The following is a 72,089-nucleotide window of genomic DNA, read 5'->3' as shown; positions in this document are numbered from 1 at the left end:
GCCATTTTGACCTGGCAAAAAAACCTTGTCATAGCACAAGGTGCATTGTACTTAAAATGTATGCTGTGTACGTACGTTTTACATGTCCTGGCAGTGAAATCTCTTAGGCTGTTTTTCACTATGGTAAGGCCTATCTCTCACATTGACTATCACTGGGTTACCTGGATTACCTTATTTGATTTAGTGGGTGCTAACCTTATGTTGGGAATAGGTAGAGAAAAGTTGTTCACACTCAAATGCATAGTGATTCAACTCCTCTTTAATTGTGAATTAGGATTTTAAATTACAATTCCGAAAATGCAACTTTTTGAAAAGTTGGCATTTTCTTGTCCCACCTCCATTGTCCTGGGTCACAAGCCTATGGATGGCTTTGCTGTTGGGGTTTTTCTATTGCTTCCAGAAGGTGTATTTTGTTACCCCCAGACAGTTTATAGTCTTGACAGTGTAAGAGAAAGAATGTTCCAAAACTAGATGAGGGGGAAGGGTAAGTGGTCCCCTATACAAAGGCTGGCACCAGGTATAACTATTGGACCTCTAGAACCACTAAGCAGAAAACCTTTGGACCTGTGGACGTTATAGAAGAAGGACTGCTCTACTGCCATAGGAGTGCCCTGCTGCTTGGAGGACTATCTTGGTGTCTAGGAAGAAAGATTGAACAATGTTTGAGGGTTGAATGATCTGCACTACCAAAGAAGAATACTCAAGCATGCAGGACATTTGAAAAATGAACAATCCCAGTGAGGCTAGTCAAGCAAACTCTTTAAAAATTGCTTAGTAGAGCATAGTTCATATCTCAAAAAAGCCTTTTAGACCAAAGGGAAAAGAGATCACTGGAAATGTAGTATATGTCTCTAGTTTGTAGCCACTACAAATTAATTAAAGAATATCAGGCAAAACTGGCACATACTATTGACATTACAAACCCAAATAACCATATTCACATTAAAGATGAAACACAACATCAAGGATCATGCCACCCAAGCATACACCTCACCAATTGGATAAGCAGAAAATAGAATCAGTGATCTTTGGAACCTGACAGCAATAATGGGTCATCATCAATGTGGGGAATGTTCATGCAGCACATAAATCATTGAAGGCTATATATTTCTCTATCAAGATATTAAAAGAGTACACAAGTTTTTTTTCAACTGTTAAACAAGAAATACTGTGTATGGTATTCTGTGTCCCTGTAACAAACTACACATAGGACAGATTGGCCAAAAACAAATTAGCCAACATACATCTTCCTTCAGATGCAAGGTTATGACACACATTATTGAAAACCATCATAACGAACAAGAACTTAAATGGTCTGTAATCTTTGTCATTCATAAGGAGCCCCAAAGAGGCAATATGGAAAGATCAATTATCAATAAGGAATCCATGCTTATTATGAATTATAATGAAGTTCATGATAGCCTTAATGAAATGTCTGATATTTACAGCCTTTGCTTCTCTTTGAAGCCTAATATAGGTCCTTCTCAGGAAACATATGGCTTTACAGTCCATAGCCTCAGCCTCTACACTTCACTTTACACATCATAGGGACTACATCTTCCTTGTACTACTATGAGTGTTTTTAATACATGCTGGATATTGTATTTCCAATAAGCACATACTGCTGTTATTACACAAGAAATTATGCAGAAACGTGGAAAAAGTGTTTTCACTTTTCGAAGCTACACATGACTTTAATAGTCTTGAAATATATATGTTGTTTGCATACTGATTTTCATTAGGCACTACAATTCCCATAATCATTCAATTGCAGAATAACGAATTTCCCGTATGTCCAGCCAGCCCAAACTTTCCTTCCACACCGTTGAAATACTTAATTGCCTTCATTTTTTCATGGGATTAATTTGCATTCACAAGTAGATTACACGTTAAGTAATCTCCACATTTATTTGTCATTGACTCATATCCTTCGATCCAATTTGTGAATTCAAGGAGCTACAGTTCTCATAATACCTCTTATGCTGATTGGTACAATTCCTACAATTCTCAGACTTCATTTTCCACACATTTGGGACTGCTGATTAGTCTATTATACTCTTTGTAATTATTTAGTACATTCAAGTAATGTGCAATATGAGCCTTCCTTAGTATGTCATTCTCTCCATTGAAGAGTGTCAGAGGTTCAAACTCCAAGACATAACTAAAGCACAAAGAATTAGATAAGCCAGCCATTAAGGTCAAATCTGTATCAACTATGGAGAAGATAATTCTGAACCTGTTGTGAGAGTGTTTTTGTTTAGTTGTGTACCGGAAGATTTATGACTATTTAGGAGTTCCTTCTCCCAGCCCTGGACAATTGATGAGCAGACCGCAATGGTATCTGAACACAATTGCATAAACTGTACTGATACTTATATTTCCCATATTTTTCCCATAGTTTGACCCGATGTTTTTCTGTTGTTCTATAGATTGTTTGCATCCAAAAGCGAAATGTGATTTTGAGTATAAGTACCGACGATCTTCTCATGCAATGAGTTGACTGCTAAATTTTGTGTGTAACAAAAGGTTAATCCACTGTGGAATGAATGAGTAAATCATATCCCCAACTAATCACAGTACATTATATCCCTTTAGCCACTCCCCCAGCACACAATTTGAATGTTTTTTTATTACTCGATATGCCAATTAACTCAGCCCATGTCCTGAGGAGACCACTAAATGAAGAAGGCCAAAATGGGTCGACGATAAGAGGTCCAAGATCGTTGGGCTGCACAACTTGAAAAGATATTGGAAGGGCAAAATTACAATTACTTATTATATGGATCCTACCATATCTCACTTGGCTCTTGTGAGAAACTGGGTTGTAAGCTGACTTGCATATGATCTCTGGTCAAGTAACAGCCACAATCCCCTGCACGGTGAATCAATAAAGTCAATAATAAATGTATGCCTAATCCCAGGTAGCTTGGCACAAAAAGCAGTCAGGCTTAACTTAGAGGCAATGTGTAAAGTATTTCTCCATCACATAAAGAGTGATAAAGTGAAAACACAACACAAGAAAAATCCCACACCAATTTAGAAAAATATAATACTTTGAAAAAATGATTTGACTCTAAAACAACAAAAATCAGTAAACCGGACTTATGAATTTTTAATTTTTTAGTAAAAACTAGTGTCTAAAAGATTAAAGTGCCAAAAGATATGGCCTACATGATGTACTGAGGAACTGATACAAGATGAGAATGGGGCCTGGTCAGCACTTACCTTCTGACATGGAAGATGTTCTGAGAAAAAGTGTCTGAGAAGGTAAAGTTCAGTGGGACAAGGCTACAGGAGGTGTCCTCAGAGGGAGCATCACCGTTTGATGGCCTTTGCCAAAGCCAGGTTGAAGATTACTAAGTTCAGGCTTGGTCTTTGAAATGAAAATCAAAAATCTACAGTGGAACTCTGCACGGGGACAGTTCCATGAGGCTGGATACCTGTTTGGCAAAAGGGCACTGAAAAGGATTTGCTACTGTGGCGAGGAACATAACAGGAGAACCCAAAAAGTCAATCCAGCCTGCGACGCACCTTGGATGGATAGGCAAGCAGGTTGGTTCTGGTCTCCTTCTGGTTCTCAGAGCAACTTTTGGCCAAGCATTATTTAAGTCCTCTGTTTTGGGATTTGGCCATATGAGCACCTTTCACACCACAACCAAGGGTCCAGAATTAGTTGAACACTTCTTGGGAGTTCAGACTCAATCAGGCTGGGTCTGGGTGCGGGTTCAAGATGGTGAGAGCATTTTGGAGCACATTTATACTCTGTTTGCACCGAATTTTGCCACAAAAAGTATAAATCAGGGTCTTTGTGTCTCTGTGGCTGTGAGCAGGAGGTCAGCAAACTAGCCCTTGGGTTCACTCTGGTAGTCTAGGGTTCAGGTGAAGATGAAGGACTCAACAGCAGAGCTGGCATCTGAGGGTTCAAGGCAGGCTCCAGGCAGCAAGCCATCCCTTCAAGGTATAGCAAAGCAGGCTCACAGTGTGCACAGCAGGCCACAATAGCAAGCAGTCCTCTGAAAATCCTTCCACAGGTCCAGGAGAGAATGGAAGTGTGGGTCTCAAGGTCCTGTTTTTATACCCTGGTGCCCTTCCTCTGGGAGAAACCGCTAGAATGGTTCTTTGAAGTGAATGCTATTTTCTGACTCCTTTACCCTGGCTCCAAACTGGCTGCAGTGACTATATGAGGTCCTTTGTGTGAAGGCAGAGCACATCCTATTCAGTTGCAAGTGGGGCTGTGCTGATCTCTGCCCCCTCATCCTGCCAGCGGATTTCCCGTTGAGACACGCCTAATCCCACCATTGTGTCACTTTCTGGGAGGAATTCGTAATGTCTATTTGTCAGCTAAACTCAGTCATGTGACTCGAGACAGGTTGCAGACACAAAGAGTTAAGGGCAGGAAAATGCCAACTTTCGAAAAGTGGCATTTTAAAACTTGTAATGAAAATTCTGACCTCACCATCAAAGAGGGTTTGTGTTAACAATTTCATAGATGTCAAACAAGACAAATCTACTGGCTCCCATTTGGGAATTACAGCTTATTAAATTAAACAAGGAATCCTGATAGTATCCTATAGGAGGGGTATGCCTAACAGTAGTGAAAAACAAATTCATGAGTTTTTTACTCCAGGACATGTCCAAATTAAAGATACATGGCCAGACCTTTAAGTACAATGTACCCTGGCCTATGGGCTACTTAGGGTCTATCGCAGGGGTGACATATGTAATAAAAGGGGAGTGTAAGGCTTGACAAAGGGGTTTTAATGCCAGGTCAACATGACAGTTTAAAACTGCATTCTGGCTCCAATGGCAGGCCTGGGACATGTTTTAAAGTGCTACTTCAGTGGGAGGCACTATATATACTCAAGCCCACTGGTGGTATTTACTTTACAGTCCCTGGGTATATGGTATACCACTCTGCAAGGAACTTATAAGTAAATTAAGTGTGGCAATCACGCATAAACCAATAAAACCATGTTTAGAGGAATGAGCACAGGCACTTTAGCACTGGTTAGCGGTGGTAAAGTGCACATAGTCCTAAGGCCAAAAAAAAACACATTCATCAAAAAGTAGATGATAAAGACCAAAAGATTGGGGTGACCCTGCTGTACATTTGCATAGAATTTCAAATTAGGCATTGTACAGAAAAACTAGTCGGACTAGTGTTTGAGAAGATTTTGTTGCATTTATAATCACACACTTTGAACTTGTGTAATTTGATTGGACTGCCACTTCATTATCGTCCATGTAGATTGGAGATCACAAGTGACCACTCATTGACATACAATTTCTAGCCTAGCCTACAAGAGATCTAGAAGATATTTCTGCATTTAAGACTTACAGAATGAGAAAACAGCATTGTCTCTGTCAACCCCGGGGAAAACATTTGCATTTTCACCTAAAGGTCCTAAATTGGCTGGTTGACTCAAAAACTGGTTGTGTTTACAGGAAAGAGAACTAATCAGGCATGATGTTTACATCACAAGCTCCTGATTTCCATCATGACAGATAATGGACAGTCTAATTACCCTCCTCCAGAGTTGGCTGACACACCCTTATTTCATGATCCTCAATATATTTAGCATCACTCCTACATTATGTTATGTTATGTTACATTACATTTTGTTATGTTATAGTAATCTAACTTGTATCACTCTGAGCTGGCCCTGGGAGGAATATCTCGGTGCCAGGTTGATCACCAACCAAGCAACAAGTGGATATGCCACAAGCAGCAGAGTTTCCTGAATTTAAAGTGGTCCTTGCGCTGCCTGTAATTGGTATGGAAGTTCATTCCAGTACCGAGAAGCCAGATTCGAGAAAGCTCTTTATCCTCATCTTGCTTTCCTAATTCGTGGGACTAAGAGCAGAGCTTGTCCTGAGTAATGTAAATATGTGTTAGGGCAGTACTGAACTAGCCTGTTAGCTATACAGAGTGGGCCTTTTCTATTCTGAGCTTTATGAGTCACACAGTACACTTTAAAAACAATTGTCTTGCATATTGGCAGCCAATAGAGAGCACGCAAAAGGGAAGAATATGCCAATCTAGATGGTACATTATAGATGAGACATGCAGCTGTATTCTAAACAACTTGAAGTTTGTTCAATAAACTTCTTAGAGGAGGCTAATGAAGCATTGCAGTAGTCTAAGTGTTTAACCACTAGAGATTTGACCAAAATCTTACTAGCTGAGTGATGAAGTAGGGGAAAAGCTTTCCATAAAAGACAGAGCATGTGGAAACATTGCCAACCATGGTCCTGACCTGTTCAGTCATTGGGAGAGACTGATTAAGACGGATACCCATGTTTTTCGTGAGTAGCTCGGGAATAAGGTATGGGCCAAGGTCTAAAAGCCATGAGTTGGGAGTCCAAAGTTGTTAGGCCTTTCCAAACAGCATAATGTCTGTTCTACTAGCATTTAGCTGCAGACAGTTATGAGTCTGCAATAGCTGTCATGCCCACCAAAAACCGAGCTTTAGCCTCTTTCAGATCCTTATCCAGAGTAACTGAGTATCATCTGTGTATAAAAGTGGCATGAAGCCAAACTTTTTTACAACCTTGGCAAGGGGAAGCAAATAGATGTTAAAAAGCATGGGGTTAAAGCATGAGCCCTGAGGCACCCTCTTGTCCAGTTTCAAGGTTTGCGACTTAAAATGTCATAAATCTCACTGTGTTCAGCTTATGAATTAACATATCAATAAATAAATACTACATACAAAACAACAAAGATTTTCTGTGTCTGCTCATCTAAGAAAATGTGCTACGTCAAACACATTTTTTAAAATCCCAAACCAAGTAAAAGTCATAAAAAAGGTTGGAAAACTAAGCACATAGAAAATCAGATAGTTTGAGCCAACAACTCGCCGATCTTATTTTCAGTCAGATAAGATATAAAATTAGAAAGATGGTGTCATGTAAAAGCAGCATCTTAAAAAAATGAAACAGAAATCAGGAAACATTAGCAAAGATGGCAGCTGGCTCCAAAGCAGAGTCAGGATCACAGTCAAATCATCTGCCCCCACTTGTCTAGTGAACCAATTGATCCACAGAGCTTAAATAGAAATCTTGACTATTGCTTGATATGTGCCTCCACACCTTATTTTATCTCCCCCCTGTGTTCTTTTTTCCTGAGGAAACAGACTTAGAGTTAACAAGATCTCTATAGTGCATGGGTACTCACAGACTGGGAGAGAAGGTGCATGTTTGGTCTGGTGCTGGAGAAACAATGATTGTGAGTTGACAATATGAAGAGAGGTTATGAAAAGAAGGAGGGGAAGGGAGAAAAATTATATCAGTGTAGCTAAGTGATGGCAGGTGGTGAGATCTTCAATGCCTGCTACTAAGAAGTATTTTCAAGCAACATGAAGAAGGCTCCAGCTACTGCAAAGACTGGTCAGTTAGATGCCCCCAGAATATACATATACATAAAAATAAGTACTGATAAAGGAAGTAGAACGACTCTGAGAAACTATTAAATACATCCAAGCACTGCGATTGAAATAAAAAGAGACTCTAACAGTGAGAAACCTCTTGACAATGATGAATGGGTGGTGGGGCTTGACGCTCCTATTTTAGATGTAGAAAAATATCTTGAATAACACCAATTTGACAATAGTCCTAAAGGCACAGCAGAAAACTACTATTGGAAATTAATATATTACTAAAGTACTTATGCAGCACATAGACAGAAACAGTGCTAAAACACAACACAAGAAAAACCCCAAACCAATTTAGACAAATAGAGTACATTTTAATAAATAAAATGCCATATAAATGAACATAATCCAACCAGTAGAACCAGAGATATTTATTTTTAAAATGTTTGGTATCACTAGTGCTAAGAAGCACAAAGTACCTCACACAGATATCCGGTCGCTCTAGACTAACAAAAGTCAAAACTTCAGGGCAACCACGATGGAGCATTGGTCGAATACAGAGATAAGGTTAGATCTACTGAAGAGTTATTTTCTGAAGTCCAGTGCAAAGAGTTCTGTTCCGTTCACATTGAAGGGAGCCACGAGGAGGAGGCTTTCAATGTGAGGGGCTGCTTAAGTATTGTGGGCAGTGGTTGCTGTAACACAAAGAGCTGATTTTCGCTCGGGTTTCATAGTGGTTAATTGGTGTGAACTCTCGCACTTGTTGCAATGTGCAGGTCTTGCATTGCGGGTCACTGTGGATGGTCACTTGTGAGATGAAGAGCAAATCCCACTAGAGCTGCGTGTTGGTGGATATTGTAGGTGGTCCACTCTGGGCTTGAAGAGGTTACTTTGCAGTCCCAAGAAGCCAGAACTTCAGTATGTTCACCTTTTCTTGAGGAGGAGTTCACACTGATGCCAACCAAGGGTCCAGGACCTGGGGGAACCTCTTGGGGATCAGGACTGACTCCAGCAAATGCTAGCAGTAGGGACCCGGCAGGTTTAGGCAGGGCCAGTTGTTGATGGTTAGCTGGGCTGACGCAGGGAGGCCTCTGAAATCTTGTTTTGTCCCTGTAGCTCACACAGGAAGTTGGCCATCTGACTCCTGGAATCACAGGATAGCCTGTGATCAAAGCAAGCAGGCCCATTGTTCATTCTGCAGCCAATAAGGCATTCCTTCAAGTAGCAGGGCAGTCTTTCTGGACACAGAGCAGTTCTTCCTAATCTTCCACATGCCTAGGAGTGTTTCTGAATGTCCTGTTTTTATACCTGGTACCCTCAGCACAAGTAGCATCATTTACACGGGACTTACAAGTAGATTAAATATGGTAATTAGGTGTAGGAAAATGTTACCATATTTTAATGAGAGAGCATAAGCAAGTTACTCTTGGTTAGTAGGGATAATGTGCCCAGAACTAAAGCCAATTAAAGCAAGTTCAGTAAATAAAAGGGAATTAATGCACACATTTTAGGGAATACAACATGAAAGATGTCAGGTCTAACAGATGCAAATGATGGGTGTAAGAAATTAGATTCTTATATGAGGTGGACAACTGCCCTCCTCAAGGAATAATCAAAACTCTTGTCAGGGCAAATCCTTAAAGTAATGAGTCAAGAAATTCACCTACGTTCATCCCTCTGGTAACTATGGCACAGATCAGACTGGATTAACTTAGAGCTATGCATAAAATAGTTAGGCACTACCAAATCAAAATAAAGTCAAAACACCAAGTTATAATAATCGAAAACTAGAGTAACATTTAATAATTAAAATAACAACAACATGACCATAAATCAATAAGGGGAACAATAGAAATACATTTATAAAGATTTAGGAGGCAACAAGATAAAGTAAACTGCCAGTGATAGTCAATGGGCGTGGTAGACTGGAACTAAAGTATAATTTTAGGCCAGTCACAATGTAGCTGGTTGAAAATTCCAAATGAGCTTTTCCCTCTGAAAGTCTGGAAATCAAAAAGTTTGAAAACATTTCTAAGTCCCACTGGTCTGCAGGAAATGTTTTAAAAAATGACCACACTTTTCTGTGGTGCACAAACAACCACAGACGTGCACTTATAACGGCCTCACATCATCAGGGAAGGCACTTAGATATCCACAGTGTAGTAGGCAGAGGCCAACAGGAGGTTCCAGTCTGAATCAGCAGGGTACTTCCAAGAAAAGGTCTTTTGCAATTTTAGCTGCCCCTGTAGCAACACAAGTCCAACCTACTGACCCTTAGAGTCCACTTATTTGTCCTCTGTACAAAGGTAAGAACGGCTAGTCCTTCAGAGCACCTTACAGTTTAATGATAGGAGTTATATTCCTCTTCCGCAGGTCCAGAAAGTGTTCTGTCCAGATGATTTGGGGTGACACTTTAATGCCGGACGCCAGCTAGTGGTTGGGCATGACTACTCACCACACCAAAACCAATGGGGTAAAGGTTTCTGGGGACACCCAGGCCGGGTTTTTCAGTAGTTGATTTTCACCGTACTTGAAAGACCCAAAATGTGGTACCTCAGGGCATTTCCAAGATGTCAACTGTCTTCAGCCACTCTAAGTTTGGGCTCTGATGTTTGTGGGTATAGAGGGGGGCGCAATACATTTATCACTTGTGTCACTTATGCCTCTCACATTTAACACTAAAATCCAGTTTGAAGCAGGCACTGTACCCACACTAACCCAGAGACAGAAGTTTGGTAGGACATAAGCATGGTCCTTCAAGGGTCATAAAAGAATTGTCATGGCATACTGGTCTCTCCCTTTCAAGTGCGACAAAGTGTTACATGTAGTTTAACAGATCCATCAGGCAGGATTTGAAACAGAATACCCATAACCTCCACTCCACTTATAATATTGAGCTCAGAAAAGTTATCTCTGCCCATTCAGGTAAGTCTCTTGTATGCTCCTTGCAGGAATTCCACACTTTTTTCACACCTCTGCCTAGGCTGAATACAGAAAGGGAGTTGTTTGAGAACTAATGAGAATTAACGCAAAGTAGCCCCCAAGAACTCCAGACTGGTAAAGCCAATTTGTAAAGGTCATTTTCCCGAACAAGTATAAACATCTGGCTTCACCACTGATTTGAATTTATAATACCTATTAAAATAGTTCTTAATTAATTTCCAAGCCGGTCCCTTTCCCAAGATACAGTATTAGTGATTTAATCTGTACTCTGATTTTCTACGTAGGACAGCTAGGCCTGCCGTTGTGAAAATAGCTTTTAGGGTCATGTTACTGTAGGGAAACTGTAGTGCAGTTTCCTACTTGTCCCACTTTTAATTACTGTACAACTTGCCTTCTGGGCTATAAGACCTACATAAGGGTGTCTTACTAATGTTTGAAAGGGAGGTCTTTATCTGTTAAAAAGAGTTATGTTGACAGGTCACACTGTAGGCCTTCTGCTGCTTCAGAGAGGCTACATGACATACGTGCAATTTTTTAATCTCCTAGGGACTCACAAGCAGATAAATTGTGCCAGTCAGGAATATGCTAATATAACTATGTTTAGAGTGGGATAATAGACACTTTACTCCTGATTAGCAACGATAAAGTGCACAGAGCGCTAAAGATAGCATAAATAGGATCCAGAAAAAGGATAAAAATCTGAGGTGCCCACTCAGAAAACGAAGAATTCCTAAATTGAAATATAGGGAGCATACATTGTCAGGTTTCAACACATAATTGGAAAGGTGTTACTACCACAAGAAAACATATTGGCGTGATGCAGAGGATATTAGCAGGATCCTGTACTAATCCTGATGAATTGCTCACTGTGTGCTCTACTAGTACAAAGAGTCAACCTTCACAAAGTGAAAGTTGTCCCTCACAGATAACTTCTCCTTTGTGAATTGATACTACCCACTTTCTGGTGATTGTGGGGGCCATTATGAACACGGCAGAAACAACCACCATGTTCATGCTGGCAGTCAAAACACTGACCGCCAGCGCCCCCGGAACCCCGCCGGCCAGATTATGAACCTTACTGAGAGCCGGCTGGTGGAAACCTTGTTTCTGCCAGCCGGCTCTCAGAAAGGCTCGGCTGGGACATTGACGGCGGCTCCATATGGAGCCGCCGTCAATGCCTCTGTGCGGCAGGTGCACTTGCACCTGTCACGCAGATCACTGCCCGAAAATTGGGCAGTGCCCTGCGCGACGGGGCTCTGCACCGGGGCCCCTGTACTGTCCATGCAAAGTGCATGGGCAGTGCAGGGGCCCCCAAGGGTGCCCCGGGGCAACCCCTCCGCCAGCCTATCCCGCCAGGAAAAGGCTGGCAGAAAATGAAACATTATCCGCAGGGTAGCGCCGCTACCCTGGCGGATGGTGTTTCATCTGGCGGCAGAAGTCTGGCGATGGGTGAGGGCTGCCGCTGGCGGCCATCACCATGTTTACGATATGGCGGTTCGGCCCGCCATACCGGCTGGCGGCTTCAGGCCGCCACTGCCGGCATGGCAGGCCGAACCGCCATGTTCATAATGAGGGCCTGTATCCTGGGTAGTTGCAAACCATGTTTCATTCCATTATGAATTTGTTGATTAAAGAATTTCACCCACGTTTCTAACGTTTCCAAAGTGTACGTAGATACATGCAAACATATTTGTAAATCACAATGTGCCTCTGATATATTGTGACTTTTGCAGTCACAAATCCATTGCTTTTCTGAACCACATGATATGTCACAACAACATTCATTAGCATATAAGGCATTATAGTTGATTGCTGCACTGATATGAATTCTGGGCATTCAGGAACAACAGGAGATTCACTTACATCTACATGGCAAAAAGTGATGTTAGGAGAGAATCATAGGCAGGATAAAATTAGGATTTAGTAACAATTGACTTAATTTTGAACTCTATAGTTGTCATCATAATAAACTGTTCACTTAAAACTGCAGAAAAAATGAAAATTTGATAGTATTTGCCAACCACAGAAGGACACCAGACAATTAATAGCATTATCAGCAGGAGACGTTGCCAATTCAAGCACATCCTGAAGCAGGAAATTCCACGTTCCTGTAGCTGTAAGTGAGTTTAACATCGCCAAGAGGTCTGGAGTGGGTATTGACTTCAGTTGATTTCATCTATCCAAAAGAATGAATGCTAAAAACGTAGGGCCTCATTTACAAGGAACTGGTGCATTGGCTCTGATGCACCATTTTCCTTACATCGTCCTATGCCCCTGACAACACCATAGTAGCACTGTATTTATAATACATGGCACTATGGCACTCGTTAGCACGTGTCAACATTTTTGACGCAGTTGTGGTGTTTTGCTGGGTTAGCATAAAAAATGTTGATGCTAGTCCAGCAAAGCTCAGTAAATCCCATTGAAAAGAGCCTAGCATCAGTTTAACGCCTGCCGTGGGCAGGTGTTAAAAAATGACGCTAGAAATGTGCCATTTTTTAGGGGCTTCCTGCAGGGGAATGATATCCTTGCATAAATGATACCTTGTGTAGGTATAAAGTGGCACAATGGTTTACAAACTGGTCAAATGGTGATATTGCGCCAGTTTGTAAATACAGACCAAGTTGGGGACTGTTTTTCACCGCCGTAGAGTAAAACAAATGACACTGCAGCAGCGCAAGGGGCTTGCAAATGAGCCCCTTACTTTGAAAGTAATGAATATAGTTTAAGGGGGGAGCTATATTATGCCAATTTCATGTGCAAAAACATTACTTTGGCACATTACCTCCTTGAATAGGAGGAGTGTTTAAGGTTTACACGTTAACATTAACACCATTCGGTTGTAAGTGAGCATTGTTTATTAATTAATTGAAAGCTTTAGAGAGATAAATAAAAAAATAAAAAACTCCAGTTTATGTATTTTACAATATTTCTCAACAAAGTCCTAGTCAAATTATTACATGAATTATTCATAATACAATCCGATTAAATTGCAAGAAAACGGGCTGATAATGCAATGATGCAGAATTATAAAAAAACTTTTACATTTTCAGTAATAGTGTGCTGGCAGCACATTCTCTCGCAGGTGAATGTGGATTAATGGAGAAATGTGGTACTGATGGCAACCTTGAATATTGTAAATGCTAAATAACCATCAGCATTGACACTACAAAGGTTATTGATTGAATAAAGTCGTGAACCGAACATCGATTTTAAGTCATGCAATCGACAAGATACTAAACGTGTTAAAAAACTAACGCTTTATTCTTTTTCATCCTGACACTTTTCAGGGAACTCGACCTAAAACAGATATAGGATCATCACATCTGTGTCTATGGGCTGCCAAAGGTCACTAAACGCTCAATATCTTACTGAATGAACTTATAAAGTACAAGAAAGAAAAAAACAGAAGCTATTGGCTGTAGAGTATAAGAGTGAAGAAATGTTATTATCATCTCCCACTGGGAAAGATAAATACATAATATAACAAACGCTATTTGGTTAAAGAAATACCTCGCGAACATACGTTAACGTTTTCATTTGCTACTTTAATGGGGGGAACCTACTGAAAGCTGTGTGGCGCTAAATATATTTAATTAATCTGGTTTTATATTTTTTTCGCTAGTCTGGTATTTCGTCCAATTGGTTTTAAAAACACAGTTCAATGTAAATATGTTATTGAAAAAAACAAAAATGACATTGTTAGAAATGGGGTTTCTGATTGGCTAGAGTAGACACCTCAGTCAGGCAGAACTCACCATTTTAGTTAGGGTGAGTAAGTTACACACCAAAGATAACCCGTGCTCACCCCTGGTAGCTTGGCACAGAGCAGTCAGTATTATCCTCAGAGGTAATGTGTAAAGCATTTGTGCAACAGCACACACATCAGTGACACAATAAACACACTACAAAAGGGACTCTACAGCAAATTATATAAAAATGAACTGTATTGCACGATAACCATTAGACCAAAAATGACATAAACCAAAGATACTCTGCTAAGCAAGCATTTGTCAGAATATCATCACTACGAATGCAAAGATCAGGAGAAACATTTCCATATTGCACGTCATAACATTGCCTACTCTCCCTACTGCCTGCAATGCGAATTCTGAAAGATGTATGTTACCCCAACAAGGATCATGGAGTGCAGCAGTTAACCGAGGTATAGAAAAAAACATGAATTATCCAAACATCACTGAGGCACCCAGATTATTATCACGGTGATCTCATACCATCCGGGATACTGGTTCTACAAATCAAACAAGTAGATCTGGTGCACATGCACCCTTATTAGTATTGTGATGGCAGCCTTGTGCAGAAAGGCTACCTTCCAAATACAGGCTGCAACACACCCCTGCAAATGCCATCATGCCCACACAGTAGCAAGACAAGGGTCTCCTAGCATGGCTCCAGGCAAGGAAAGGGGGTAACGCGGCTGCTGGTAAGTGGGGTGAAACTGTCCTCTTGTCCTCCTGCAGGCAGGTCTCCAGACAGGGCCACAGCCTGTGAGCACATGGTGAAGCGGTACCTCTCTGGTGAGGCTCCAGAGTCCCTCTTGGCAGTACTACCTTCCTGGCACTAGAGAAGGGGTATTGTGGATGTCGCTGGTGGCCTCCTTGTTGCCCCAACAATGAGCGTAATTATGAGCACAGCTTCTTTCCCTGGTCGTTCTGAGAAGGCTCTGTTGGAGCAGGGAGATGCAGCCTGTTGATCCAGTTGATGGGGTCCCTGGAATGGGGAGCTCCTGTGACGCAGCGGTCAAGGGTCTGGCCATTTCCTCCCTGCAGCAGCCTCAGCAATAGGGGGAGGGGAAATCCCTAAGAAATGAAGAAAGATTATGAGGTGCTTTATTAGCGCTGAACTGTAACTTGGGAAGAGCTCCTCACACGCTGACATACACTAATAGTATAGCGTTCCCAATGTGATATATGTGTAGGACCATAAAGCTCTTCTCAAGCACAGTGTATAGAAGATACCAAAGAGCAAGGAACAATGACCTCCCTGCGCTGGGCTCCTAATCAGGCACTCAAGGGGGTCATAATAAGGGGCAGGCAAGCACAACTAGGCAGGTTGCTGTTCCTCCTAGCACCACAGTAGAGACCTAACTGGAGCAATTATCAAAAGGTCATGAAGAACAGAGAAAATATTAGGGTGTTGGAAAGAGGCAAGGCTATGTTAGAGTCAGGATGGTGGTGAGGTTAACGGTTGAGGCTAATCTCATGGTTAAAGGTAAGGATAAGTATCAGCGTACGTGTGGAGATTAGGGTTTTGGTTAGGTTTGCAACATAGCATTGGTTAAAAACAAACTTAGGGCTAAGGTCAATTTGGTGCCCTCTTGTCAGTTTTCTTTGGGATATAATTTTTGTGCCATTGCCCTGTTCACTCTAATGTTTAACCAGGGTGCAAATCTGGGCAACCCCTTAACTGAAGTCATGGGGTTCTAAATGTGGGGAAATAAAGAGGTTTTAACAGGATTTTGAATATCTGCTTTGTGGTGCTTTAACCTGTTGAATGCAGATAAAGAAGTCACACTTTCTGATATTTATAAATAATATTCAGTATGTTACATATTCACATGCATTCTAGTGTTCCTAATTCTTTTTTTTACATTCTTTCAGTCCATTTTGTTTTCTCTGGGGAGGGGGTCTTGGTGAGATACACTTATCCAAATTTCGTTTTCATTTTACTGGGGCATTAAACATTTTGAAATTAATTCAATTATGATCTTTCGTTTAACATTTGATGCAGTTCACTAACTTTGTGTGCAATCTTTTTTCTTATTTGAGGGACTGATGTTGAAATGGAATACCTAGGCATCATTCCATAGCAGTACCTCTGTGTAACCAACTCACTGTACTTTAATATGGAACTTGTAATTTCTAAAATTACACCTACAAAGAATGAGTAACACAAACATGTTTAGTGACAACTCTTCCTATGACTATAATAACTACTTCAGGCTAGCCTTGTCACTAGCATTGTGAGTGGTATGGGAATCATAATTTCAACTTGATTCTAGTAGTACTGGCAAGGTAAATAACAGACATTAATACTCTTTTGTTCCTTACCTTAGCCTTTTGTATTTACATTCTAGAACTGTAATACATCCCACTTTGACATCTATACATAGCATGCACAACTTAGGCTGGCTTTAAGAAGGCTTCCTGATTGATCACAGGATTAGGTGAAAATGCTACAAACCCACAGCCTTAAAAGTGTTCATATTGCATTTTAGAATTGCCTGAATTTCACTTCCATTTAACAACACAATTTTCAGAAATTCTTATCTGCATTTCTAATATTTCAATATAAATCTAAAAGTAAGCGAGTGGTGTTTTGCAAAGTAAATCCCACATCTGCATAGTAAAGTCCTGGCTGCTGCAATATTGTCTCATGGCTACATAGACACCACATGCAACAAGATAAGTCATACAAAGACATCCATGATGGCTGTCCAATACCCACAATATGTGAGAGCTTCTCCTGCTGGAACATATAGTTTGCTGTCATGTATTGCATTCTCCCCTACTCAAAGCCTCAGTACAGGTGATCCTTGCATTCTGCAGAGGCTGACAATCTTTCCTTCCCTGAGAAAGTTTCAGCACAAATAGGTTGGGACTATTGCTCCACCATGCTTGCCAGCTTCTAAGTGGTAATCAGTACCTCCATACCCCTTATTGACATCATATAGAATATATAATCAAACCAAGCAAATGCATTACTTTCTCGCTGACAATGGCCAACTATATGCAAACATCCAAGCATCCAAGTCTTTGATTCTTTAGAAGTGAAGCCTGTGCATTAATGTAACTGAAAACTACAAACTAATGATAAAGCAAACAGTCTTCAGCACCAAATCAATACCCCTACAAATTGTACTGTAAATTCTAAAAATAAATTATAACCTAGTTACATGACATTATATTTGCTGTATATTCTTTTCACCTAACAAAATTAGTATACAAAATAAAACATTAATAAATAAATCAACCTCAAAATTAGAAGAAAAAAAACCTGCAATAAAAATTCTTCTTACAACAAAATGGAGCATATTTCTCAACAAAATATAAAATGAAATAACTTAGGGCCAGATGTAGTAAACTCCGGCATTGCGACTCGCAAATTGCGAGTCTGAGCGACTCGAAATTTGCGAGTTGCAATGCCCGATGCAGGATGGTGTCCCTGACACCATCTGTGAGTCGCAAGGGGGTCGCAAAAGACCCACCTCACTAATATTAATGAGGTGGGTCGCAATTTGCGACCCCCTTGCGAGTCGCAGCAGTCACAGGGACGGTGGCCTGCTGGAGACAGCAGACGGCCATATCTGTGACTGCTTTTTAAATAAAGCAGTTTTTTTTTGTTGTAATGAAGCCCGTTTTCCTTAAAGGAAAACGATATGCATTGCAAAATGAAAAATGAAACGCTTCAGTCTAATTTTTTCAGAGCAGGCAGTGGTCCATAGGACCACTGCCTGCTCTGAAAAAATGTTTTCAAGGCCATTCACAAAGGGGAAACTTCCCTTTTGTGAATGAGTTACCACCAGTGTGACACTGGTGGTCACTGCAAATTGCTTTGCGACCGCGTTCGCGGTCACAAAGCAATTCTACATCGCGATGCGACTCGCACATAGGAAGGGGAACACCCCTTCCTATTTGCGACTCGCAGTCCCATTTTGTGAGTCGGTAACCAGGTTACTGACTCGCAAAATGGGAATGGGCATCGCGATGTGGCTTTTGCGGCTCCCAAACAGTGATTTTCGCTGTTTGCGAGGCGCAAAAGCCTTGCTACATCTGGCCCTTAGTTATTCCACATTAACAATAATCATTTTTTTCAATTCACCATAATATGTGTAATATACATATAAAGTATTAGAACATATACCAGTGATATGCACATACATACATATTAACTTTATAGAACTAATGATACAATATTAAAAACAGTGCAAATTAAACCCCTTTTTTACTGCAAAGAAAATGATTAAATCTTAAAGGTCCGAGAGAATAGTGGTTAGGACAATTTTCTTGGGAGGGGCAAGAATGAGCCGGGATCTAGGTTCCCCTCCAGGAAGAGCATTTGCCAAATGTATCCTGGTGAAGCTCTTCTTCAACTGTCTCCAATCACACAATCACTTTATAAAGTGCATTTATTTGGGAGGGGGAAATCAGATTTACTATTCTATCTCAAAACTTCCAGACATTGAGGGAATTGCACATATTATGTGGTGCTCGATTTACTAATCTAAGACCATTTACTCCACTGGTGGGGAAGTGCTTTATCGCGATGAGGTCACATTTACTATTCTAACTCGTACCCACAAACACGATGGCACCTACATACATTGAGGTGGTTCAGATCTACTATTTTAACTTCAAATCCCAAAATATTGGGGGAAGACACAATTACTATTCTACCTCCAATTCCATCATCACTGGGGAAGATGCGTATATTAAGGATTGGGAGTGAGAATTACAATTTTATCCCCACTACCTTGATAACTGGGAAAAATGCATGCATAGGAAAAGTAAATAATTAATAATATCACAGTATTATTTATACATTAAATTTGAAATGCACCCAATATTTTCCAAATAAATATGCAAAAGCAACATTTTGTTGTATTCCTCTATTAGGATTCATAAAATGTAGTATTCTAAATGTAATAAACTCACAAATAAATGCATTCACGCACACACAAACATATACAAATTGAAAACACTTATTCTTTTAACAGCATTTTTATTTAAGCATCCTTAAATGCAATCACTACTCACACAATCTCCCAATATCAATAAATGCCTGTTTTGAATAAATAAAATACATAATTAAAAAGAAAAATGTCACCCATTGTTATTAAAAGTTGAAATTATGCATTTATAAAATGTAAAAAATATATTTAGAGTAATTAATTTACAGTTTATTAATCATTGACACATTTACAATAAAGCACTACCCACCTAATCCACCAATAAACACCATAAACCATCAAGTGGAATTAAACACACAAAGGAAAATATTTCAAATTAAATGAAAAAAATCCCCAAATTAACACTTTAATAAGTAAAAATGTAACTATTAACACATTTTAACATAAATTCACAGGTCAGGATAAACCATGCCTTTTGGCTTTATAACTCCAACCTGTATGCTGAGCAAAACAGGAGGATGTATGTGATCATTCACATTATCTAGAAGGGGTTGGTCTAGTCCCAATACTGATTGGCTTTGACTAATCAACAAATCTGGAAGAACCAATCACACTTGCAGAAGTCATAAATGCTACTGCTTGATTTGCAACAGATGAGATGTCAAAGGCCAAATGGCTACCATCAAAATTGTATTAGAACTTTTCCAGTGCATTAATGCTGAAAATGTGCACATTGCATGATCTAGCATTTTGAAAGGAAGTGTTGACATGGAGTTTTGGAAGGAAGTGCTGCTAAATACCACAAAAGAAGCACTGATTGTTTAAAGCCATACACAGGTCATAAAATATAGTGTTCTGATCCTCGATGAAATTATAAAAAGAATCACCTTAGAGTGTTGCTAATGGATGTACACCAGATGCCTTTTTCGTCTGCTTGAAAGCTACTTATATCAGGCATTAATCTGGTGGTTCTCAGAGTGAATTTAAATTTAAAAGGGCCCTTCATACAGTCAACTCTGGGTCTTTATGAAATGCTACCAGGTATAGGGGTAGGGCAGAAAATACTAAAGTGCATTAAAATGCTATATGCCACCCCCAGAGCCACAGTCTGAACAGTCTGACTGGTATGCTACACATACATTATCAAAGGGTGGATTTGAAGTCGTGATCACTGTCTTCACTAATATTTGCAATAGTTATGGAACGATGGACAATGTACTTTGAGCAAATGGAAGGGAGATTGGCATTACAATTGTGTACCCACTATTTCCCTCTACACATACAATGTCATAATGTATCTTCAAGATACAACGGCTGGGCTTAACCACATCATTAATGCTCTGGAGAAGTTTTTACTTATTTTGGTTTGCAGGTTAACTGGTCAAAGTCCTGCATGTTCCCAAATCAGCCATCTCAGCCTCCTGTGACTTCAAACTCAAAGACAGCTGCTTTTAAGTGGAAGTCACAGACCCTTAGATACAATGAAATACAGATTTATCTTTATGTTGTAGATGGCAATGTGGGTAGGGCACTTCGGTCTATTAACATTAGCATAGGTTTTTTGATGATGCTTCAGATTATGACCATGGGAAGGGCAGCATTATCAAAAATGATGATATTACCACATCTTTGGTATCACTTCGCTAATTTGCCATTTATATCATCTGTTAAGATTTTTATAGAACAAAATGTCTTATTGCTGTCTTTAATTTGGAACAAGGAGAGACACAGGGTGGCACTGTGCATACTTCAGCTTCCCTGTAAAGAAGGAGGATTGAGCTTCCCTGATTATGAACTTTACAATTTTTGCTGTAATTACAATAAGCTGGCAGGTGGCTCTTGGAATCAGCTCCTCACAAACAGACTGGTGATGTCAGTGCTCTATCTGGATGGAGATGCTGGCTTTGCTACTGCTTCTCAATTGGACATAGAAAGGACCACCAAGATTGTTCAAAGTAGTCATGTACTACTTGATGGGATGCTTGTGTAAGAGACAAAGTGAGGGTGCATATGACTCCAGACATTCAGTCAGATCACTGACTCTTGAGTAGTTTGAAGGCTTATCATGCTAACAACTAAACATCTGGATGCTGGGTAACCTATATTACTCAGGTACATTGATGTTTCAAGAATTTGTTTCAAATCATGAAATCTCAGGGGGGCGCTTCCTATTTTATGGAGGATTGTTTAAACTACACCCTACTGTGTCTGTGTGTTTTCATATGTTCTGGGCATGCCCAATTATTTTCCAGTCTGGCTCCCATTACTGTTAGGAATAGGAACTTCAGTGCATATACATTTAAAAAACAATGCCACCCGGAAAATATTATTCTCTATGGAAAACCTTCTTTCCTACTCCCCTCCAAATCTGGAGGAATTTCACTCCCCTTTCCTACCTAGAAAGGCATTTGCACAAGGGGGGCCCATTCAACCCAAGGTCAAAGAATATCTGTAAGATATGGGAGACTCAGGGGCCCCTTATCAAGTTCTGCAGGCAGACCCCATAGTTCTGTTTTATGCCACTGACACGCTGTATTATAAAATGATACATGACCAACCAATTTAATATTATTAAAAAGACTTACATTTTGTAGCATCAGCCAAACAAGATCATAATTCAAACTAAAACCTATTTAAAAAACATGTATCCCATTTTTAGTAGATTTTTAGCTCTGTAATATTCAGCGCAAAGACCATCTACTCACCACAATCAATGAACAAAACAGTCCCTAAGCCACAGTCTTCTGCAGGTAATTCTTTTCTGTTGCAGACTCTTGCCACCACAGCTTGCAGATACTTCTACAGTGAATAAAGAAGCTCAACAATGTGCTTCAGTTGATCCTCAAAGGATACTGAGGAGATGAAGATGAGAATCAGCACCAAGTACTGCACTGAGTTGGTGGAAAATTGTGGGGGTATTAGAGCAACTGGAACTCCTGTGTATGACCCTATGTGTACAAGAGATACTAGAGATGGCAAGGGAGAATCTTAACTTGATCTCCACTGTCAGATATGCAAACCAGCGCCTTCTTTTTGATGTGCACCACAAAGCAAATCCATGGCAAGCTGCAGCACAAGGAGACAGAATGCAGTGGCATGTTCGGTGCAAGTGGTGCACTTGGGAGGGTGGGTGAATGTTGCCCATAAACTGTGCAATAACACTTTTCCTGCTCACCGAGATACTTTTTATTCTTCTGTTAGCCAGAGCAGGGTTGCAGCTACAGTTGGTGCAGCAGATGCAGTACACTGAGGTCCAGATCCCTGAGATGCCCATTTATCCCTAGTAATTGCCGTACTTTACTACCCACACAGCAGTCGCAACAGTCAAAGTGGCCATTTTTATTGCTTGCACCAGGGCCCCTGGCATCCAAACTCAACTTCTGATCCAGAGGGAGCTCTTTTTTTCCAAAAACATGGAAGAAAGCCACTGTTATTCCTCTTTTAATAAAAACCCTCTACAGACCTGAAAGATTTAAAAAATAATTATGCGCCCATTTTTGCTGTCACTCACATCCCAAGTTTTTTCAGAGAGCACTCAACTAGTGTCAAGAGTGTATGAACAATGCAACTTACTGGATATGTCTAAATATATCTTCAGAAACAGTAACAGCATGAAGTCGGACTGGTGTTGTTCGTCAGTGGCATCAATGGTATTCTTGATCAGAGAGACTCTGCTGCCATGATCATGTTAAAAATCTTGGTGGCTTTTGACACCGATGCCCACTCTGTGTCAGTGTCCCACGTAGACCAACTCTGGATCAAAGATAAGGCCCTTAACCTTCTACACTCATTTCTGTCAAACAGAATGAAAGCTCTGTTGTGTCATTCATTTTGAACCAAACCCTTTTCTTTATCCTGTGCTCTTCAACATAGTTAGCCACTCACACTGAACTTTTTAAATATTTATGTTCCCCCTTGCCAACTTTGTGAAGTCCTGTGTGTTCTCACTACTTTTATTTCCTGATGACACCCAAATCATGATTGTGATCACCGATGATTCTTAGGTAGTAGCAGTGAGTTTTCAAAACTGCATGAGAGAAGTAGAAATTTGGATGATTGCCCACTGCCTCTAGTTTAATGCTGAAAAAATCAAAGTCCTGCTTTTTGGGAAGCACTCCACAATATGTTCCAGCTCCGGGTGGCCATCAAAGATGGGTTTTCTCCTTACGCCTGTAAAATCTGTACAAACTGTGGGGGTTACACTTTCCTTTACAACTCATACTAAATTTCTGGCATTTGTTTTGCCATCCTTTGCTTCATGTGGAAACATTTCCCTTTCTCTTGAGTCTCCTCCCACGAGACAGTAATCAAAGTCTTTAACTGCCTCTCATCATGATTACTACAAAGCCCTGTACCTGGGTATAAATCAGATGTTATGCTCAAGGTTAGGTGGCCCAGAATCCTGCAGCTCACCAGATTCTTACCATACCTAAGTATTTATCTGTTTCCAAGGAGTTGCTAAAACTGCATTAACCACCAGTCCTCAAAATAGCAATGTTTTATGTGCTATGCCTGGCACAAAAACCCTCCACAAAGTAGGTTCAGGTGTCACTTCGGCTGTGCTTCATTTGTATGTTCTGGAACATCCACTCAAATCTTCCAATATGACAGATTTGGTGATACCTAGAGTCAAACGAAGCAGATGGGATCATAAATCGTTCTCCTACCTTAATGTTAGGTTGTGGAATTATTTATCATTGGTGAACAAGCCCATAGACAGTTACACCCTTTTTTACAAAGCAAATCAAGTCTTGCCTATTTACTCTTTAGGAGGCTAGGTGTAGTCTGTGTCTGTTCACTATGAGGATAGATAGCTTGAGCTACAAGTTGTTTTCTAATATGAAAGTAAAAAGGAATCTAAAACCTTTTAACACATGTTGAGAGAGGAACAAATGTCTGAGCAGCTGCAATGTAAGCCCAAAAGGCACACCTACCATGCAGGAAACCTCTCTTGATTGCACAGCAGATAATGTTTTTACCACAGTAGATCCCTGGATATGCTACATAATCTGGTGCTACACACACAGTGCCTATGCAAGGCAAACACAGATAAATGAATGGTATGAGACATTGTAGCACCTTTGGATATGATACACCTACTGTGGTAAATGTACCCAGGGGCATCATTGCACGTAGCATGGACTGTTCTCCAATCATGCCTATTATTCTTGAGACATGAATTAAGAACACTGCTGACTGTTTCTGCGACTTTGAAAGTTATCCACTTGGTTGATGCTATTGTAACTCATTCCTCACAAAGTGCGTTATGATATGCCATGTCCACATTTCTCGGGCTGCATGATGTGAAGTTCATACATATGGTTCTATTACTACTTAATTCCTCTCCACCTAATGACATTGTCTCTGATGATGCTGTCCCAACCTGCAAGCCAACTCATCTTTACTGAGGCTACAAAAGGCTATAAGGCATCAAAACAACAGATTATGGACACAATGTTGGCAACCCCATTAGGCACCTTCATACTTTCATGAAGGAAATAAAAAAGATAGGTTTACCCTTTCTGCATATTGAAAATGAGGAAAATGTATGTGTCTCTGGCAGTCAATCTTTCCTTTGGACCTTACATTCTACCAGAACTGCTTGACTTCCACTGAGAAGAGACTCATGAAGGACGGGTGAGAAAATTCCCAAACTAGGACCAAAATACAGGGGCCTACATTTGCAAAAAATGCATGCAGTGCAGCAACTTGTGTTGCTGCTCTGCGTTGCGTGAAAGGATATAGCATTAGTTTCCTCTCTTCCCGGGCCAGGGCACTTTAGATTGCCATGAACCTGTGCACACGCCCTTGGCCCATAGTGGAAAGGTATTTGTGTTCAGGACGGAACCCTTTTTGTAATTAAAGAGGATCATTCCTGGACAAAAGCTCTCCTTGAACACTTTTTTTGCTTTGCTCGTGTGCTGTAGGATGCAACACACATGCAAAGTAAAAAAAAGAGGACAAAATAAAGCATTTCTCCTCACTATACCTGTCTAAAGGCATAAGGTTCGGTGCAGATCCCTCTATGTGAGTGATTTGTAGACAGGAATTGGAGTCAAAACCCATTAGTGGTTTCATAGGAACTCACATGTTCTGCCCCTTAAAGAACCCTTGACAAAGTAATGCAAAGCAGCACACAGGGCAACTTTCTGCTACTTTAGGAAACTATACAATACAAATTCCTATTTGCATTGAAAAGTAAATTGCAGCATAACATTTTGTGTTAGGTTTGCTCGACAAAAGTAACGCAAACCTACAGCAAAGTGTTAATAAATCTAGGCCTTGATAATCATAGATTTAGGAGGGTGTAATAGGTGGGGCAATATCACCTTTTACATAAACCCAGGAAAGGTTGCTAAGTACACTTCTGGAATCTTTGCAGAACTTACTCCTCAGCTTTCAATTGTACAATGTGTTGACCCAGCTCGATTTCAGACAGCACTCTGAATCAGACTTACAACCAACACTAAGACACAACAGAAGTAGCTTATTATTGCCTGTTTTCTTCATTCTTAAATTGCAAGGACTGTTCTTCATGTGTCTAAGAAACACAAAAGACCCTTGTAATAGAAGTTGAGCAATGATGACACTAAGCCCGTGGCAAGGTGGTATGTACACAGTCTTTATTTTGTTCTGTTATATTATAGACAGTTCGTTCTTTCGATGTTGTAGTGTTCGGCCACTCTTCCTTTAGCTGTTCTTTCTTATCTTATTCTTTCCAGGTGGACTCCCAGGAGGCACATGTGGGAAGAAAATGGAGACAAATAACGGTAAGTGGCCTGCTGAGTGCGGTTTTCTTGTTTTGTTTTCTTTTGTTTTCTTTATTTTCTACTCCTTTGTTCCTCTCTATTCTTCTTTTCTTTTTTTTCTCTCTCTTATTTTTCCCTTCTGTTACTTCCTCTTTTCTTTCTTTTTTTTCTTTCTTCCTGTGATTTTCTTTTTTCTTTTCCTCTCTTTTTTTCTATTTCTTTTCTCTCTGTCTGTGCCTTTGCCTGAGCCTTTTCTTTCCTTCTGTTTCTACTCCTTTTCTCCGTATTGTCTCCTCTCCTTCCTTCCTGTCCTTCTTCCTCCTAGTCTTGCCGTATGTATCACCACCATTAAAGCGTCACAACTGGTGTCCGAAAAAACCCAAAAATGAAACTTGTAGAAGGAAAAAAAAAAAAAAAACGGTAGTAACACAAAAACAATAACCAAAAGAAACCCAAAGTCGCTGTCTCAATGCCTGATAGGAACTACTCACCAGTTTACTCTCTCTCTGTCGCCATGGGTTTTCTTCTCCTCCCCCCTCCCTCTGAATTGAGTACGTTCTACCCCACACACCTGCTGTGGCCACCCTCTTCCCAGAACGTGGCCAGGGTCTGTTGAGCTGCCTCCTGGTTTCCCGCTGTGTCTCCCAGTGCCGCTCTCCTCCTCCAAACCGCTGCCGGGTCTTCCATCGCCTCTCTACTCTCTGCCATCCCCGAGTTCTTCATCACCATCTCTCTCCCGGGGCCTGCTGTCTTCACTCCCGCCATCGCTCCTGGTGTTCCTCTCACCGTTGCCGCCGCTGTCGCTCTCGCCGTCTCTCTCTCCTTTTTCCGGCTTCTCCTCCTCGCTGCTGCCGTCAGTGGCAGTCCGAAGGGCCTTCTTCTGCCCCTCTTCACCTGGAAACTCTGACTGATTGGTTCCCGACTGGAGGACATCCGGGCCGGAAATCGTGTCCATGGCGGTGCTCCAGGGGTATGGCGGAGCCGGCCGTGCCGGCCCGTCTCAACCCTTCTAAATTTTAAGAAATTGCATCTATGTATCTACTAATTGTTTCCAGGATACCACTGTCAAATGAAAAAGTATCTTAGCCCTTCACCGACTCCTACAATAAGAGTATAATAAATTATGCATCCAATAACCAACAATATTATGACAAAGGATATAAAGACATTAAAAAATTTGGAAGCATTTAACCCCTCCGCTACCAGGCCTTTTCCCCTCCTGTGCCCAGCATTTTTTTGGCTATTTGGGGCAGTTTGCGCTTAGGCCCTCATAACTTTTTGCTCCCATTAGCTACCCATGCCAAATTTGCCTCCTTTTTTTCTATCATCCTAGGGATTCTAGAGGTACCCAGACTTTGCGGGTTCCCCTGAATGAGACCAAGAAATTAGCCAAAATACAACAAAAATTTAGTTTTTTTATATAAAATGAGAAAAAGGGCTGCAGAAGAAGGCTTGTGGTTTTTTTCCCTGAAAATGGCATCAAGAAAGGGTTTACAGTGGTAAAATCACCATCTTCCCAGCTTTCAGGAACAGGCAGATTTGAATTAAAAAACCCAGTTTTTCAACACAATTTTGACATTTTCCTGGGGCGTAGCCCATTTTTACTATTTTTTGTGCTTTGAGCCTCCTTCCAGTTAGTGACAGAAATGGGTGAGAAACCAATGCTGGATCCCAGAAAGCTAAACATTTCTAAAAAGTAGACAACATTCTGAATTCAGCATGGGGTCATTTGCGTAGCTCCTACACGTTTCCTACAGAAAATAACAGCTGAAATAAAAGAATATTGAAATGGAGGTGAAAAAACTGCAATTTTTCCCACGTTTTACTTTTTCCTGCGATGTCAGATTTTCAAAAGCAATATGCCGTTACGTCAGCTGGACACTTCTGGTTGCGGGGATATATAAGTCTTGTAGGTTCATCATATTCTGTGTTCCCCCATGTATCCCGATAAAAATTGTACCTCATTTGCATGGGTAGGCTTAGCACCCGCGACAGAAAACACAAAATGGACACATCACATTTTCACAAAGAAAACAGAGCTGTTTTTTGCAAAGTGCCAAGCTGTGGAGTTTGGCCTCTAGCTAAGCCGGCACCTGGGGAAACCTAGTAAACCTGTGCATTTTTGAAAACTAGACACAAAGGGGAATCCAGGATGGGGTGACTTGTTGGGCTCTGACCAGGTTCTGTTACCCAGAATCCTCTAACAAATCTCACAATTTGGCAAAAAAAAAACTTTTTCCTCTCATTTTGGTGACAGAAAGTTCTGGAATCTGAGAGGAGCCGCAAATTTCCTTCTACCCAGCGTTCGCCCAAGTCTTCCAATGAAAATCTTACCTCACTTGTGTGGGTAGACCTAGCGCCCGTGACAGGAAATGCCCCAAAACACAACGTAGACACACCACATTTTCAGAAAGAAAACAGAGCTGTTTTTTACAAAGTGCCTAGCTGTGGATGTTGGCCTCTAGCTCAGCCGGCACTTGGGGAATCCTACCAAACCTGCACATTGTTTAAAGCTAGACACCTAGGGGAATCCAAGATGGGGTGACTTGTGGGGCTCTGACCAGGTTCTGTTACCCAGAATCCTCTGCAAACCTCAAAATTTGGCCAAAAAAACACTTTTTCCTCTCATTTCGGTGACAGAAAGTTCTGGAATCTAAGAGGAGCCACAAATTTCCATCCACCCAGCATTCCCCCAAGTCTCCCGATAAAAATGGTACCTCACTTGTGTGGGTGGCCCAGGCCTAGCGACAGGAAATGCTCCAAAACACAACATGGATATACCACATTTTCAGAAAGAAAACAGAGCGTTTTTTTACAAAGTGCCTAGCTGTGGATTTTGGCCTCTAGCTCAGCTGGCACCTGGGGAAACCTAGCAAACCTGATCATTTTTTAAAACAAGACACCTAGGGGAATGCAAGATGGGGTGACTTGTTGTGCTCTGACTAGGTTCTGTTGCACAGAATACTCTGCAAACCTCAAAATTTGGCCAAAAAAATACTTTTTCCTCTCATTTCGGTGACAGAAAGTTCTGGAATCTGAGAGGAGCCACAAATTTCCTTCCACCCAGCGTTCCCCAAGTCTGCTGATAAAAATGGTACCTCACTTGTGTGGGTAGGCCTAGCGCCTGTGACATGAAATGCCCCAAAACACAATGTGGACACACCACATTTTCAGAAAGAAAACAGCTGTTTTTAACAAAGTGCCTAGCTGTGGATTTTGGCCTCTAGCTCAGCCGGCACTTGGGGAAACCTACCAAACCTGCGCATATTTTAAAGCTAGACTCCTAGGGGAATCCTAGGGGTGACTAGTGGAGCTCTGACCAGGTTCTGTTACCCAGAATCCTCTGCACACCTCAAAATTGTCCAAAAAACACTTTTTCCTCTCATTTCGGTGACAGAAAGTTCTGGAATCTGAGAGGAGCCACAAATTTCCTTCCACCCAGAATCCCCCCATGTCTGCCAATAAAAATGGTACCTCACTTGTGTGAGTAGGCCTAGCGCCTGTGACAGGAAATGCCCCAAAACATATTGTGGACACACCACATTTTCAGAATGAAAACAGAGCTGTTTATTACCAAGTGCCTTGCTGTGGATTTTGGCCTCTAGCTCAGCCGGCACCTGGAGAAACCTAGCAAACCTGCACATTTTTTAAAACAAGACACCTAGGTGAATCCAAGATGGGGTGACTTGTGGGGCTCTGTCCATGTTCTGTTACCCAGAATCCTCAGCAAATCTCAAAATTTGGCCAAAAAAACACTTTTTCCTCTCATTTCGGTGACAGAAAATTCTAGAATCTAAGAGGAGCCATGAATTTTCTTCCAACCAGCATTCCCCCAAGTCTCCCGATAAAAATGGTACCTCACTTGTGTGGGTAGGCCTAGCGCCCGCGACAGGAAATGCCCCAAAACACAACGTGGACACATCACATTTTCAGAAAGAAAACAGAGCTGCTTTTTACAAAGTGCCTAACTGTGGATTTTGGCCTCTAGCTAAGCTGGCACCTGGGGAAACCTACCAAACATGCACCTTTTTTAAACCTAGATACCTAGGGGAATCAAAGATGGGGTGACTTGTGGGACTCTGACCAGGTTCTGTTACCCAGAATCCTCTGCAAACATCAAAATTTGGCCCAAAAAATACTTTTTCCTCTCATTTCGGTGACAGAAAGTTCTGGAATCTAAGAAGAGCCCCAAATGTCCTTCAACGCAGCGTTCCCCCAAGCCTCCCGGTAAAAATGGTACCTCACTTGTGTGGATAGGCTAGCGCCCACAACAGGAAATGCCCCAAAGCACTACGTGGACACACCACATTTTCAGAAAGAAAACAGAGCTGTTTTTTCACAAAGTGTCTAGCTGAGGATTTTGACCTGTAGCTCAGCCGGCACCTAGGGAAACCTACCAAACCTGCATATTTGTGAAAACTAGACACCTAGGGGAATCCAAGATGGGGTGACTTGTGGGGCTCTGACCAGGTTCTGTTACCCAGAATCCTTTGCAAACCTCAAAATTTGGCCAAAAAAACACTTTTTCCTCTCATTTCGGTGGCAAAAAGTTCTGGAATCTGAGAGGAGCAACAAATTTCCTTCCAAACAGTGTTCCTCCAAGTCTCCCAATGAAAATGATACCTCACTTGTGTGGGTGGCCCAGGTGCCTGCAACAGAGAAATGCCAACAACCTGTAGAGATTGAAGGGATAGCACAGGCTGTTGATGAGCACATATTTTGCTTTTATACATCTTTTAGGCTGACTCTGCTTTGGGGGCCCATGCAAGTGAGGTATCATTTTACTTGGGAGACTGAGGGGAACGCTGGGTGATCGGAAATTTGTGCCACAGCGGCGATCCTACAAAGAAAAGTGAGGAACATATGATTTTTTAAGCACATTTTGTGGTTTGCCTAGGAGTCTGGTAAGAAAATGTTGGGGGATCCAGGCAAACCACACCTCCTTGGACTCCTTGGGGTGTCTATTTTTTAAACATGTCTGTGTTTGGCAGGTTTCCCTAGATGAAGACCGCACCCGGGACCAAAAACATAGGTGCCCCCCAAACACAGGTAGTTTTGCAATAGATCATTTTGGTGCGTCCACATGTGATATTCCAACCACTAAGGCCCATATTTATACTCTGTTTGCGCCGAATGTGCGTCAAAAACTTTGATGCACAATCGTCGCAAACCGTGCACCATATTTAAACTTTGACCCCTGAGCCTGCGAACACCAAAATTCCGCTGTGTGCATCATTTTCTGGATGCGGGAAACCGCCTTGCGTTAATGACATGCAAGGTAGGCGTTCCTGTCCAAAAACTGACTTAAACTCCTGTGCTCCTTATTTATGCTACCGCACAAAAATGACGCACGGCCGGGAGGCGGAGTCAGAAAATGACACACAGCCCGATTTGCGTAAAAAAATAACACCTGGGTCAGGGCAGGCGTTAAAATGGGGCAAACACACCTGTGCTTAATGAAAGCACACAGAAGCAACAGCAGAGCTCTAAAAGGAAGACATGGAGGTGCTTTTCATCCAGCATGCATGCAGACGCAGAGCACAGGACCAACAACAGCAGCTTCCACAACACCAGCAGGGACCCCAAAGGCAACGCAGAAGGTAGGAGAGGATCTTACACACCAGGACAAACCTTCTGGGACTCCGCCAACAAGACATCATTCAGAGGTACAGGCTCAACTGGCAAGCTATTCAGCAGCTGCTGCGCAGCATTGAGCCACAGTTGGCACCAAGCTTGCAGACACCCCGCACCATTTTACCAGAAACCAAGCTGCTAGCTGTACTCCACATGTTGGCAAGTGGCTCCTTTCAAACCACTGGTGCCCTGGTTGCTGGGATCTCAAAGCCATCATTCTCCGCCTTCCTACCCACGGTACTGGATGCTATCATCTCCCTCACACCCGGCCACATCAGCTTCCCCATCACACAGCAGATGCAGCAGGAGACAAAACAGGGGTTTTACCAAATTAATGGCTTCCCACACGTCCTTGGTGCCATTGACTGCACTCATGTACGCCTTGTGCCACCTGCTGCAACCGAACATCTATACCGCAACAGGAAGCACACACACTCGATCAATGTGCAGGCCATTGTCTATCACCAGGGTTTGATCATCAACATCGTGGCAAAGTATCCTGGGAGTGTACATGATTCATTCATCTTCCGTCACTGCACCATCAATCAACACTTCCAGGATGGATGATATGGAAATGGCCTACTTGTTGGTAAGTACAGAAACCCAGTTATATACACACTGCACAGCAACCCTCTACGACACACAACACATACACCACGGCATCAACACGTGGACAGGAAGACAATGAGGTAGTGACACTGCTAGGCCTGTTTGATATCCTCACCCAATGGGATACACACCTAGGGACAAATGACAGTTCCAAATAACAACAGATGCCACTCCACAGACACAAGGGGATAATTTAAAACAACACAATGACAAAGACATGGCCACAACTGGCAGTACAATTTTGAAGATTAATCTTTCAATATCACATCAATCACATCAATCAAACACCCTTTCAACCAATACGTACTGTGTAAGGGGTGTGTAATGTGTTTTGCTGCAGGTCAAACACCATGACACACATAGCATGATGATGACTACAATGAAGGTCACATGCAATCATTGAAGCTGTACCAATATCTCACATCACTCCTGCTCTCACATTACCCACTACCAATAAGCAAGTGGACTGTGGGAAGAACACATCTTGATGGGACAATATTGAAAGTGCACATTCCTACACATACGCATTGTGACAAATTAACACACACACAACAGATGTACAGGCATACGGACCTTCTGAAATTCAAAATGACAACCTCACAACTAAGTTAGCCATCTGAACTAGAAAATGTTCAGTAGTATAGGTACACATGACAACCTGAGTCGACTTGGCAAGGGCAGAGAAATAGGTCTGCAGTGAATTTGTCACACATGTGAAATTGGTGCATAGTCAATTGTTAACACGTCAGTGCTGACAACGTACGGAGATGTGTTGCACCTTGTCACCTTGCCAAATCTAAGAGTCTCACTGAAGGTTAAATAATTCTATTGCATATGTGAAATTGGATGGGATGTCACGGGTATATAGATGCAACCGTGTTCCCACCACTGTGGAATTGATTCTGTGTATGGAAGTATCATGTCACCCCCCAGTTAATGAAACAGGGACACCTATTTCACAGGACACAATGCAAGGGAGTACACACTGTACTGCAAATCAACAAAAATACTGCTGACATCCGGTCAACAGCCAAACACTCGTTCAGAGAAGGAAACAACCCAATGCTGATGGTACATCCTAGAAGCCTAGGATTCCACACAATAACACAAACACTGATGAGTCACAGACAACACAAGAGAACAACTGCCATGCAAAGTGATATTTATGGTGCAAGGTACATCAACATGTTCTCACTCATTTTCTCTTTCAGCTCATCAGGGGTATGGGATCCAGCCATGGATCCTGACCCCATTTGCAAACCCAAGCACTGCAGCAGAGCGTGCCTATAATGAGGCACATAGGAGGTCACGCACCATAGTCGAGAGGACCTTTGGCATCCTGAAGTCAAGATTCAGGTGCCTCGACATCACCGGAGGCAGCCTCCTATACTCACCAGAAATGGTGTGCAAAATAATTTTGACCTGTGCCATCCTGTACAACATATGTGTAAGAAGTAACATTCCCCTATATGAATCTGACCCACAAATGCCTGAAGAGGAGGAAGAGGAGGATGCTGTCCATCAACATGAGGGGTACCATCCAAACACAGCTGCAGGATTGCGTCAGAGACAACATATTGTCCAAAATTTCTTTTAACTCTACTCAACCATCACCACTCTCTTACCATATGTCAATAAACACCTACACTATTTACTATATCATGGTCTGGATAATTATTTTTGCATAACATTATCTCTAACTATCAGAATCAGAGTGTAGCCTCATGGAGCATTACTGAAATGCAGATTAGGACACAGAAAAATCCAAATCTATTTTGATGCGTATGAATGTACAGCAACATTCACACACACTGTAAATGACATATATCCTGTACATGTCACATTTAAAAGGCAATAACAGAGGACCACACCTATTTCACACATACATGTTGGCAACATGGTTCATCGCAGCATATGGCACACAACTAAGACACCATCGATCAATAAGGGAAAACAATGCCTCATACATGAGGCAGTGGATGTGCTATTGCATTGGTGACAAGAAGGTATGACCAGACCCTTGACAGCAGTAAGTCTTACATCACCTATCTTTGCAAGGACTATGTGTGACAAGATTTCCATATGAGCAGCAAATTGATAGTACAAGTGCCCTAGGTATGACTAGCATTGCTCACATGATATCCCCTGCACATGGCACCCCATGTCCTAAGTCCAGCCACACCCATGTTCCCTGTCTCAGCCCACCCTTCTTCAGATGTCCCTGGAATGGGAATATGTGTCCCCAGATAATCCCTCCTCTACACACACCCAGACTCACAATGTTAATCCAGTGTGCTTCCCTCTTTAGTATGGTATGCCATAGTCATTGTACTTCTGTCTGCATGGACGTCAAGTTAAATAATGCACTGCCTTGTAGCCTGTAGGACCTGTAATCACCTGTACATTGCTTCCCATGTGAAAGGTACTGAATCTCACCTACAGGACTTGTAAGAGACTGATGCTTCACACACCTCTGAGCACCTCCATGGAGACCAGCCATTTGAACATGCACTGCCCTTGCAGCTGCCTGGAACAGCATAGAAGCTGCCATTTTATCTATAACACTGTTATGCATTGCCGTAAAAATCAGCTGTGTAACACAGCCCTTGGGTTAATGTGTTACGTTCCAACACACAGGAGAAACACAGTTTTCAGTATCTACAGTGTTGTTCCACCTTTGACCAGTCTCAGTCTGATCACTGTGTATTTACCTTGTTAAATGTTTGGATCCTGATTGACCCTGCATCCTGTTAGCCTGACTGGTTACTGTCTTTGCGTTACCCTAAATGTTCCTTGTGGCTACATTTGTATCATAGCTGCTTTCCCAACCCTCACTTTCTTCCTGGGGTATTGTGTCAGGTGGGTCTACAATGCATACTCAAATACATTGTATACATAATCTGTTTATTTATCGTACCATGGGGGGGAACTTGTCTCCAAATAGCCAAATCATGGCTTATCCCTTGCCTGGGTTTCATGTATGCATGAGTGACAAATATTGGCAGTGTACCATGGCTGTATGCATGGATTGGGTATGGTGCCTCCAGCACAACAAACAACTTCAGATAATGTGCATGAAATGCCTAAACATGTTAGGACCCTGACAGTCCACACGCTGATTCACATTGCTCCCAACATATTGATGGGGCTTGCATGGTGAATAGCTGTGAGATTAATCAGCACAGAGGCACTGATGTTCCCAGATGCAGTGGGAATTTTAGAGGCCAACCTGTGTACAAATGTGAGGACACCTGCCGGTATAAGAATCCTGAAACATCAACTTTGTCAGCACACCAAGGTTGCCCTGTTGACAGTCTCATAACACGCCTGCAGTGACAGAGCTGGACTATCCCCATGTGTGTTCTCAATCCCTCGTTGGCTTTCTTTCTATTGATCTGCGAAGGATACTTTGCAGATACAGGAAATGGCTCCACAGACTCATGACTAGACCTGCAAGTGACTGTGACAACATAGACCCCAATAATGATACAGGCTAAACATTGGCCCACACACATGAACCAGACACCTCTGTACATTTTACCACTGGAAATATGTGAACACGTGCTGCTTGGTCTGCTGGTCCTCCACTGCCACAGGACAGACATGGCTCATTTATATGACTCCAACTGTGGCATAACATTACAATTGTGTATTATATTTGGGACTCGGTGTCACAAACACGGTACCACCATAGCATTATCCCATGCCTGACTCATGGTGGGTAAACAAACAAGTGCCTAGGAAGTAGTATCCAACATTCCAGGACATGTATTGGCTAAGTTTTGGAAAATTGCCATGAACAACCATCTGCTATCTATCCTGTGCATGCTTTGTCATTGGTGGTGCTTATGTTCCAAAAAATCTAGGAAGTGATCGCACAGCAGTTCTTGCAACGTGTATGACTAACACATGTCCTCTCTCATTTCCACACTGAATATCATCTGAGGGTTGGACATATTGACTCCACATGCATACAAGCAGATTTGCAAAAATGCATCTTGTGATGGTCACACAGTGGGGCAACAACAATAGTAGTAGCCAAATCACACACATTGACCCATAGGCATTGAGTTACTGTATTGAGTTGGGTCACCTTGCTATCCTCTCTTGATGCACAACATGGCCAAACTGGGCAATACCTAATTGTATCCCACACATTTGGCCATCTATTGCGTCAGTGAAGAGTGCAAATCCGGTACAACAAGTAGAGGATCTTGGTCCGCAGTAGTATGATCTGTCACATGTGTCCATACATCACAATGCCCAATGTGGGCGCAATCAGCCTATCTCTGTATTGTCACAACTGCCATGTATGATTACAAATGAGAAATGACCCAAACCCAGTTAAAGACAGAAATGTTGACGCATATGCATCAAAAAAGACACACATGCATCAAAAAATTACGCGTATGCATCGAAATATGACACACATTGCCATGAAACATCCATTGGCCCTGAGCGGTAATTCCCACACTGTACCCCCTGAAATTGGTTAAGTATGAAACATATTTCAAAATATGAATGCAGGGTTATTTCTAAGCATGTGCGTTAAAATAAAAATGACGCACAGACTGTAAGAGTCATAATATTTTGACGCATAACAATAAAAATGCACCACATTTAAGGCAGGAAGTGATGTAATAGGATATCCTGTTTACAGACTTGGTACAGTGGGTGTACTTTCACTTTCACTTTGCAGTCTGTGATATTTCCTGACTATGTGGCTGTGTTGTGACTTGCCTCTCTGTGCATTTTGTGAATTTATCTCCAGTGTGGTCATTAAATTGTCTTTTTGTGTTTCATAACTGTCTGTGGTATCCTGTCTTAGTATTTTGTTGGTCATTTGTGGTGTCAACATTTGTCTTTGTTGTGTTGTAAGTCTGTTGTGGGTAGTAGTAGTTTGGGTATAGTTGGGCTGTGTTCTTAGTTATTTAGCATTTCCCTTTCCTACTTTCCCTCTATTCTCCTCTGTACCCCTTTATTCCCTTTTTTATGGTGCAAGCATGTTGGTTAGGCCTCGTCTTGGCAGGCTGGGAGAGGAGGAGCTGGTTGGGTTTATTTGGCTGGTCTGCCACTTACTACCCTTAATGATATATGCAGGTGGTCATGTGATACAAGGCTATTACACAGAGGCAAGGAGGCTACGGTGGGCAAAGGTGTTGTACCATCTCCAGAGAATCTACAACACACCGCACAATGACCACCAGCTGAAGCACCGCTGGGCTGACTTTGTTGCCAGGGAGCAAGAACTGCTGGACCACCTGGGGATTGTGATTGGTGGCCCTGTTGGTGAGTAGAAGTCAGAGTAATGTGCACGTTTAAATGCTCTATAGTGACAGTAGCTGATTTGTTCATATGCTGCAGACAATGATTTTGAACATGTGAAATGCTAGTTAAACATACCGGGCCATATTTCTACTTTGTTAGCACCGCAATTGCGGCATGTTTTGAAGCAAGAGCGGCGCAAACTTACAAAATACAATTGTATTTTGTAAGTTTGCGCCGCTTTTGTGTTAAAAAGCAGCACAAATGCAGTGCAAAAAACGTGTAAATATGGGTCACAGTTGCCTGTGAGGTATACAATATTTCCTACACATTACCGTCATTTGTTGACGCAACAGCTAGATTAACTTTCAAAACACAACAGGAGCCTGTAAACTAGTGCTGGCTTCACGTAAATTGATGATGCCAATGTGGCTCTTACATATGTTTCATGCATGGACTGTGAGTGTATCAGGAAACATATGTTGGAAATCCAGATATTTTCAAGAAATAATGTGTCCCTTATTTTTTTCGGATACATGTCTGAACTGGATTCTGACACATACGTAATAAGTTATAGCTGACCTCAGGTAACATCTTAGACTGATATTTGGAGTTTGTAGTGCCACATTTAAATTAGGGATGGATGGCAAAAGGTATGCACACGGGTTCATATCTCTATGGTCGGTGCAACTTACCATAGCTGTGGCACATCAAATGAAGAAACAGATACAAATTGAGGGCTAACAACTGCCCTTGGCCCTCTATTCATTGTACCTGTGTGTCTTAAATTGGTCTTAGTAACAATGTATGGGTGACTGGTATTGCAGTCCTCACGGAAAGTGGCTCTGCATGTCTCTCATGGATACACATGATGAGAGGAATACACTCCATGAATTAGTCTGCTAACTAATGAAGGAGCATGTTTCCCACCACATGATAGTTAGGGCCACTGCATGTGTGCAGATATGTGTGTCTCACTCACTGGAGTCCCCGGGTCTGTACATGTTTGCAGTGGTATGTAGGATGCAGTGTCATCATGTCTGAGAGGCTTGACTTTCTGAGTTAGTATTACACATAGTATTTGTATTTGGAAGTGTTGTACAGTGCACAGACATTGAGCACATTTCTCCCTTCCATGCCTTACCGGTGGGCCTGCACCCTACACTATCGGAGAGGTGACTCGATTTACGTACCCAGACATCTCCAGTAAGTGTCGATATTTCTGTTCTGTGTTCTGTTTGCTGATGATGTGTGATTGACTCATGTGTTTTGGACACATAGCATGGTGTGATATGCTGGTCAATTATCGTTTTTGTTCCTTGAGTGGAGTATCATTTTTCCCCATCTTTGAGTTGGTCAATCCTTATCGTATTGTCATAATTTGGGATTGTAGGTCAGTCCTGTAGGCACGGCAATGTGAATAGGGATGAGTTATGTGGATAAAACTTGAAATCACAAAATGTAGCAGTGGACCATATTAGTGATTTAGTCAGCCAGTCAGACCCTGATTCTCCCAGAATAGAGATGCCAAAGTCTTACCCACAAACATCAGCTTCCCTATTCACTAATGAACACGTTTGACTGTATGTTTCACTTCCTAGCACCATGTAGCTCCACATGTTGTGCTACGAGTATGAGGCACTTGAGTACAATGGCCTAGGTGTGCATGCAGCTCATGGCCAGAGGTGTGCTTGCATCTATCTGTTTGTTGTAAGTCATGGGTTACTGGTAGGAAATGATGTTGACAATGGTCTGCATTTCCAAAGATAATTGTTGATGGGATTGTCCAAGGTTTGGGTGTATCCTAGTTGGACTTCCTCCTTACCTGTGGTGTGCTGGCCAAACCCATGTACAGCTTTCCAAGGGTATCCTTGTTGTTTGAAATAATTTGTTGCTTGTCCCACACCCCCAGGCACAGGCGTAGGGTTGTGAATAGTGTTCCTAGGACTGATGATCCAAGTTTAGTACACAGACATGTAAATCTGAAAAACACTGGCCCAAACCTAGGATACCCACTCATGATTAGCAACTGCATTCTATCCTGGCAATTCCATTTACAACTCGCAGATCTTGTGGCCCTAGATTGTCATCAAGAACATAGGGGGTGATTCTGACCCCGGCGGTTCCTTACCGCCGGGGCCAGGGTCGGCGGGAGCACCGCCAACAGGCTGGCGGTGCCCCGCAGGGCATTCTGACCGCAGCGGTTCTGCCGCGGTCAGAAGTGGAAAACCGGCGGTCTCCCGCCGGTTTTCCGCTGCCCTGGGAATCCCCCATGGCGGCGCAGCTTGCTGCGCCGCCATGGGGGATTCTGACAGCCCATACCGCCATCCTGTTCCTGGCGGTTCTCCCGCCAGGAACAGGATGGCGGTATGGGTTGTCGTGTGGCCCCTGGGGGCCCCTGCAGTGCCCATGCCAATGGCATGGGCACTGCAGGGGCCCCCGTAAGAGGGCCCCACTTTGTATTTCAGTGTCTGCATTGCAGACACTGAAATACGCGACGGATGCCACTGCACCCGTCGCACCTTCCCACTCCGCCGGCTTAATTCTGAGCCGGCGTCCTAGTGGGAAGGGTTTTTGCACTGGGCTGGCGGGCGGCCTTTTGGCGGTCGCCCGCCAGCCCAGTGCAAAAGCCAAAATACCCTTAGCGGTCTTGCGACCGCGGAGCGGTATTTTGGAGGGGGGAAGTCTGGCGGGCGGCCTCCGCCGCCCGCCAGACTTAGATAGACCCCATAGTAATTTGTTGGCTTGTCAGTGGGGGAGGATTTGCAGCATGATTTTTACCTGTCAAATGGCTGAACAATGATGCCCAAGTCAATCCAGTTGTTACTCATCCATCTTTTAGGCTTTTGATGTGCTGTTTGATGATAGGACATGTGTAGGCTGGCTTGCCATGTACTGCCTCAGGGACAATCAGTGATCTGTATGATGATATGGGCTGTTTCAGGTACATTAGATGTATTGTCTGATTTACTTCTTGAGCCATTTCACACAATGAGGTACCTAATGTTTGTTTTTCTATTTGTCTTAACAGCTGCCAATATGACTCCCATCCAGATTCGAGAGTTTCAGCGCAGGGCAATGCGTTACCTCCACATTTTGGATGTGGAGTCTGGGTTCCGCAACGTGGCAAGGCGTTATTGCCATGAAAGAGCCTCTGGAGTGTGGAGGGCATTTGCCCAAGGGGGCCCTTCTGTGTCCACCACAGCCACCACCACCAGCACCACCGCTACCACCCAGGTTGCACCAACATTAGCAGGGACCCTTGCTGGACCATCAACATCCACAGCTCCAGGACTTGTCACAGCACCACCTGCACCTCCTCCTACAGACATGGCACTGACAAGGGCCCATACTTCCTCCACTGGCACCCAGACCACCCCTGCTGCAATCATAGACCCTGCACCTTTTAACCAGATGCAACTGAACTTTGACCGTGTGTTGCATAAAATAACCTGGCTGCAGCAGGGGATGGCACAAATGAATCGGAGGGTGCGCGCCATCAAAAAGACCCTGTGGAGGGTCAACTTGTAGACCTTATACTCAGCCATGATTCCCTCCCCTCCCTCCTCTTTCCTGGTTCTTTAAATTAGTGGGTTTAGGGGGCTTAGTGTTAGGTTAGTATAGGCTGTTAGTTTAGTTAGTAGTAGTGGGTGGGGGTTGGGGGTATGATACTTTTTATATCTGTTTTTTATTATGTGTATGGGTGGGTGGGTGTTTGACGATGTTGGGTTTTGGTGTTTCAAGAAAAAAAAATATATATATATATTTGTTTAGTATAAGATAGTATGTGGTTAAAATATATTGTCCTCCAAGAGTCCCGTCTTATAAGAGGGGCGGGGGTTGATGTTTAGATCATTTTGTTAAATGTGATAAGTAAGTTTAGCTTAGGTTAGTTAGGGACAGTTGTGGGTAATGTGTAGTTAGAGTAGTTTAGGTTAGGTAAGGTGTTTCCCCTGGTTTTAGTTTCTGTTGTTACTGTTTAATAAATATCTATGTAACCCTTTACATTATATGTCAAATGCTTGTAGATCAGGGCCTTGGCATGAGTAACAGTGTCTCTTTTGTATTAGCTTTTGTGTCCCATGCTGCAACCATATCCCAACTGAGCTGTTACATTGACAACTACACCAAAGCTACTTAGCTAAGATTCGGCCATCCATTGCACCCACCACTCACGGTTACTATGGATCCCAAAGTGTGGTTATTTTGTGATGTATGTTTTCAATGTCACATACTTTACAACCAGATTTGGTATTGATGACACTATGTTATGTCTGCCTGCAGCCTGATGTCCAAGTGAATCCTTACAAGGTGAGTGGTAGTATGCTCTCATGTAGTATGGTACACATAACTCTCACCTATCATTTGTAACAATGTTCAGCCCGGTGACTTATTTATATGGAAACTCATACACATCCATTCATGCAGTATGGTGTGTGTTAGCTAAAAAATGGGGCAAATGTCACATACGTAAGTTTTGACTTTCAGAAAATTGAAGCCACTATTTTCTGGCTTAGACATCCCTTGAGGAAGTGTTATTCTGTCCAACACAGCATTATGGTGTATAGTTTATATTTTCCTCTGAAATAACCCTCAGGAAGGGCAGATGATGGTACAATACAGACCACTGTGCATAGTTATCAGCCAAGATTCATTCAGGTCAGGTGTATTGACAATCAATAATCATTGACCTGAGGTAAACATCACTGATGGCCATCACGGTTGATGTGTCACATTACACAGAGACAAAGTTGTTGTGTAAGTGCTATTTATTTAAAAGTGCTATAGTGCTATATGTACATTGTCCATGATTGTGAGTCTATTAGTGTGACATCTTCCATTGTGATCCTACACAAGTGAAAAAGGACATGTCATTGGACATGCTGGGGTGAAGTGTCAGACAGTGCAGAGGGAGAGGATTTGCCAATGAGGTAGTGAGAGACAATCACAGGGCAGGGTGACAAGATAAACAGTGGGTTGAAGAACAGTGCTTGAGTACAGTTGTTGCAAGACTGGCATGTTACAAATCACAGGACCTTGGTAATAGGTGGCCATGTGGCAGGGACTAGTGCTACCGGGTACTCTTATGGGTGAAGGTGATCTGTTTCACGTCTTCATCTTCTGATGTGTGTGTTGTCTCCTCTGCCCTTGGTGGTGGTGGGTGTGAAGGGGCAACACACACCTCAGTGTTTGAAGACGTGGAGTCAGACATCCCAGTAGCTGCCAACTGTAGGGCTCTTAAGGGCAGTACTGCAGCAAGGAGGAGCTGCTGGTTCTTAAGAATAGCAGCCACATCACAGTGGTAGGCAGTCAGGTCGGCCTGAGGGGTTCAATATTCCATTTGTGCATGAGTTGACAGGATTGTTGTTATAGGTGTTGGGTCAACTCTTTTATAGCTGTGCTGATTTCCTTCAACCTTTTTTCAAGTTCCTGCAAGGTTGTTGTTCGCCCTTGCATAGCTGCTGCCTATTCTTCAGTTGACATCATGCATGAACGCACCCCCTCTAGGCTGGCTGCCATATTTTGCATCCCGACCTGCACCTCCTTGGCCAGCTCCTGCTGTACTCCAACTACAGTTCGCTCAAAGCTGGTGCCAGGGTCGACAGAGTCCTCAGCTGTGTTGGAGCTGGCAGGTCGTACAATTGGGGTGGTGGGTGGGTCCTCTGTGATGGCTGCTAGTTCTGTGCTTCTCCTTGTGACGGAAGGTGGGGTCTGGAGGGTTCCAAGGACATCTTGGAGGGTCTGCTCGCTGATGTTTGTCAGCTCGTCATCCATGTCATCAGGGTAGACCTGGACAGGCATATCCACATGGGAGCCATCGTCCTCTGCAATAAGATAGGGTACAATGATTGTGTCTGTGTTGTGGGATTTGTAATGTGACATGCCTGCCTTCCGATTATTTTCACATTGTGATCTTGGTTCCTGTTTATTGTTCCTGTCTTTAATATTAGCATTCTCCCAGGCCTATGCCCCACCTGCATGTCACATGTATTGTGGTCAGTTTGTGGACTTGTCAGCATCACATCCTCTAAGTGTTGGTTCAGGCCAAATTGTGAATTGCCACCCTCTTGTCCTACTCAACCCTCTGTCTACTTCCATTCTCATGGTGAGGCCTTTCACTGGCTGTGGGTGTTCTGATGGCACTAGCACCACACTTAACAATCTGGAACTGCCCCAGTCTCTGATCTTTCACATCCCCCTATGTGTTGTTGAGATCTAGCATATACTATGTATAGCATTGTTATGGCACAATATGGATGTCAGCATTGGTAATGTGTACTGCTGATGTTGGGGAATGTGTGGTACATTGGATTGCACTGATTGTCCTAGCAGTGTTCCATTTCCTCCTCTGACTGTGCAGGTGTATTTCTGTAACCAGTTACATGTGTCCTCCCCCTCAATGCTGTTGTCTGAGCAGTATGACATTTGGGATGTTGCATGGGGTCATTGGAACTATTGTGACCCAGGCACAGGGTGGACCCTGACATATGCAGCATGGGTATGGCATTAGTGCTGTGTACCTCCTAAGGTTTCTGACAATGGCTGAGGTTTGTAGCAACTTTGGACAATCACATTTGACAGGACTGGAACATTTGTATTGATTTCAGGGGATTGATAACGTTGTCATCCTGACCCCTCTAATTTGGGTGTTTGATCCATGGGGACGTTACTGCCATTAGGTATTTGACCTACACACACACAGAGGTGGTAGTGGCAACTGTTGTCAATGTTACATTCCACTTGCAGATATGGCCAGAGGTTGTTAATTGGGCCCTAGTTTATGTAGGGAGAATACTTGCTGACGTGTGACTGGCTGCTAGTTTAACGTTGTACCCTGCCCTCCTGGCCTGGCTTTACCTTTGCAACATCCTTGGCATGGCAGCATACCCACATGCAAAGGTTTTTGGTGTAGTGTAGTATTGTGCACCAGGTTTCCTATGTACAGCCCATACCCCCGTGCCGTGCCCCTTTACCCATGCCACTCCCTGAATATCATGACTTACATGCATTGTGTAGTAGGTATGTCCACCCCCCTGCTTACAGTTAACATTTGTGTATTTTAATTCCCCATGCGACTTACCCTGCATGTGTGTCTCCTGGTATTTTGCACTGTTGTGTCCTTGTTTCAATTTTGATGATCTCATCAGGGATGACGGCTTCGACCATCTCCTCGATGTGGTCGAGGGTCTACTGCGGTGCTGGACTCCCACCTCCAGTCTGCAGTGCTGCCTTCCTGTTCCTGGCCATCTTTTCCTTGGTCCTGCGCTTGCAGTCATGCCAGCGTTTCTTGCACTCGATGACTGTTCTCCGTACTTCTGACACACTGTTAATCTTCTCAACAATTTGTTTGCCATATTGCCTCTCTCCTACTGATTGGCAACTTTGAGGTGACAAACAGTTGGTTCTGGTGTTCCGTCACCTCTTTCACCAGAATTTCCTGCTCCTCTGCACTGAAACAACACTTTCTTTTCTTCTTCTCCCTGTCCTGGGTCTTGTGTGGGTCCTTCTGGCTGGTTCCTGGTCTGTTGTCATCTTCTTGGGGTCTGTACAAGCATCTGGGATCCATTTTGGCTCTCCTTAGCACATTTTGCTGTGTTTGCGCTGCTTTTTGACACAATTGCATAAAAAAACGGAGCGTATCCGGTTTGCGACGTCATAAGCCGGCTCACAGTCATTTCGCTGCATTAACATCATTTTCCTTTATGAAAAAATGACTCACACCTGTGGTTTGCGCGGCCGTGCATCACAGTATAAATTTGACGGCCGCACGGCGCAAAGAAATGGAGTTAGCTGGCGGTAATATTTTTGACGCAAAACTGCATTGGCGCAGTTTTGCGCCAAAAAGTAGAAATATGGCCCTAAAATTATGAAAAGAAACACTTAGGTTATGTTAAAAAGACCCTTCACCCACCAACCAAGTTGGTGGCATTCTACATCATCGGGGTCCCACCCGAGACACCTAGCGTGTGCTGCGATGCCTGATTACAGTGGAGTAGATTTTGTCATTTTTATCACACATACTGGTTGGAGTGATGGTTCAGTGGATCAAATTTTATTTTAAAGGCAAGAGATTTCACAAAAATGAAATGCACTGTTAATAACTGAAACGCCAAAAAACTGAACCAATGACTCACAGCTCATGAGCTGTAAAGCCACGGCAAGGCACCAACCGCTTATCAGTCCATTCATACACCTTTCATACATGACATGCACAAGACCATTCACGCCGCCAGCAACGGGCCCAGCACATTACAACACTCGAATCGACAGAAAGCGCCACTCAAGGGCCCATCACTTAGATATGCCCACATGCCTGACACAGCAATCACACCAGCAGTTGGGAGTATGTGGAATGGCGTTTGGCCGGCAGTGTGTTGCAGTAGCCAACAGCAAGCCAATATGTACACCGTCAGCCAAGCGCCACTCCACACACAATGGCATCACTTTTTTGTTTGTTTTAAAAACAAAGAAACCACTAACTAATTAGAAATAATTACAAAACTACAAACACAAAAGCTCTATCTAAGTACTTGACAGAAATGCCAACCATGAAACTGGAGACATGAAAATATAAAACAGGCAGTTTACACTCATGGTAGTTCCCAGTAATTCTTCTGGGTGTGGTAATTCTTGAAACAACCACCCACACACAGCCCAGGCTTTGAAGGACAATCTGGGCAGTACATTCGAGTCTCCCTCCGGATACCTCTTTGAGCACACACTCTATATTTCTTAGCTGGAAAGTCTTTTTTGGGTGTGGGAGGAATGTGCTCAGCAAAGTGGTGATCTTTCAATCTAGCCACATCCTCCACCACTGCTTCTCTAGGAACTCTTGCCTGTTCTACCACAATAAGGCTCTCTATCACTGACTCCTGAAATTTCACAAATGTCATCTTTGACTCTGGAGACCTATCCTTAAACACAATAAAAGCATTAAAAGTTGCTAAGTGGAAGAGGTGAATTTCTAACTTCTTATACCAAACGTGAGACTTACAAATAGCATTATAAGATTCCAACCTCTGATCAACTCTATCGACACCTCCCATGTGCTTATTATAATCTAAAATGCACACAAGTTTGCGCACTTCAGCAACCTGGCCCCAAACAGTCACGGGGGAAGTACTCTCATAATGGATGGTACTTAGCATGTAGACATCCCTCTTGTCTGAAAATTTCAAAGCTAGCAGCTCATCATTCTGCAAGGGACTGCACTGTCCCCTCTCAAGTTTTTTTTACAGACAAGCTCCCTTGGATAGCCTTTCCGGTTACAACGAATTGTGCTACAACTAAACAATTCATTGAACAACTGCACTCCAGTGTAAAAGTTATCTACATACAAATGTTCACCTTTTTTGAACAGTCGTCTACCAAGTTCCCACACAATTTGCTCAGTAACTCCAAAAGTGGGAGGACAACCAGGGGGGTCAACACTGGAATCCCTACCAGTGTAGACACGGAAACTATACACATATCCTGTACTACTTTCAGACAGCATATGCAATTTAATTCCATATCATGCCCCCTTGCTAGGAATGTTCTGCCTAAAAACCAAAAGACCCTTGAAGAGGACCAAAGACTCGTCCACAGCTACTTCTTTGCCTGGAACATAGACCTCTGAAAACCGATCTGCAAAATGATCAAGTACAGGCCTAATCCTAAAAAGACGGTCAGAATGAGGGTGATCTCGTGGCAAGGCTAATGCATTATCAACAAAATGCAGCATCCTAAGAAGAAGCAAATACCGATTACGACTCCTGGTTGGAGGAAATATAGCTGTTGCCATCAATGGACTAGTAGACCAATAAGAAGTCAGTGACGGCTTCCTTATCAACCCCATCAAGAAAGTCAAACCCAAAAACCTTTTCATCTCCCCAGATTTGTCGAAATCCACTGGGTAGCGCTAACTCCATTTTTATTATTTAACTGATACAATGTACACCTTTATTACTGTGCAAAATGATAACTGTTGTTTAATCAAATCAGACAAAATTCCATTTAGGTTTCATTGTACGTTAAAGACCTTTGATACAGTGAGAAAGCAAACCCCTTACAATCATAAGGTAGCTGAATAAATGGGAAGTGCGTTACAAGCTTGGTGATCTTCTGAAGTAATGAATAATTTTCATATATAATAAAAACATATAATTTGAAAAAAGCCATACCGCGGTGCGAATTGAGCCTCTGAAAAGTGTATTGTACTACTATTCTCAATTTAACTAAACACCCTGTGTGTACAATATACAGACAATTAACACCCTGATGCCAGAGTACTTTGGTGTCCCTGTTTAATAGTACATCACAGAGGGCACTTTGTTAACATGTCGGAACAAAAGCAAACCTCCTGACAATAGAGTTTGGTGGATAGGGCACTCTGCCTCAAACTTATCAGAGTGCCCTGACTCTCATACTGTCAGTCTGGCCGCTGTATTATGAGCCAAGTAGACCTTCATGGTTCAGTTGGAAGTACACCCACTGGTGGAAGGTGTTGGAGAAGAGGCCATAAGCATAAGTGCATCAAGCCACCTGTGTTGATGGTCTGATATATGTTATTCTGTTCTTCACTATCAGGTAAAATCTAGTAGTCCTGAACAGAAAACAACATTACCACACACCTTGAGAAACAACTCCCAGGCTGTAGGGGTCATTGTTTTTCCATAACAAACTCCAGTTGAAAAATATGCTTGATGGGCCAGCTCTTTGATGGCTGCAGCAATGAATAAAGCTTGTTGTGGCACCCGCAATGATGGTAGTTTTTCTGAAGCCACTCGACCAGTGGTAATCCATACATATTGTGGCCATAATGCACCTAGGTACCTCTACCATCCTGACGGACAGACGGCCCAACAGTGAAACTCTAAATGAGTACCAATGATTCATACATCAACAAGGAAGTACATTAAGCACTCAAGGATGTCCACTGTGGGAATATGCTAGTTTTGTGGGTGGGCAAATGTGGGTGGTGTGGCCACAGGGAACATTGTGCAATTGTGAGCAAGACAGGTAGAAATATTTTGGACAAAGTAGGTGAGTTTTCACCAGAGTAATAAAATTCCTGTTTTGGCAGCCAGTAGTGTTGCAGCAGGGGTTGGGATAATGACAACAGAGGGGGAAAATAGGTGAACGCCTGGGACTACTTTCTTGCAAATGTGTGACTAAAAAAGTGGCCCAGAAGTGGCCCCCCTTAGAGGGACCAGTGGAGCCTATTTCCCTAAAGTGTGTTGCAGCTTCACAAGACGAACTGATACGGTGAAACCTATTCTTATATTTAGCACAAACTGAGTCAGGACGATGACCTCTAAGGATCCTGCTTATCAATAGTGAGGGAGACATATTATCTCTGCTCATCCATTTATATTCTTTTAATTTTGCGTGGTGTACCCTTGTAATAAAGAAATATATTTTGGGTAGATTTCGGGTTATGTCTGAGGTAGTTTTATTATTCAATCTGAATAAACCGTGAATGTTGAATAACAATTCTTTAGATTTAGGTTTCCTTCATCTTGAGGTCAAGTCCATCATGGAGGCGTTACCTGACAAGGCAGGACAAATTTACCTATGATGAGGCATGCCCCGCAATGAGCTTTTCCATCCATTTTTATGTTGTTCTCATTAAATTATCAAATTGATTAAGTGCTTTGTTAACCACTATACTTTTGTGTGCATCAACTAGGATAGTCAGCTGCCAAGCCAGTCTCACATTGCCCTCAGTGGCCCAAAATGATTTACAATATGGCAAATGCAAGGGTAATCCATATAATTCAAAGTTTGCAGTGTTCAACACAATTATCATTAGACTTGAGCTTTTGAGTTACTGAAAAGTCACTGTCTACCACCCATCAATTCTGCATGTCTTTGATACTAATTTGATAGTAATTTATTGACAATTAATTATTGTTGATATCTCCGTTCTTCTTATGTTTTTGGACGGCCTCAAATAAAGGAGGCCAAGTATGATGCCCAGACTTTCTAACCCTTGCCAGTGAAGTTATCTAGAAATCTTTCATCTTCACTGTACCTTTTGGGTCATCCAGCTTTGGAAAACTTAACTTATTGAACAATGGTTGGGTCTCTTTCCGATGTCTGATGGAATGTATAGAAATAACTGCTCAGTGTAATATGCTAGGAAAGGGAGTGACAAGGTTAAATGTTTAAATAGTTTTACATACTATTTATTACAATTTTGCATTTAATTTTTAGATTTTTGAAAAATATGAAAAAGTTACTTTAGATTTTCATACATATTTGGATAAACACTATATTTAGATGCATCTAAAAAAGCTAAATATGTGTAAACACTGAATTTCATAGAGCGCATAAGGTTGGGTCAATGTGGATGTCGAGGTAGTAAGTGAAAATGACATCTAGATGGAGCCTCCACTAACTGAGTGAAATAAAACATTATAACACTGGCAGGGTATCAGCAGAGCGGAGTCAAAATATCATTGAATAAAACAGCTGCTAAAATTATGTCTTCAAAATTCTCATTGTATTTATGTTTACCATGCCAATTATGTTTAGCATTTCAATTGTATTTACAATAAGTGTGTTTGGGTTATTCACAAAGGTAAGTTACACTTGTGAGCAATTTACATGTGTAACTATACTTTCATAATTTAGATAACTGTATTCCTTTTGGCTGTTCACAAAATACAAGTGTAATGTTACTCAAAAGTGTAGACTTACAAGTGTTCGCCCAATGAACAAGTTGGTGGAGCCTACTGATGAGCATAAAAAAACTACTAAATGAAACAAACCAGAATGTAGCAAGCCTAGCACCACGTATTGCCAACCCCTGGTACCGCAACACCATCCCATAGAAAATAAGGGACGCAGAGACTTAAATGGAAAACCCATAACTTTAATTTAAATTGATTTTTTAGGTGTAAATAATAATAATTTAGCGTAATTGCAAAATAATTTAGTAAACTTTCTACATTGTGAAACCGATATAAAAATACATTTTATTATATATACTTACATGTCTTTCATTTTATCACTTTTAATAAATAAAATGCACATTAAAAATGTGTTTTTTGTTTAGTTTTCTTTGGTTTAAACTTGAGAAAATTAATTTTAATATAAATTATGGTTACCTAAATTAAAGATTCTCTATACTTACCACTATGAGTTCTCTGCAGTCGGGGCAGAGCTCTATCCGTGGTAAAGTGTAACGAAAAATAAAAATGTTTATTAAACTCGGAAAAAGTTTGCAAAAATACGTGTATATTAAATACTAATTTACATTACTTTATACATTTTTTAAAATGAAGAACACAAAAAAATGCAGCAGTACTTTTAACTAAATGCTGATAATAATCTTCATTTAATCTAAATATATTATTTTCCTTTCAGATGTTTCTCGAATTTAAGTGGAAAAATAGATTTGCAATAGTACAAAACGTAAAACAAAATTCAGTTTGTAAATAGGCCCCACATCTAGCACGTCAATTGAATTTGCGGTTATACTACTTCTCCAAATATATTCGCTATGAATTGTTGGTAAAAGAGCAGCAATGCTGGGGTAGTAATCAAACGTGAAATAATAATAAATAATAAAGATGTTGCACATGCGGCGTTCATAGCTTGAGAAATCGGCATTCATTTGTTTCATTCTTTATCATAGACAGTTAATAACCAGAAGCTGAACAGCTTGGTAGAGATAGAAGCAATTATAAGCAACCTCCTTCTGGGGCCCCAGGCTGCTTTTGGAAGCTACAACTGGAATGTAGACCTGGCTCTAGAACACTCCTCCAATCATGCCGTGTGATCTGGGAATACAGCCTCACAGAAGACAAACATGAAAAGCAGAGAATCAGTGTGCGTGCATACAGTGTGCGGAGAAATCGCCTCTAAATAAGACATGATCTTGCATCTCATCTGCCCCTTTATTCTTCCGTAGAGGGAATCTAACCGAAAGGGAAAGAGACAGAAAAATGGCTAGTTTTGTGACAGCACATCAATGGAACATCTCAGAAAGAGAAAAAAAAAACATAGAAAAGCAAACTGGACCCGTTGAATAAAAATTGGCACTATTCGATTTTCATGACCTGGCACACACATCCATCAGTGCTACATGAGGTAAGTAAAGTAAAAGCAATAGGACAACCTAGAAAAAAATGTAATTAAGCTTACGCAGTGGAAGGTTGGCAAAGCTGCAACCCAACTGTGCGTTCTTGTGTGTATGAATACATAATCACAACACAAATAAATAACAAAGATCGTAATACATGGCACTGTGCACTTTAAGTCAACTGGTTTCTTAAGTGCTGCTAAAATTGAGCTACCACACGTTTACCTTTCATACATGTTCAAATGTGTATGTACTTCAAATGTAAATAAGAAAAAATTCCTATACAAAAATTATTCACTCGATTTATATTGTACAGCGCTGGAATACCTAATAAACATGTTTGTAAATTGAAAGTACGAAATTATCCCATTGCTTTTTTGGGGCCGGAAGGAGTACGTCTCAAACATCACTCTGGGATTTCAGTATAGGTCACAGGACAAGTTATGGACCACACCTTAGCAGGGAGAGTCACAGGACTCTGTGCACATACATCAGATTAGGGATATTCCACAATAAAAGTCTGGATACTAGTTTCACATGGAGTATGGAACGCTGGGCAGGGGTACATAAATGCTTACAATGCAGGGGGCAGTCCCATCCCAACAATGAACGTGTTTACTCATGCTTCACTTAGACACACAGACAGCCCATCAATAACAGGGGCAATGTAAGCTTCACATAACTGTGTTATTAGCTCCACTAGATGCCCTTTCAACTGCACAGAAAGGGAGCAACTTGACCAGCTACACTGCGCTATTTTACGAACACATTCAGGTACGTAAGGCATGTGCAGCTGTCAATCAATAGACAATCAAAACTAGTAACGGATTTCAAGCTTGCAGACACACACACAGAGGAAGAGACAGACAAAAATACAGATACAAATGCACAGACACCCACACACACACACATATGCACACACAACACACAAACGCATGTAGCATTATGCCAGAAAGGCAATCTTGTCTTTTCTGGAAAAAGGAATAGAGCATGCAAGAAGCAGTGCAAGCTTCAATCACACACTAAAGTGACAATGCATGAGCAATCAATCATTCTATCAGGGTTCTTCTAGAACGTGGCTAATCACCCGTTCGGGTCTCAAGGCGATTGTAGGGGGGGGAGATTTCTGATGTTCAGTCGAATGCTGGTTGTCCGATTCAGTTTAAGAGCCAGATCTTGAGGTCCTTCCTGAATTGAGGCAGAGAGGGAGATTGCCTGAGATGAAAAGGAAGGGAGTTCCAGGTCTTTCTGGCAAAGTAGGAGGAAGATGTTCCTCCAGCTGTGGTCTCGGGGATCTGGGGGATGGTTGCCAGGGCCAGGTGAGCGGAACGGAGTTGTCTGGTGAGTGTGTGAAAGGCGAGGTGGTGGTTGAGGTATGCAGGTCCGATAATGTGGAGGGCCTTTTAGACATGTGTGAGGAGCTTAGAGGTGATTCTTTTGTTGATCGGGAGCCCTTGGAGGTCTTTTAGGTGCCCATAGATGTGGCTGTGGCGAGGGATGTCCAGGATGAGTCTGGCAGCGGTGTTCTGGATTCTTTGCATCTTCTTTTGGAGCTTATGGTTGGTACCTGCATAGAGTGTGTTACCATAGTCGAGCTTACTGCTGACGAGTGCCTGAGTGACTGTTCTGGATTTGGCAGGGATCCACTCGAAGGCCTTTCGGGGAAGGCAGAGTATGTGGAAGCAGGAGGATTAGAAGGCATTGATTTGGTGGTTTATAGAAAGCGAGGAGGTGAGGATGATGCAGAGTTTACTGCGTGGTCAATCAGTGGGGGGGGTTTGTGTGTGCTGTGGGCCACCATGAGTCATTCCAGGCAGAGGGGCTGGTGCCCTGAATGTGGACTTCTGTCTTGTCAGAGTTGAGCTTGAGGCAGCTGTCTTTCATCCAGGCGGTGACTGCCTTCATCTCATTGTGAAAGTTGGTCTTCGCAACCGTAAGTTTGTCTGTGAGGGAGAGGATCAGCTGAGTGTCTTCAGCATAGAAGACGATGTTGAGTCCGTTCTTTACTAGAGGGGGCCATGTAGATTTTGAAGAGGGTGGGGCTCAGGGCGGTGCCTTGAGGGATGGCACAGCTGATCTCTAATCACGAGCAGCATGCATTCTTCCCTAAAAATCACCATCAGCTTTTGCGTAAGGTGCACGCACCTGATTAGACTATAGATTGGAAAAGAAGCTTGTTTCACACACTGTACAGATAGATGATGTTGGCAGCAGCAGTGAAAATGTCCTTGAACATAGTATGTGTACCTGATATTCATGTATCCCTCACAAAGAGTCTCAGTGGGTTTCATGGTTTTGAGCAAGTTTGATTCCCAGTAATCTTCTGATACCTTAAATAAAACATGTGCTGTTCGATGGGAGGTGTTTTTGAACTGCTAGGATCCTTTCCAGGTTGACTTGCTGAACATCTGCTGCGGGCGAAGTACCCCTCACAATTAATGACCATTTGTCCACACTCAAGAGTGGAGCCTTGTGAACCACGATCGCTGGGGACTACGAGTCCCAAAATCCCCTGCTGGGCCACACCTGAGGACCATTAGCCCTACCTAATTCATAGGGAGTCCTGCTGTGCTGGGGACGTGTTTTTCACTGTGAGGTGTTTCTGACCTGCTGGGAGCCTTTTAAGGTCGAGTTGCTGAGCTTCTGCAGTGGGAGGAGTACCCCAAGACCATTTGGCCGCTCCCAGGAGCAGAGCCTTGTGAACCACAATTACAGAGGACAAGTCCCACAATCCCCTGCTGGGCTACACCTGAAGACCATTAGCCCTACTTAAGTCAGCCATGCCCAGACGAAGTCTGGGGAAAGGGCAGGCCCATCTGTGCCCATCCCCGACCACACAAGGCTGGGCTGAGCCACCCCTCTAACAACGGCTAAAGATACTTTACCCAGCCAACGCAAATGGGACTCTGTTAACATGGGTAAATGAAAGGTGAATGGACGTCCTACGCAAACACATAGACCTACTAGTTTTGACACTATGCTCGAGAGAGCGATTGGAGTTGTAAGCAACAAAAATACACTAACCGAGCGAAGGCTTTCTCTTGGGCATGGGAGTACCGTGGATGCCACAGTGGAGAAAACTGGATATTGTACAACTGAGCCACACGGGTTAGCCCCAGAAGCACATGGCAATGCTGATTAGTGACTAAGTGGTACCCAAAGCCCATTGCCTGTGCATTATGACATAACTAATCCAAACAGTTCCTTAACGCAGAATGTGTTAAAGCCCGAACTTAAAGGCAGTGCTGCGGCTGCTGCAACAAAGATCAGAGGCAAGGTGGGAATCAATATGTGTTCACCTCATAATCATCCACACTGCATCAGTCAAGCAGGATGATGTTCACTTGCTCAGGGGAAGGTCCAGGCTTACGTTAATGAGTCTAGTTCAACAGTTCTAAATTTACCACCAGAATCCTCTCTGTATATCTTAGTAATGGCTGGGGTGCCCCCTCTGAACAATGACCAGAATTGAATCATGGGAACAGGCATGAAATAAGGTTGGCATTGACTGAGGGCAAACAGAAACTTTAACATCACAGCAGGGCATGAGATAATAATGGTTAGGGGAGCAGACTGGATTGGTCCCACTTCTAAGGATATTCCGAGTGACTGTAGTGTCATGAATTTTAGACGTCCTAACATTGTGGGCAGTTTATTGTGCTCCATTGTAGCAAGGCCATTCACAAGTTCCAATATTGTTACTCTTCCTTTAGGCCATGTTTATAAGCCCCCAAACATATCCAAACAACCCGTGTTACCTGTTTACCAGCCTCATTCTTTTCAAGGCCTGATGTGCGCTAACAGGTACGCCCCCTTATTAGACTGTAATGAGATTGGCATGATGGTGCCCAGAGTTTTGAAAGAGGAAGATCTTTTAACCAGCACATTGTTTAAGCAAATGTCTTTCCCCTCAAGCCTTTTAGCTCAGAATCAGCCTCTCTCCGATGTGCCCAATACAGTTATTTTGGAAGAGCAAGAGAGTACTCCCATTTCCGGCAAATGATAACTTTCAAAACTTCCATTCTTATTGAATCCCACAGCAGATTATCAGCATCCTTTATGCATAATTAGCTGGAACATTGTAGGGCTTCGTAATAAGTTAGCATCACCTGACTGGCAATTGCTCATTAGATCTCTCAAGGATGTCCCCCTTCCTGCATTACTTTACGCGGATGATGCCGAGTTAATGGCTCACATGCCGGATGCTCTATGCCAGTTATTCCACTCGTTTGATTGAATTATGGCCAATTTAGATTTAGAGACGAATTTCGGCAAGTAATTTAATATGACATGTGGCCTTAAGTACTCTCAAATATCTAGCATCACAGTTGTCTCTAACTCTTTATTTAACACAAATACCTTTTTAGTACCTGGGCCTTACTTTCAGCTCAGGAGGTTCTTGGGCCCTCATATTTGCCAATGTAGGGCAAATGCTAGACAGAGAAACTGGTTTCCTGTTAAGTTTCCCCATGTCCTAAAGGCGGAATGGCACTGGTCCTCATGTTACAAATATATACTGCACAATATAGCCGGGAAGAGAATCAGTGTTGTAGGAAAATTCTGGCTGCCCCAATACCGACCTCACACTATATCTGTCATAAAGCGTTGGGCTCACCTATTTGAGTGACTATATTCCTACCGAACCCCCCTCCTCCCCCCTTGTGGCTTTCTATTTGGCGGACAGAGGAAGCATAATTAATGAAGGATATTATCACTGATTGCTTAGCCTGCGCCAAGGGCCCATCAATCCCGTGGCTAGTGCATGTGGAAAAATCATTGGAAGGGATGGGTATTGGCCAAGCCTTTTCTGATACCACCGAATGCGTTTTTTTTTTAAAATAAAAAGCATGTGCTAATTCTATTCCTAGCCCAGTTACAAAAAGGCCACAGTAGCAACCTGTTTGAGCCTTAGCACTAGGGTTGCTTCCACTGGTTATCCGTGGGAGTCCAGCGGGAACTGGGAGCATTCTTTGCTATCTTGTTTTAGAACAGACACAATTATATTGTCATTGCACTTTCCCCTTGTGTTACAGCATAATCTTGAAGAAGAAGTCTGCTCCTGTAATGGTACCTCCAATCAATACCTGTTGCACGTTTTATTCTTTTGCAACTTTTATAAATTGTACACATTTTTTTTATTTATTTCATCTGTTAAAATCAAAATATTTTAGGTGCTGTACTTTAGCCTATTGCTTTCGTCAACAGCTGCAGGATGAGGAGACACATATTTGAGTAGGCTAATTTGTTGTGCAGCTGTAGGTTCACACAGCACAACACCCTTTTATAGACTGATTTTATCACTTTGCTGGGGGTGCGTGCAATGAGGGCTTTTTAGCTTCTGCAATCAGCAGGGTAACTGATTTTTCATTTTCAGCATTCTTCTTGATCTTAACTATATTTTATGCATTTTGCTGTGTCTTAAATCTTAGTAAGTTAAACGAGCCCTTGTGCAGATTTTATTGTATTCATCTTATGTGTGATTTCATGCTTCGTCTGCAACTGAATACAGTTATTGATTGATTGATTGTAATAAAACAAAAACAAACCTTCATGCAATGCCCTGAAACAGAGCAAGATGTAAACACACGTAGAAGTCTCTTTACTGTCGCACAGCTTCCTCCTCTACATACTACCCAAATTCCTTCCAATAAAATGTTTTTGTTATTATGTGGAATATGCTGATGGGCTGCAGAAACGCATGCATTTAAGGTTAAAAAAACACGAAAACCACATCTCAGTAAAATGACAAGGGGAGATAAAAGAAGGTGACAAGGGCAACTATTGCATCAGCAACCATGCCATAGAGGTGACACTAAGGCACTGATTACAAATTGAGTGTTTGAACTGCCCAGACTCCAATATGGCCACGGTGCAGTTAGGTGCCCATAAAGCCTAATCCTAGCATAGCTGGCGGTCTCCTGGCAGTCCGACCGTCAGGTTCGTTGTTGTTTGGCAGTCAGACTGCCAGGATTACAGTGGTTCGACTGTCACTGCGAATATGGCAGTCCTAGGACCGCCAAACTCGTAACTAAGACCGACAAACTCGTAACGAGGCCCTAGGAGTTGATACATTTATGTGGAATTTTTCATCAAGGCAAATACGTATTTGTCCCCAGTGGTGGAAAAGCCTAGGAAATAATGGTCTATTATGTTCATTCTAGTCTTCAAGTGTGACTAGCATTGATGTTTAAAATATTCATGAGAAGGACCATGCATCGGCCGGGGAGTAAGCCTGAGCTTGGTGTTGGGAATCCACAAAATGTTTTGCAGCAGTTTTTTAAATTTAATACATTTCTTTCATTCTTCCATTCTCAATTAGTGTAGATTAAAGTCCTAGAGGATAGAGCCCTCCATATAAACAGATCTGCCACCCACAGAGTTTCAGGATAGGTGGCCAAATGGTCAATAGATTTTCAGATTTTATTTGTTTGGAAGGGGTAGAAAGATATGCCAAAATAACCTGGAGCACAGTTACATGTGCCCGAAAATGTATTGATCCTAGGTCGGCAGTAGCGCTCATTGTGACATCTACTAAAGTAGCCTTTTAAATCATGTGTCAGGACTGCCACTGCAGCCTGTAGTCTATTTTTGAACTGCCACTTTAATCTGGCAAAATAATCCATTTACCAAGCCTAAACTTTCCTTTCTAATACTTAAAACTCAACCCGATAGTTGGCCCTTAAATTGTTTTTCACTGTTGTAAAGCTATCTCTCACTGGGTTACCTTATTATTAAACCTAGTAGATGCTAACTTCAGATTCAGAGCTGTTAGGGAAATGATGTTTACACTCAAATGAACCTTAATTAAAAAAAATCGCTTTAATGATAAAGTTCGATTTTAAGTTATAATTATTAAGAAGTTTGGCATTTTCTTGCACAAATCAAATGTGTCTTTTTGCCTGTATTCAGGGTCACAACTGTGAATGGCTCTCCTGTGGTGTTTTGTATATTGTTTCCAAACACATTTGACACAGTGTCCGCTGTGTCCTCATCAGGCACCTGCACGTGATTGGCATCCAAGTCCCCGCTCTCTGTTGGATCTGCTCCTTTTTAACAGGTATAACATAAGCTGTCAACCTGCCACCTTGCTACTTGGAAGCCTGCAAATTTATTTGCGGAGTGCTTTAAGTTTCATCGCTAAGACCCACCACATTCAAGTCATACATGATTCCTCTAACTAGCATCATCCATGCACACAACATGGACATTCTTTTCAATGCGGAAGACACGCAACTCATACTCTTCCTCTAGATATAAGACCCCACAGAACAAACAATTTCACCGGCTTCATGACAGTAGTCACTAACTGGATGAAAACCAACTGTCTCAAGCTCAACACTGGAAAAACAGAAGTAGTGATCTTCGGCAAGAACACCTCTCAATGAGACTCCAAATCATCAATAGCAAACTGGATTTGACTGCATAAGGTAATGCCCTCACTGTGTCCTACTTTCACACCCTTTAGATTCTAAGCAAGAGCTTCAAATGACTCCAAAGCAACACCAGAAAACCTGTCCCTCATGCTGTAGTCACCAGAAAGTTGGACAACAGGAACACCCTCTACTCCGGGATCACAATGCAACTCACTAGAAGACTACACACATTCCAGAGCTTGGCATCCGGACTCATCCTCAAACTCTGAAAAATAACTCATATCACATCAAACCTCAGGGAACTACATTGGCTCCTGATACACAACATGCTCAATTCAAACTCTTCCATACACACTCAAGGTACTACACATCTCAAGTTCCACCCATATCAGGAGGACAGATATTTGCTTACATCATCGCTCTTTAAGCATGGAAGGACCACCCACTCCACATCAGAGGCTATTCCTCTGGTCTTGAATTCCACAAGAAGCTGAAGACCGTTTTTTATATTTTTTTTAATTAACCAACCAACCATTGCCAGGGATAGACATACAAACCTGCTCAGTGCCACAATACCATTGTGGGTGACAGTGAGCTTTACAAATACACATAACATAACATATGAACAAAGAGGCCTAGGTGTGGAGGAAGAGTGTCTTCCAGACAGGATGGTTGGATTGGCGCTGTGCTCTGCCCTGATTGCATTTCAAAAACAGGAACACAACAAGCTGCATGAGCCCTGCTGCTGGCTTCTGCTGGGGTGAGCACTGACCCCAAAAGGGTGTTGTCCAGGTCCAAGACCCCTGGCTGACATCAGTGTGAACTCCTCCTAAAGAAAAGTTGAAGTTACAGAGGGTTTGGTGTTCTCGCAACCACAAGGTGACCTCTTCATGCTGACAAGCAACCGCCCATAATGACTATCAATGCAAGACATGCACTTTGTTCCAACAACCTGCTTTGACCACCAATGCAAACCTTCAGCAATGACTGGCTCTTCATGCTACAACAGTGACCAACTGCAGTATCCACCCTGCTTCCCTCACCACTGATATCTTCCTCCTTGTGGCCCCCATCAATGCAAAAGGCACTCTTCATGCAGGACTTGAGAAGATAACTCTTCACTGGGACTAACCTGATCCCTGTATCTGCCCCCACTCCATTGCATTCCTTAGGTTCAGCACAACCAGACAAATTGTGAGTGGTGCTCCAAGCCGGACTGGTGATGCCAGGCACTAAGCGAACCCCGTGGAGGCTGTTTTGTTACAGGTGGCTGATTTTAAATTGGCCCCCATGACAAAAGACTGCCACATCCTGTGAGTGCCACCAGACTTCCATAAACTGTAAACCTAACCAGACTCTCATGGTCACAAACTTTGCCAGAAAGGCCACAAGCCCATATTTTTGGCCTACAAACAGACCCTGAGCCATCTTAACACATGGGAATGCAGAGCACATATACCTTCCCTTAATAAAACAGCCCCTAACAAAATATGTAATTCACATTAGCCCTCATATTTTGAATCCATCTAATTTGTTGCCATTTTTAAATAGTCGGGGCTTTTTTTACAAGCTTATAGAGCAGAACAGCACTGCAAGTCTTCTTGCTGCCCTGCCCTGCATCAAAAGAAAAGGGCAGAAATGTGCGGTATCTACATGATATGGCACATTCTTGTCCTTGTCTCATGTTCATGCACAAATTGCTGTCATCCGCCAACACTGGCATCCTTGCATCAAGGGACACCTTTCTGCACAAAAACAATCAGGAGAGGCATTTTCCTCCTTCTCTGTATGCTGCAGAACGCAGCACACATATAAAGAGGAAAAGATTGAGAGATATTCTGTTATTTCTCCCCATTGCTTCACCGTTATGCCCCGGCCTAGGGAGGCATAGGCTTTGGATGCATTCTCAGGTTTACAAAACCTTGTAAATCTGGGAATACGTCAAAATCCATGGGTGTTGCCTGGGAACTCCTACTGCAACACCCATGGAATGCCTCCTTGATGCAAATTAAGGCAACGCAGTGACTTGCGATGCATTACCTTACTTCAAATCAAATCAAATCAAATCATTAGCATTTATAAAGCGCGCTACTCACCCGTGCGGGTCTCAAGGCGCTAGGGACAAAGGGGGTGGTTATCGCTGCTCGAACAGCCAGGTCTTTAGGAGTCTCCGGAAAGCGGAGTGGTCCTGGGTGGTCCTGAGGCTGGTGGGGAGGGAGTTCCAGGTCTTGGCCGCCAGGAAGGAGAAAGATCTCTCACCCGCCGTGGAGCGTCGGATGCGAGGGACGGCGGCGAGTGCGAGGCCAGAGGAGCGGAGGGGGGCGGGTGGGGACGTAGAAGTTGAGCCGTCTGTTGAGGTATTCCGGTCCCTTGTCGTGGAGGGCTTTGTGTGCGTGGGTGAGAAGTCGGAAGGTGATCCTTTTGCTGACTGGGAGCCAATGCAGGTGTCTCGGAGATGTGGCTGTTGCGGGGTACGTCGAGGATGAGGCGGGCTGAGGCGTTTTGAATGCGTTGCAGGCAATTTTGGAGTTTGGCGGTGGTCCCAGCGTAGAGGGTGTTGCCGTAGTCCAGGCGGCTCGTGACGAGGGCGTGGGTCACGGTTTTTCTGGTGTCGGCGGGGATCCAGCGGAAGATCTTGCGGAGCATGCGGAGGGTGAGGAAGCAGGCGGAGGACACGGCGTTGACTTGCTTGGTCATGGTGAGAAGGGGGATACTTCATATCTACAAGGTTGTATGACTTTGTGTGGCCTTGCAGATATGGGTCAGCAGCCTGCACTTTCAGTGCATCACAAAAAAGGTACGCCCCATGCCTCAGTCCACTTGTAAAAAAGACCCTCAGGGCTCGTTTTCTTCAAGATTTTCTTCAGCGGGACCAAGTCACCAGTCCAATCAGACCTCCTGGAACTCTTCCTCGGATCCGCATTGCGGCAGCCCTTGGTGGAGATTTTTACCATCATTCAACTGGGGCAAACCTGAATCTTGATCCGACGTCCTTCGAGCCCTCTTCAGATACACTGCCTGGGAGGTCCCGGTCAACTTTCTATGTTCAGACTTAGTCACTTTTTGGAGATTTTCTTCACCGGGATGAACCTGCAAGTCAGGTCGGGTCGAGGTTGAGGCAAGCCGGCTAGAGTTGCCGCGGCGTGTCGCTCCCTTTATCCAGCTTTTTTTAAAAAGTTCTCCAAACTTCTCCAAACACCTGGATCTTCTCCCAGATGTTCTTTTAATGTTCCTTTGAGGTCCACAGATCCCCCCAAGGTTCCATAAGCTCTGAGATTCTCCTGGAGGGTGCGGACTACAACTTTCAGCATGCGCCTGGTGCAAACTCCAATTTGGCCACTGGACAGTGTTGATCTGGTCAGTTTCTTCAAGAGTTGGTGCAGGGGACTCTGGTTTGCAATTTGTCACCTGTAGCGACCAGGGAGTCCCTTCTTGAACCAGTTGAATCCAGGCAAATTCCTTCTTGTGGTGAAGCCCACGTGTGCAGCTGGTGCAGTCCTCCAGAGTGCAGTGTCCAGGTGCAGGTTAGGGGTCCAGCAAGGCAGTCCTTCTTCTCCTGTAGTTCTTCCTTGTAGGGATTTGGTAGGGATTTGAGGTGTTGGTGCAGGTCTGTCAGCTTTATCCTTCCTCTCGGGTGAAAAACAGGGGGGTCCTGTTTTTCCAATCAAGTGCAGGGTCCTTCCCCCTGTTATGACCACTTCCTGGGAAGTGTGGCAAAAATCAATGCCAGGGAACAACATACATCAAAAATCCACCATGGCTGAAAGTGATTTTTAGAGGTTATATATGGCTGACTTAAACACACCCTTCTCCTGCCCGCTCCTAATCTCATCAAGAGGGCACATAATTGGGTTGCAGGATGTGAAGGAGGTGCTGGGCTACTCCAAATGTCTTTCCCTGCCTTTAAAGACCAGTTTGGCAGCCCTCCCCCTTCCTGCTTCTCTTTCTGCTGAGGGAAGTTCTGCTCCCCCAGGCACATTCCTTTGTGTTCAGGCCAGGCTACTTGACACCTCTTCAAGGCAGCCTTGCCAGGCTGCCAGAGGCTAGCCAATCAGAGCAGAGCACTACAGGGCAGAAGTTGGCAACATTTTAGGTAGAGTTTAAAACTACCTGAAGAAGTTATATTAAATCCAACAATTGTAAGTTGTGGGATGTATTATAACAATTAATTTGATACCAAACCTGAAGTATCTGACTCTTAAGGGGACTTTATAAACTAAATTAAAGTTTCTCATTCTAGCCTATGGAGGCCATTCCCTACAATGAGGGAAAAACTTGGCTGTTTTACCTCACCAGGGCGTATCAAACTATTTTTATAAGGCCCCTGCTTATAGTTACATGGCACCCAGCCCTAGGGGCATATAGGGCATACCTTAGGGGTGACTTATATGTAAAAATAAGTTAATTCCAAAGAGGAATTTTCATAGAAATTTAATTTAAAAGTAGCCAGCAAGGCATGCCTGCATTCAAAATGACACTGGGCACCTCCGCAGTGCACATATGGGTGCACCACCTATGCAGGTGTCCCTAAACCTACATGCCCTACCATATACTAGGGACTTATAGGTAGGTTGACTTAGACAATTATAATTAGCTTAATTTGCATACTTATTTTATATGTAGCCTAGACCCAGGGACTGGTTAGCATTACCCAGGGCACCATCAGAGTCAGGAAAACACCAGCAAAAAGTGAAAAATGGGGGCAAAAAGTTAGGGCAATCTGCCCTGTTTTCTCACAGGATTGAACACTATAAAACCTTCAAACACTCCATATTGAGATGAAATGGTGGGTTCTTGAAACTGTTAGATGATATAACATTGATGAGCTGTTTAGTATCAGCGAAAAGAAAGGACTTAATTTAACTGTTAAATGGTTCTTCCTAGCATCTTGGAATTAATGAATGTCCTCCCTGTTCCTTTATTTATGTACATATTTATTTTTGTTTATTGTTACTTTGTTTTCCAAGTTGGTCTAGTGTATACATTTTGGTTTATTTTTCACTGTTTTTGTTTGACATTGTTTGCTTTATGCATTCATTATTAGTTGCTAACAGATTTCTTTTGGTGTTCATGCACCTAGATGGTTTCCATTTTTAACTTGACTGTAGTTTTAAAACTCTAACATGGCACCCATATGCACACAAAATTATCACTTCTGCTTAATTTAATTCTAATCCTACTTTTACATTAACCTACTCTCCACTAAAATTGTGTTTCATTATTGTAACATGATGCCCATCCTAAACTTGAGCCTCCACCATTGTGCCAAAATATGAAAGATGGATGTCACAATTACCATTCATTGGTACTGAACTTAAAAATGCCTGATTTCCGTTACTCACACCATCTGTAAGCACTAATTTTTTTATTATTTTAGACATTGTCTACACAGATTTAGACACTCCGCATTGCCTTCACTTATTTATTACATTCATGGCTTCACCTTTTATATGGCTTTTTAAGACTCCAAGATGGCTCCTCTGTTAAACAGGACAGTTTTTTAACACTGATGGTGCATATATACGTTTTCAAACACTGGCACGGAGTCCGTAATCACTTATTTAGTCTTTTTTTCCAGATAAAGACAACCTTTTTTATTCTTATTTTACATTTTTCTTTACATATTGCTTGCTCTGCCTGAGTTGAAATGAAATATTCATCCTTTCATTTATACTAACTTATCCCCCCTCTCCCATTGCAATATGGCAACCATTATCTTTACTTTTAATTCTGAATCATGACCTCACATGGCCATCTTTGTGGGGTACCGGACTACGAGGACCTGTTTGACTCCCACATCAAGCTGTTAGTCAATTGTTTAGCTCCTGTCGCCACAGTAGGACCCTGCTTGTCAGCACGTCTTTGGCTAGTTCAAACCCATTTATGATAATGACTGTAACAACACTTCTTTGTTCCTCATTATTCCCATCTTTAGGTGATTCAAGACACTTGTTAATTTGCTACTTAAAAGAAATTCTCTGACCATTCAATTTGGCCACACCACCCTTTAAAATTTAGATAAAAAACACATGTACTCTAGGTGTCGAGACTTTGGTATTAGGTTGAGTGGCTGTTCTTGTTAATGCAAGGCCTATTATCTGATACACTCACGGAAATACTTTATAATCTTCCTGTGTAATAAATGTCTATGCAACCTTAGAAGGGCATTGTTTTCAAGTGGTTGATAATATTATGTTTTTTCTGTTGAAAACTATTATTGAAAATAATTGCTAGTTATTTTGATTATATAGGTTATTGGCTTTCAAAGAATGTACTCCTACATTAATACATAGAAATATTTGTATAAGATCCCCAGCCATGAGTACACCTCTTACTATTATCTCTTATTTTGTTTTGTTTTGTTTTTGATTTTGTTTGACTCACTTGATTGGATATTTTTGACCAATCATCCAATGTATGTTTTGAATATTTTGTGAAACAGTTACTTCATGGTTTGTTCTGTTATTTGCAGTATGTACCCATCCCCTATTGTGGGTTACAGCATTAGAGTTGGCAACTATATCTACTCCTAGATTAAGGAATACTAACGACAACCCTAATTCAGAGACCTGGATGCAGGAAATACATAAGGCAGCAATGTATAAACACGTGATTTACCTTTTTGATGACCAAATTACATGTTTAATATAATCTAGGCCAGGTTTCTGCAATGTATCCCTGTCTAATTCTGCATTGAAAATGCTCAAAAAGTAATGTAGACTGAGTGCTATGTTAGCACAAGACACTAACATTTGCAATATATCAATGACTGATATTTCACTAGGGGCAGAGATATTATACCAGAAGGTAGACCTATGAACTAAGAAAACACAAACCAATTTCTCACAGATCATAATGGATTAAAACACCGGACAAGACTTTAACATAGATCCTTTACAAATAGCAACGTTGATTGAAGCCTGAAGCCTAAACTGACAGAGGTAGTAATAATGTAGTGTAAATAGTGTAGAGAGGGTTCCGTTTATCTTTGATTAGAAGTGTTGAAAAAAATGAAACTAACCAGATCTTGCGTGCACTTATCAAAATGATTATGTCTATGTATTATACATGAAAGGGTGACTAGATCTGTTTCGGTAAGCGAGAAGAAGAGGAGATAGCTGATTGAAAGAGGACATGTAGGATAAATGTATATAAAGATTTTGTAATCTTACTCTAGTATAATCAACAAAAAATTATTAAATAGAGAACTAATAAAATAGAATGGAACAGCACATTAACTCATAAATTAAATCAGTACCTATTCTTTTGAATATACTAATTTAGTGAATAATACTTCTCAAAGAATAATTGTAAAAAAATAAACCACAGAAACATGTATATTTTTATTTAAAATATATTAAATATTGTTAAACATTGAGTTAATTAATCTTATTTTTAATTTAAAAACATTTACAATCTTATTATTTGTAAATTACTTTTTGCTTAAAGATTACAATAATAAAATAATTGTCTAATAATTATATGTATAATTTTAATATAAACAATATGAATAGCTGGATAGATAAACAGTACATATACCACTGTTTTTCACCTTTGTGGGTGTAGTAACTTTAGAAGTGCAGTTTGTGAATAGCAATCTGTTTACACTTTTGAAGGTGTTTTGGGTAGGTGTTTGCAGTAGCCTATCTCTCCCTCACCCTCCCCTTACTGGTTCCCTCCTATTTTGTAACAGATATTCATCCTTTTCCCACCACTTCCCATGGGTTTCTCTCACATTTACTACTAAATAGTAAATATAGATTTGTGGTGTTCTCCCTATAGAACCAATAACAGAGGTGGAGATGTCCAATTGTACATTTCTGTACAGAAGTGCATCCTTTTGTGGGATCACCCTCAAGTATTTGTACTGATGCTGATGGTTTTCAACTTTAAGAATGCATTTGAATACTGCCAAACAGGCTTCAGTTCCGGTGCTCCGACCTGGAAGTAGGAATATGTCTAATTGCCATCTGCGGCAGAGTAAAACTTGGGAAACATTAGTCAACCACTTCTACTAGCCTAAAATGCCAGAAGAAGTGATGGTGTACTGACGCTTCTTTGTCACTTGTCAATCTGTCAAGCCAATGACAAGACAGGGGTCAAGTCAAAAGCTCCCTTAATAACACTACTGAGGTTGGGGCTCACTTTGAGAGGGTTTGGTTGGTATTGTATGACCTTTCAACCCTCAGAATTCCAACAGGTTTATTCTGGTGGCAGTGGACCACGCCACCAGGTACACAGAAGAAATTCCACTCAGGACAGCCACCACTACTCCCTCAGTGGCCAGCACCCTAACGTAGGTTTTCCGAAGGAGGTGGTTAGAAACAGAGCAGCTAATTTAATGTGTACATATCTAAAGTCTATGTGGGATTAACGTGGTGTTATTTACAAGTTCGCCATCAACTATCACCTTCTAGCTAATGGTCTAGTTGCAGTGGCGGCTGCTGACATTTGAAAGTGGTATGGTGTAAAAGTTGGGTATGACTTTTATGTAGCAAGTGAAGCGAGCATGCCTAATGGACAAACATGGGGTCCAGGACGGGTCCTCCTCTCAAGAAAAATTTGACAAAAATGGACAAATGGTGTATTTGAAAGCAAATTAATTGAGTGACAAAGCAAGGTTTATAAAGCAGTGCAAATGTATAGCCTTGAAAGTTTACACACATTAAAAACTACCCCATATCTTACTGCAATAATAAGTTCAACAGCTATTTTAATGTGGAGCAGGACAACTTGCTGCCTTTTAAAATGTGTGGTTGTGCAGAGTTTTGCACTGCATGTGGCATCAACTTTGGAAGAAAATGTTCTAACCAGGCATCGGGAAGCACCCAGAGCCACAGCCACATTCATAAAGAAATATGTGCAGACAGGTCTTTAAGTGGGATGAGAAATATGAGGGATCTTTAAAAAGAGGTTTGTAAAATACATTTCTTTGATTCCCTTAGGGTGCCACCTGACCTGAATTTTGGTTTCGCTCTGAAATGTTATTGCAATCCACAAATCTAACATATAATACAAATAACTTGCACCTAGAACTTGTCAGTCCTATTGGCTTCATCAATGAATGTTATCTGTTTTAGATAAATGAATAACAACAATGATTTCTTATAAATAATTTACAATGGAAATGTTTTATTCTGAAATTGTGAGACTATGAATTAAATATCATTGAGGCCTGTGGAAGAAGTATGGCTTTCAGTTATGTGTGCCTTATGTTAGATATGTATGCCTTTTTCCCTGCATATCTCATCCATCTGCCCATTTTGAATCTTCTCTCTTTTCTCTTCAGCACCCTCTTTTTATTGTCGCCTGAATGCACTTCCTTGCATCTCCCTTATTTTTGCCATCTCAAACGTACTCTGCACTCATACACATTTGAGCACTTCATTTCCTTTTGCTTTTGCCTTTTAAGAACTTTTACCTCTCTGCACAACCTTCACACATATTTACATTGAATTTCAATTGTAACTGGAATACATGACAATTGATCAGTGTGCTCTGCAGAGGCTCCAAAACACTGACAGGCACTGTGCTGTGCTGGCTTCAGCCTCAGTGCTAGCAGTCTTATTCAAAGTCCTTCATAAACACCTGTCACTAGTCATAGTATGAACTATGCAGGAGTAATAAAATGCATGAAAAGAAATACAGAAACAGAGCATGATGAAACAGCTAACTCTGCGAATTTAACGTTAAATAAAACTTGAAAAAAGAAAGGAACAAAATCACTGACACACATTACCTTGATGTTTTAAACATTTATTTTTTGCAAATCAATCCATGTTTTGGCATTATTGTTAAAGGCATGATGAGAGGGCCAGTCTTAACCTAAACAGCAGATAACTGCCTTTCCTGTAAGCACATACTTTTTGCTTTGAGCTTGACTGTGGATAAATTTTGCATGGGAAATAAGAACCCTGCTTGTCTTTTGGAATAGCTTAGTGGAGGAACAATTACAGCAGCTCCACTTCTAAAGGTGCCAGCGATCTGCAGCCAGGGCCAGCAGTTTCAAAGCATGGTATGTTAAAGTTACAAGGGGTCTCAGCACAATACAAACAACCAAATATTAACAGTATAACACTTACCATTACAGAGGACAAGGCACTAAACCAGACGTGCTTGCATTCACTTCTACTGCGTGACAAAAGATAAATGGTGGGATTGATGCCTGTGAATGACAGATGCCTGGCCTCACACAGGGATGAAGACTCCAACACCCGAAACCATGACGCTAAAAGTGTCACTGGCCTATAGTGATGTTCTTCAAGAGAAACTTCATGAACGTCACTATCCTCCATGAATTGTCTACTAGTCGCGCAAAAGAGCCAGGAACAATAACAGGGATGCCCTACTAACCACTATTGATAAGGGTCCCCAGACCAGATTAACATGTGTGTCCACTTATACTCCCTTATCCAATACAATCAAGAAACTGATTAGTAAAAGATGGCTAATCTTAACGAGCGGGGGGGCATACTGTTCCAAGACCTCTTTTTGCATTTAAACGTACGGCTAACATTAAGGACATTGTTGTTCACACTCGTCCACGCCTCCCACGGGACTGCCCCTCTCAAAAGACATTATGGGACCTACCCCCAGTGGAGGGTCATCACCCCTGTGGTAGTTGTAACGTCTGTCCCCTTACCAGACATCTGACGACATTGGATCTAGATCCTATTGGGACCTGGCGTCTTAAGAAACACACCAACTGTAACACAAAAAATTGCATCTATATGATAACGTGTCCCTGCGATTTACGTTACATTGGCATGACAACATGGCCCGTAAAGATTCGCATCAATGAACACAGAAGCAACATTAGATGCAAAAGAGTTACTACAATACTTTGCGCGCACTTTTTGGAAACCCCACATACCCCGGATGACCTTTGGTGGGTGATTTTAGAAGCACCCAGAATTCGACCATATGATACCGGGTCCCTTTTTAGGACTGAACAAAGATGGGTGTTCAAATTAGGGACCAGTAAACGGGGTTTGAATGACGATATTCCTTGGACTTACTCTCATAATTACTGCTATGATCCAATTCCTAGGATCCTGTTGTATTTTCAAACACTGATGAACTGTCTTTGATATTCTACTTTTCATAAGCGGGAGAGAACTTGATTCACCCTACAAGATACACGTCCTTTTTGTCTACCTTTTTAATTCCAATTTGACGAATTTAAATTAAAGAGCGCTTTCTTAAATTGTGCTTGTGGTTATACATATCTGTGACCTTTTTGCTGCAATACCTTTGGATTATTTTCTGATATTGCTGTTCGTTACGGAAGGTTCCCCCTTCCAGTATTCCCTTGGAAGGGTTGTCCTTCCTTTATTTTTGTGACCCTAGGCCTCACTCGGCTTGAATTGTAGTCCTTCGTCTATTTTAATAGCTGCAGACTCGCGCGAGCCGGAAGATACTCCCACTTCCGTGTCTCGTGGCGTCTATTAAATGACTCTGACAGCGCCCGTGCCAGTTCGTTACGGGAGCGCTGTCCAGAGGGTAGGTCCATGGCTAAGGACCTCAGACATAATCGTGAGTACTGCTGCTTTACCCACACATCATGACGTTGGGATTATAGCTTCACCATTACCCGCGCAATAGAAAAACCTCACACTTCCCCCACCGAGGCTTGGTTACTCAGGTCCTGGAGTGTGGACCGTGTGGATTTTTGATGATAGTAGCAACAACGGGGATATTTTGCAAAGCACTCTAATGTCCATTTCAACCATGACCATTTTTATTTTCTTATGGACTTTTGATACATTCTAATACCTCATTTATTACTATATATACTTTATATAATTTTTTACATAGACATAACTTACCACTACTTGTTTTATTATGAACAGTGTCTTTTGGAGTCCTTGGAATGCGCTTCCCAAGGGGCCTGATCTCAAATTGAGGGTGGTAAGCCTGACTTTATGCACTTTTCACAATGACCCATCACACAGTTATTTCACATGTGCATCTCTGTAACCACAATTTGGGTACCTTTGGTGTTTTAACCTTTCTTTTTTCTAGGGCGACCTTCTTTTGACTCACCCAGTTTACTTGACGTAAGTGACTGCTCTTTACTCCTAAAATTAGGTTTCTCTCTTACCTTTTGATATGATTGATTCTTTTGTATTATTTGGGGAAGAAATATTTATTTTTGTTCCTGATGAAGCGTCAATGGATCCTGTTGGACCGAAAGACGCGAAACATGTTGACCTTAGTTTAGAGGTACCATTAGTGCTGTAGTCCTCTGTGGTTTTTTGCTCTTTGAAAGTAATTGAGCATTATAACTCAATTTGTGACTTTCATGTTCGTTTTTAATCTTGGTCTTCATTCCCTGTCTGAATTGATTAAAATTATGATGGGCTTTTGGGATGAATAACCAATTTTTATTTCCATATTTCTTTGTTCTCTCCACCTGTGCTGGTGCCTGAATGCAGGCACTTTTGGCTGCATAGTTTGAACCTACGAGCCACTATCAGATTAACATGGCCAAGATCCCCCATTCGGGGAGACCGTCAGGTGTTGCAGCACCGGCCTGGGTGGAGCATTCCCGATGATGATGCCAATCATCCATTGTGATGCTTGAGGGCTCTTGGTCCTGAGACATCAGGTCCCCTAATATGTTAGTGTAGTTTGGAACAGTGTACCTTTTTTTTATATTACTTACTGTGGGAGACTGTACACTGGACCAGAAAAATCTCCCGGTCCCTCCCCCCTCCTGGTATTTAGAACTATAGTGAACCACCATAGACCACGATGGAAATGAAGGGCTTTAAAAAGCTTAGCCCTGTGTCGTCTGTCATAGTGCAGAGAAGTTGATTTACTGCCTGGCTACTGTCTCCTACTTCAAAGCGAAGTAAGGTAGGTAGCTTGGGACAGACAGCCCAGAGTTAAGTACATCGATTTGTTTAGCGATACAATCGAGTTGCGCAAGCTTTATTCGGTCATAAAACCATCAAAGCATACAGTCATAGTACTCCAGATGATTACACAATTAAATAAGCTAAAAACAATTTACAAAAAAGACATCATACAGTACTATCAGTCCTTACCCTAAAACATACATGATTAGCATCAATAGTCAATCAGATGTATATATATAAAAAGGAAGAAAATATCTAAATTACAGATTTTTTAAAAGAAGAGTAAGTATGTGCCATGCAGCCACAAGGAACTTGCTAACTGCATGAACCAAGACAATAGAGGTGTCACTCTTTAAAATTCTGAGGGTGGCAACATGTTCTCTGATACCCATGTTCTGACAAATTGGATGAATCCACTTACATTGTGCAAAAGCGTAAGCTGGGCAAAAAAGCAGAACATGTTCAACTTTTTTTGGGGCACTGTTACAGCCCGGACATCAGTTAGTTGCTGGCAGTGCCTTCCAGCTACTGGTAAAAGTCATTAGTGGCAAACACCCATACC

Source organism: Pleurodeles waltl, chromosome 1_2, assembly GCF_031143425.1.
Source record: "Pleurodeles waltl isolate 20211129_DDA chromosome 1_2, aPleWal1.hap1.20221129, whole genome shotgun sequence".
In the NCBI taxonomy this organism is placed as follows: domain Eukaryota; kingdom Metazoa; phylum Chordata; class Amphibia; order Caudata; family Salamandridae; genus Pleurodeles; species Pleurodeles waltl.
The sequence above is the reverse complement of the archived record's forward strand: the minus strand, read 5'-3'. Positions refer to the sequence as shown.